This window comes from Palaemon carinicauda, chromosome 23 (genome assembly GCF_036898095.1).
Source record: "Palaemon carinicauda isolate YSFRI2023 chromosome 23, ASM3689809v2, whole genome shotgun sequence".
In the NCBI taxonomy this organism is placed as follows: domain Eukaryota; kingdom Metazoa; phylum Arthropoda; class Malacostraca; order Decapoda; family Palaemonidae; genus Palaemon; species Palaemon carinicauda.
In genome coordinates, this window is record NC_090747.1 from 111,542,693 (window position 1) to 111,602,799 (window position 60,107).

At 39.7% G+C, this 60,107-nt stretch overlaps 1 protein-coding gene across 1 annotated transcript; it reads left to right on the plus strand.

The window, feature by feature from the left end:
* Positions 1–9,764: 9,764 nt before the first annotated feature.
* On the plus strand, positions 9,765–56,098 carry Hacd2 (3-hydroxyacyl-CoA dehydratase 2). Its single transcript, XM_068347387.1, has 10 exons — positions 9,765–9,978; positions 19,024–19,140; positions 27,229–27,339; positions 28,862–28,982; positions 36,040–36,147; positions 36,730–36,857; positions 45,885–45,997; positions 46,421–46,543; positions 47,194–47,312; positions 49,647–56,098. Exons 1-10 carry the CDS (start codon positions 9,889–9,891, stop codon positions 49,727–49,729), a joined length of 1,113 nt encoding a protein of 370 aa, XP_068203488.1. The 5' UTR covers positions 9,765–9,888; the 3' UTR covers positions 49,730–56,098.
* Positions 56,099–60,107: the final 4,009 nt, after the last annotated feature.

Consider the following 60,107-nt stretch of genomic DNA (forward strand, 5'->3'; position numbering starts at 1 on the left):
ATACACATATATATATCATATATATATATATATATATATATATATATATATATATATATATACAGTATATATATGTGTGTGTATGTATACTTATGTATTAGATATAAATAGATAAGTGTTTCTCGTCAGATAGAAACTATTATTTATTTACTTATCTAAGATTTCTGTTAGTTTGATCTTACTTTTAGATGTTGACAAAGTTAAATTAAGCGTTTTTAAATACTTCATGCAATATGGCTATTTTTCTTAATATATTTCCGTAAAAATTTAGATTTGTACTAATTAGATTACAAGTATTTAGTTTTATTCATTATTTGTTTTAATTTGTAATTTATTCTTTTTTTCAAGTCAAAATATCTTAGATCTTTTTTTTACTTACCTTTGCGTTCATTTTAGCTGACTTGTACTTTTCTCTAGCCTGAAAGTAAATGGATAAAGAATTACTCCTGGTTAGTACAGTATTAACGTGTTTGCCTATCATTTGCATGGCTGCAGATCGATCCCCGCTCGGCACCGTGAGTTTAAACTGTTTACTGGGGAAGCCACTGCTGTGGTTGGGCACCACAGTGAAGAGTTGGGCTTGCCAGGCTGAAACCAGACACTTACCTTTAGTTGTTGAGCTAAACACGGCTAATCTTGTATTGTATACATGCAATACACCAGATAACATTATTATTATTATTATTATTATTATTATTATTATTATTATTATTATTATTATTATTATTATTATTAGCCAAGCTACAACCCTAGTTGGAAAAGCAAGATGCTATAAGCCCAAGGGTTCCAATAGGGAAAAATAGCCCAGTGAGGAAAGGAAATAGGAAATAAATAAATGATGAGAACAAATTAACAATAAATCATTCTAAAAACAGTAACAACGTCAAAACAGATATGTCCTCTATAAACTATTAACGTCAAAAACAGATATGTCATATATGAAATATAAAAAGACTCGTGTCAGCCTGGTCAACATAAAAACATTTCTCCAACTTTGAACTTTTGAAGTTCTACCGATTCAACTACCCGATTAGGAAGATCATTCCACATCTTGGTAACAGCTGGAATAAAACTTCTAGAATACTGTGTAGTATTGAGCCTCATGATTGAGAAGGCCTGGCTATTAGAATTAACTGCCTGCCTAGTATTACGAACAGGATAGAATAGGTTTCTTAAAGGTTTGAAAAGCTGCCACAAGTCCATATCCATCTGAGGCTGAGTGGATTAAGCTTAGACCTACTGCTTCAGAAGTTAGTGGCTCAATTTCCCTAGGAGGTTATTGTCTGCACAGATCAAATCTTCGTAACGTATAAACTTGTAGGTAATTATACTCTTTAATAATGTTTCCTGTACTGTATAGTGTTACATCTCTCTAACAGTTGAATCCCATTTGCATAGACAGTCTCAGTAAGCAAGCATTTGTTACACCCTTTTATAGAATATTGATGATTGTTTATTTTTTTTCGAATAGTATATTATTCATCACGAAAAGTATTTTCATAATATTTTAGATTGAAATTATATTCACGGTACGTTTTCACTTTAAACCCAGAGCCGTTTTTAGAAGGAAATCATTAACCCACCATTTTGAGAGAGAGAGAGAGAGAGAGAGAGAGAGAGAGAGAGAGAGAGAGAGAGAGACTACCAACCATCGTTATTGCTGAGGTGATCCAAGATATTCTTCCAACCACGACGTACTGCTGAACCAAGGCATAAGTTGATCTCCCAAAAGCGGTCTTCAGGTTTGGACCAATCAGGACCTGAGCTGGTATACCAGCTCGCCAAAGGGCGTCCATTAAACATTGGTCTTCCGACGTTTTAATGAGTAGGGTCCATTAGTTAACATGGAATGAAAATGAGAAATTAAGAACATTAATTTTATTATGACCAAGGTTAGGAAGTAAAGCCGAGACGGCTTCTCTGGTACCCCGGATTCGAGATCAAGATGGAAGAAGAGTCCCTCTTGTTCTAGATGATGTCCCAACTTTCGAAAACCGTTAGGATGTTTTTTTAGGATTTATTGCTTTTTAACCGTATGAATTTTACATTAAACTTTTTTTTTTTTCTCTGAATTTTGCTATAATTTCAATATACAAATAATTCGAAACTTATGAGTTTCTTCACAGTTAAAAAAAAATATTTTTTTTTATTTTCATTTTAGAGTCCCAGATCATTTTTGATATCGATACTAACCTATTATGTTAAGTGACATGATTCTAAATAAGATTCTCTCTCTCTCTCTCTCTCTCTCTCTCTCTCTCTCTCTCTCCTCTCTCTCTCTCTCTCTCTCTCTCTCTCTCTCTCTCTCTCTTCTTGTTTTCATGTTAGAGTGCCAAATCATTTTTGATATCATCGATACTAACCTATGACATGAAGTTACATGATTCTCTCTCTCTCTCTCTCTCTCTCTCTCTCTCTCTCTCTCTCTCTCTCTCTCTCTCTCTCTCTCTCTCTCTCTCTTCTTGTTTTCATGTTAGAGTGCCAAATCATTTTTGATATCATCGATACTAACCTATGACATGAAGTGACATGATTCTCTCTCTCTCTCTCTCTCTCTCTCTCTCTCTCTCTCTCTCTCTCTCTCTCTCTCTCTCTCTCTCTCTCTCTACCTGTTCTTTCTTCAAATGCAACGTGAAGGTTTGAAGGCGGGAATCCATTGATGAAGTACACAATGGCTTCAACCAAATCTGGAGACTCGATATCCTCAGTGCAATTGGGAGAAGAATTAACGCTGCTGAAGTTCCCCCTTAAAACCTGATTGATAAGCAGTTCACCATTGGCACTTTGTGTGTCTGAAAAATATAAATAGTTTAGATTAGAAATTACTATTTTTATCTGCGTTTATTGATTTATTTGTTTGTTTGTCTGTTAGCAGTGTTACGTCAAAACTCCTTGGCGGGTTTTCAACAAATTTTAACAACGGATATTAATATTATTATTATTATTATTATTATTATTACTACTACTATTATTATTATTATTATTATTGTTATTATTATTATTATTACTACTACTACTACTACTACTACTACTACTACTACTACTATTATTATTATTATTATTATTATTATTATTATTATTAAGCTCCGGAAGAAACCATTAAATTTTCAAGGTGATACGGATCAAGATCGCTAGTCTGTTTATTATTGTTGTTGTTTTACAGTATATTAATTCACAGTCAATATATGAAAAGGGGAGAGCAGGGTCCGTAGACTTATATAAACTGTTGATAATTTTCATTGGCGGAGGTCGGAAATCTCTTATTGTTCGTTTTACTTATTATTATTATTATTATTATTATTATTATTATTATTGTTATTATTACTCAAACCAGTTTTATAGCTAGACTGTTAGGGATTGTCCAAAGAATTTATCATTAGGTGCAATGAGAAAATTAAAACAAAGAGAGATTAGGGAACTTCGCCAACTAAGCGTAAATTAAAACCAATGAATTAGGAAGAAGGAGCCAGATAAAAAGCCTACAGTGAGTCGCACATGCTGTACTGTCAATGGTACTCCATATAGGGAAAGACCACAGATATTAAATGATACCTGTTTAGTCTTCAATGCAACCTATTTGAATTTAGATAAATTGCAAAAAACAATGGCATGATCCGTTTTTTTTTTTTATTTTTTTTTATATATATAAAGAAAAATATCTTTTTTTATTACATTTGAAAATAAAATCTTTGATATTCATAATTCGAAAACATTATTTTGTGCATAATTTCAATTGTTATTAAGTAAAATAAAAGTAAAATAATATCCAAATATATGCGAATATATCTTGTTTTTATCGTTATTCAGTGCATAATTTCAGTTGTTATTAAGGAAAATAAAAGCAAAATAATATCTAAAAATATGCGAATACTTCTTGTTTTTTCAGTCTATCTTATCGAAAAATAAAGAAATAAGCTTATACAAGGAATTTGATTATTCAAATAAGAAAAATGTGGAGATTTTGAGGAAAATAGACCAATATAAATTGAGGTAGAATTCTACATTAGTTTATTTCTTTCTTTTCAAATAAACTATACGAATTTCAATATAATATAAATTCGTTACTATTCAAAATTAGGCTGAAATACTCCCTATCCAAAAATGTCTGTATTTCCCAGTGAGGTCGCTAAATTTTTCTCATGATTTTGCCTTAACATTTGCCATAGAATCTTTTATAGAATATGACCAGTCATCATAATTCAATTACACACAATTCTATAACCAACCATTTTAATTGATGAAGAGTTCTCGAGGATTGTGAAAGATTATTCAGAAACTTACCTTTAAGAAGGAGAAAGAAGATGAGAAGATGCAGGAACAATGAATGGTAAATTGAACTTCTGGTTCTCCGTTGATCTTTTATCCATGCTGTCATAGTTGTAATTTGTCGAAGACCTGTGGGTAGAAGGTAGTATAGATAATTTAATTATTCAGGTTGTACAGTATTCTGATTTAAGATTTGCTTTTGATTGGCTTTATATATATATATATATATATATATATATATATATATATATATATATACAGTATATATATATATATATATATATATATATATATATATATATATATATATATATTTACATATATATATATGTATATATATATATATATATATATATATATATATATATATACATACACACATACACACATACATACATACACACACACTCACACACACCCCTTCTGAGGGTAGATACCTTAACGGGGTGAAAGGGTTTGTGAATCGTCATGAACACCAAACCTTTACTAAGCAGAGCCAACCATAATAGTTTGGTTTGCTGTTCGCCTTCAGACAAATCTCCCACCATTAACAATCCGCAGTGGCCAGCGTGGTGATGAAAAACTGGCCAAACCCCAGACATGAATATAAAACATGTCTGAGGCTTTTGTCCGGAAGTGGACTAGAAATGGCTGCAATTGTTTTTGTTGTTGTTGTTGTTGTTGTTGTGTGTGCGTATATATATATATATATATATATATATATATATATATATATATATATGTGTATATATATACATATATATATATATATATATATATATATATATATATATATATATATAGCCCATATATATATATATATATATATATATATATATATATATATATATATATATATATATATATATATACTTACCTGGCTTAAATCAGTCAGGAATGCAAAAACCATCTGCAGAAAGAAGAGACAGAAACACACTAGTCAGTAATCGACACAGGTTTCGAACCTTTATATCAAGATTATCTTTAATATATCATGAGATGACTAATAACTGATTCCGTTGAAGAATAGTTATCTTTAGACCGAAGTAACTTTTGCAGTAGATGGATCAGAGAAACCAAAAAGAATATTAATGTGACCCAGGTAAAAATTTGGTTATTTTGCACCCATGGTGACGAAATGCTTTTAATGAAGTTAGTATAATATTGTTCAGTTTTGAATCCTGACATTTTTCTTCCCTGAACGATGATGAATTTTATTCCTTCATCTTTCTTTGCTTGTTCTTATCTGCGTGTCCTTAGTAAAGGAAGTATTCATATTTCATTATCCCCCTTTTTTTGAAATTTCCAATTTATAATTTGACCTATTAGAAACGTCCGTGCCTGGTGATCTGCCGGACTGGAGTTCGAGTCCTGCTCAAGATCGATAGTTTCTTGTAGTGTTTACAACCTCACCATCATTGTGAGTTAAGGATGCGGGTTTTTTGGAGAGTCTATAGGTCTATCTGCTAATTCATCAACAGCCATTGCCTGCCCTTCCCTGGTCCTAGCTTAGATGGGCTAAGTTATCAGCAGCCATGGTCTGACCCTCTCTGGTCCTAGCTTGGGTGGAGAGGGGCTTTGGTGCTGATCATATGAATATATGGTCAGTCACCAGGTTAATGTCCGGCTAGTTAGAGCGTTGCACTGTCCCTTGCCTCTGCCATTCATGAGTAACCTTTAAACCTTCAGTAAAAGAAGCCCTGTCAGTAACGATCACAACATTGTCTGAATTTGCAGCAAATGTTTTTATGTTGAACAGGCTGACATAAGTCTTTTTATAGCATATATATGACATATCTGTTTTGATGTTGTTACTGTTTTTAGAATGATTTATTGTTAATTTTTCTCATCATTTATTTATTTCCTTATTTCCTTTTCTCACGGGGCTATTTTTCCTTGTTGGAGCCTTTCGGCTTATAGCATCTTGCTTTTCCAACTAGGGTTGTAGCTTGGATAATAATAATAATAATAATAATAATAATAATAATGAAGTATACTTTTATTCGTACAAAAAACCATTAATTCGTCTGGTTACATATTATTCTTAAACAGCCTTCAATATTGTCCTGTCCTTGCCTGCTCGCTTTTAGCAACTCAACATATAGACATTTCAGCACTCCATCGCAACGCTTTCAGTTCTCTCAGTAACTTCCACTGCATTAATAAAATTTACATTCAAGTATTTTTCACTCCTCAAGCGTCTGCATTTCCAAGAAATTTCTTAAAATGATTCCCTATTATAAAAAGAACAAAAAATCGAAGATGATTTTTAGATAAAAAAGTATAAAGTCAAATAAAAACTTCGAAAAAAAAAAGTATACAGTCAAATAAAAACTTCGAAACTGATTTTTAGAACAAAAACTATGAAGTCATTCAAGAAGCATATCCAAAATTTCAAAGCAAAGAATTCCTTTGAAAATTAAATATCGCGACTGAAACCGAATAGGAGATTATTGCTATTTTTTTCCAGTTTAAATGTCATATGACCAGTTTATTTTTACTCATTTAAATTCCATTTTACTCATCCATTCCTTTTGACTGTTAATGATAAATGAGATTATAAAAAGAATGACTTTACAAACTATTGGAACCTACTTTAGGCTCCAGAGCCTTTAAATAAGCGGCCCCGAGACTATATAATAAGCTCCCACGAAACATTCAAATGATTGAAGACATTAAGGCTTTCAAGAGGAAACTGAAGACTTTCTTACTTCATGAGTCTTTTGACAGTGACGATTTAACAATAAATGAAGAATATGAGACATGAAATGTTAAATACTGTGAACGAACAAGGTAAAACGACAGTGTAGGTCCTGTAGAGAATGGGGTTCCCCTGCTGTATGGGACCCGAAAAGCAGCCATCAAAGTAAAGTAAAGTAAAGTAAGTACATGATTCTGAGATAAGAAACGGGGAGTTAGATACGACAGATAAAAATGTGAATGAGTATAATCATACGTATAGGAATGAATTTGTTATATGCATGATTGGTAGTTGTGTAAAAGCAGTGAATTTAATTTGCTCAAGTGATAGCTTCCATGTGTGGTGCGCTGATAAAAATGGGCCGTACAAAAAGAAAGAAAAAAAAACACGATAAAAATTCTGGAATACATGTTGCCATGTATTTACCGTTTTAAAAACAAATATATTGACGTTAAGGAGTGAAAGATAATAACAAAGTAGGGTAAAAATTACTGTTGCCTGTATTTACTGAAATACAGCGAGGAACTATATTTTTAATGAGAATTTCTGATTAAAATTGCTGTTTTTTAACAGTAGAATTTCTGGCCCAGTTGTAATTTTATGTCATCTTATATATGACCCTGAAAAAATTGTAGTTTACTAAGGTTTGTTGTTTCTTTATCTGGTCCACCATTCGCGCAAAGTGTTGCTTTAGGACCATTTATTTAGATCTTGACTCTATATTATTTTTTTACCATTTCAAATGTAAGAGATTACCCATAATGCCATTCCAGTCTGCTTGAGATTATATATACATATACATATATATATATATATATATATATATATATATATATATATATATATATATATATATATGTGTGTGTTTGTGTGTGTGTGTGTGTGTGTATTGTGTGTATATATATATATATATATATATATATATATATATATATATTATATACATATATATATATATATATATTTATATGTATATATATATATATATATATATATATATAAATATATATGTATGTATACACACACACACACACACATATATATATATATATATATATATGTATATGTATATATATATATATATATATATATATATATATATATATATATATATATATATATATATATACATACACACATATGTATATATATATATATATATATATATATATATATATATATGTGTATATATATATATAAATATATATATATATATATCTATATATATATATATATATATATATATATATATATATATATATATATATATATATATAACATGAGTATGACACATCAGGGACACGCTGTTCAGTCTTCACTACTAATCAAATGAAGGCACAATCAGATGTCCCAACTGGAGAACAAACTCTAATTAACCCTAATTATTAAAACGTCAGTGGAGGAAGTGTATAATAGGGCTAAGCAGTTATCAGACCTGTGAGTAGCTTCACTTATGAATTTCTCACAGCCTGATTCAGAGGCAAAGTTCAAAGCTCTTAAACCATGGCGATCAGTAGGAGAAACAGAATTTAATCAATCCATATTGTGAGCGTTGAAATCACAAACATGAACAAAAAGGTCTTTCTATCATCTTGTATCTTAGCCATAATGTTAGGAAGGCAATCGAAGATAGAATCATCCATGTCTGGATTCCTATAGACCCAACATAAATAAAAGTTATGATTGTTTAACACTTTTTAAATTTAAAATATTCAGCATTTTTTTATTTCTATCTTTATAATCTTTATACTTAAAAAATCATAGTACTTTATTTCAATATTACCAACCTCTGTAGTAGACTACCGCCATTTTTATAACTCAGTACCATCTCAAGATGATCTTGTGATATCCGTCACGTACACAAAACGTGCTCCATCTTATCGTAAACCTATTATGTGCTCTTAATATGATAAGCCTATCGGATTTCGGGGTCACATTCGTGAATGGATGGGAAGTCCCACCATAGCAAGTTTCTTGACTATAATAGTTTTTATCTTTACATCAGGGATAAACTTTGGAAAATATTTTAACCGCTGCAGCAATATATCACCATTTTCAGTATGATCATCAACATCATCTATTACGGATATTGACGCAATAACATAATTATCTTATTATTATTATTATTATTATTATTATTATTATTATTATTATTATTATTATTATTATTGGCCTACCCTACCGGCAACATTGCCATAAAATCAGGAATTTATTAAATTGTAACCCCCTTTTCCTTCGTCTGTATTATTTGATAACACATTGTAAATCATTTCACAGAAACCTTATTCCAATTCCTGAAATATATTCTTAATCTTTAAATTGTTAATTATTATTATGTAATAAACAGAAAAACATCCCTTTACAAACGTCAAATCCATGTGATGTGTTCGGGTCAAAGATTAATATTTATCATAATCATGAAAGTCCTTTTCGATATTAAGTATTTTTATTTAAATATATTTGAGGATTTAATATTATAGCTAAAATAAGAGCATAACTTCATCTATTTGTCGATTATAAGAGAAAATATGAATTAATTTTATTATAAAATAAATAGAAAATATCACTTTACAAACGTCAAATCCATGTGATGTGTTCGGGTCAGAGATTAATATTTATAATGATTATGAAAGTTCTTTACGATAATAAGTCTTTTTATTTAGATATATTTGAGAATTTTATATTATGTTTGAAATAAGAACATAACTTCATCTACTTTTTACTTATAAGAGAAAATATTAATTAATTTTAGCATGCAAGTGAAGCCGTAGCCAACATCAGTGAATCGGACACATTTATTGTACGCACACTCGGCAACAGACCAAAACATTGATGGAGATTCACAACGTTGTAATTTGGAAATTATCAATTTTAATTTGATCTATTGTGACATTATTTCTGTAATAAGTGAATCCAAAAGAATGGAATCCGACAAACACTTAAGTCCGTTTGTATATTGGGCACAAACTGATTCTACCATAACTTTGAGGATTGAATTGAGAAATGTTCAGGTAGATATAAGCGGTACGATTTGGTGCCTAGTATTTTCGTTATATTTAGGTTTTATAATTGAAATTTATTTAAAGCATGTTAGACGAAATGTTACCATATATATAGACCGTGGGCAAGGATAGTTCTTAGTGTGTTTGTAGTCTAGATAGGTTACGGTAGGCTGTAGGCTAGTATACGATAGTGGACCGGTAAAATTATAGTTTAGGACGGGACAAACTTAGTCCTAGGCTAATCGTTATCAATAATTTAGACCTTTTTCAGGTCCTAGAGTATTGAAATGAACCGACTACAGCCTAATATGGTATCGGTACCCAATGCTCTGTCAAAAGCAACGCAACCTAACTTAAATTAACTGGCTGTTATAATGTATTCCTAGCCCCATTCACTAGCCAGTTCCAAAATACCTCATAACCCCCAATATCTGTAGACAACCTTATTTGCCCTGGTACTGCTGCTAGCAAACTATGATACCTCCCATTTCTTTGTAAGTCAACTTTGAATGCCTGGTTAGCGTGAAGGTAGAATTTTTATCTGCCAAACTACTTGGCGACGGGGCTGATGCACGTAGAGCAACATTTACCGCTTGCCAGAGTGGGCAAAGGAGATAAATTTCAAATTGAAGTGAGGCAAGCCACATCAAAGCAAAGACCAGTAAGATAATAATCAAGTGTTAGTTGTTGTTGACCAACATGAGCGTAAATACTTTTCATTGTGTGCGTTGACGAGAGACCCGATTAAGGAGAATTCCTATTTTCTATGCGGGCGGCATTCCTGGTAACCCAGTGATCTGCTCGTTTTCAAGTGCCTTATCCTTATTCATTGGTCATTGTAATATTTTGATAAAAAATTAGGTAAAATTATACTGTTTTTCTGATATCTTAGTGTTGTCAGGTGTGCAAAGAATAGGCCATACTATTCAGTATATGTGTAGGCAAAGGAAAGATATGACGTAACCAGAGAGGGATCTAGTGTAGTACTATCTGGCCAAATAACACAGTAGTTGTTATAGCTCAACTGGTGGCTGGTGCCTTGACTTTTGGTTTTATGCTTAAGTAAAAAACCCAGAACCTGTTGGTCTATGACCTCAGACTTGAGATCGTCATTTCATCCTCACAGACATAACCAGCAGGAATCTAGGCAAGAAAGTATACTCATGTCCTGTGAAGGACTAGTGGTGCTATCTAAAGAGAACTCTGCAAATCTAGCCTGAGTGCTGGAGAGACTTTTATTAGCACCGTGTAGTAGGAGATGAAGGCAGGGGTTTGGAAATGCAAGACTGCCTTTGCATTTAATCTGAAGCAGTTTACCCATTGGTCTTTGGACACTTTTCTTCTAGGTTCTTTCATGGCTACTCACAGGTTGTGTAACCAGCCCATTGTCTTCACAAGACAGAAAGCATGTTGTCAAAGCTTTTGTACTTAATTTTTCATCACCTCTCCTGGGGCTGTAGCAACCGCTACCGTTAAGTGCTGAATTGGAAGTTTTCAATATTAAACTTACCCGATAATCATGTAGCTGTCAACTCCGTTGCCCGACAGAATTCTATGGAGGGATACGCCAGCTATCACAATACTAGAAGGGGGTGTACTTACCAGCGCCACCTGTGGCCAGGTACTATAGTACTTCTTGTTGACACCTCCTCAATTTTTCCTCTGTCGTGCTTCCGGCAAGACGTTCTGGGATACGCTTATGATCTTCGAGTATTTTCACGGCTTTTGGTGAAGTATTCTCTCAGATTTCGGCTGTCGCTTTACTGGAAAACTTCTATATTAGCTTAGATAGCTATTATTTAGTCCTGATTAACGGTTAACGATCTTTTGCTTGATTTTGAAACCCCACTTGGCTAACTCTTTTGATTCAAGATGTCTGACATTTCACAAGCCCCCACCCATAGACGATGTAGGTCTTGTAATAGGCGTATTCCGAAGGCCTCGGTAGATCCTCACACCGCTTGTTCTGACTGTAGGGAAAGGCCCTGTCAGTTAGAAGATCGATGTGAGGAATGCGCCGGACTTTCGGAACTTGATTTTGTCCGTCTTCTTAAGTATTCAACCAAGTTAGAGAGAGAGAGAGTTAGGAGGAGTTCTTCTCACTCTTCACTTTTTTCCTCACCTCATGATCCCCTACCTTTTCCTACCCCTGTAGTGGCTACCCCCGAACCTACTATTTGCCCTCAGCCTGATATGTCTGTTGTTTTGCGTGCCATTCAGGCCTTAGGTGACAAAGTAGAGTCAGTGGTTAGTGATCATAAGTCTCTTATGGCCGAAGTCAAGGAACTTAAGGTCAAGAGTGCAGTGGGTGGTATTAGTGCCAGTGCTGTGACGAGTGCTAGTGTCAGTGCAGTGCCAAGTGTTAGTGTCAGTGTCAGTGTGGTGCGTGAGGATACTTCTGTGCGTGCCAGTCGTCCTCCCAGTCCGGGACCTCTTGCAAGCTCCCAAGCCCAGGGGAGAAGCAATGTCGAAGGGCAAAAGGGTTCGGCAGGCCTTGATCGGCGCACAGAAGTATCCTCGGTGGTTGCGGGCGTGTCTTCCAGAGACCGTCACTCCCACCTGCAGACGATTGAGCCCGTCTTTTACTCGTCTGCTGATCAATTGTCAGGGAAGAAACGCTGGACTCAGGTCTCAAGACCACTCAAACGCAGAGTCCAGACCTCAAGAACTCAACCGGGCTGCAGTCATTGGATCAGCTCTGACTCGCCGCAGTCATCAGTTGAATGCACTCCGCCTAAGAGGAGTAAGGTTCTGCCGCAACAGATCTCTGCTGTTAAGGCTTTACCTCAGCAGACCTTAGTGTCTGCCGACCCCAAGTTGACTCTACTGCAGTCCATGCAGTCACAACTTGCGGTCTTGATGCGTGAGTGTCAGGCTGAGAAGGTTACACCTCCTCCTGCGATCGCTCCGCCTGACCGCAGTACTGCCTGCCAGGCGTACGATGTTGAGGCTCCTCAGGATACCTTACCACGTTCTGAGTTTACTGTTTCCAGTGGTGTGCAGCTCCCTCCGCCTTCCTTAAGGCAACCTCAGCAATGGGAACAGGAAGCTTATACCTTACTTCCTCCGCTTCCACTTGCAGTTCCACCAGTGAGGCAACACTCTCTTGAGGTACAACAACCTCTCCCATCCATGAGTCAGTCTCCTCAGCTCTCGCTGCAGCGAGCTCAACCCTCCTCAAGGCAAGCACCTCAACACCTTAGCCTTGCGCCTCAGGAACCTCAACTCGCGAGACAATTACTGCGTTCTGCGCAGCCACTACCTCATCGCTCACACCTCAGGAACCTCAACTCGTTCCTCAGGAACTTGCTACTGCGCATCCGCCAACCACTCAGCAAGCGCAACCCTTGAGTTCAGACACTCATGCCAGGAGTCAGCCTCCTCCACCCATGCGCCTACCTTCTGCTACTTCTTTTGATCAGCCTTTGCAGACTGAGCCTCAGGTGTTCCCTCAACAGAGTCTTGAAGAGGAAACCTCAAATATTGTTGTTCCAGCTCGTGCTGACTCTGCTGTTCAGCATACCTTACCGATCTCTTCGCTACACTCTGGTGATGAGGTGTCTGATGATGAGGCTGCACACCTGGATCCCTCATCAGACGTGGATGAATCCAAGTCTTCTCCACCTTCTATTGACTTTCGTAAGGTCTTGGCTCTTTTTAGGGAGGTATACCCAGACCACTTTGTCTCTGCTATTCCCCGCTCTCCGCCATCTGAGTTTTCGCTGGGCATGCAGCCAGCTAAGTCTACTTATACTAAGCTTGTCTTAGCAAGGTCCTCTAAGAGAGCGTTAAGGATTTTAGGGGAGTGGTTGCAGTCTAAGCAACAACTTGGAAAGACTTCGTTCATGTTTCCTCCGACTAAGCTCACTTCTAAAGCGGGCGTTTGGTATGCCACAGGAGAGGAACCAGGCTTGGGAGTACCTGCCTCTGCCCAGGCTGACTTCTCAAGTCTGGTAGACTCTCCTCGTAGAACAGCAATGAGGCGCTCTAAGGTTTGCTGGACCTTCTCAGACCTTGATCACTTCCTGAAGGGTGTTTTTAGAGCATTTGAGATGTTCAACTTCCTAGACTGGTGCCTGGGGGCCCTCAGCAAGAAGACCTCCCCTGCGGACAAGGATTCTGCCATGCTCTTAATGTCCTGCATGGATAAGGCCATTAGAGATGGATCTGGCGAGCTTGCTTCGATGTTTGTGTCAGGGGTTCTTAAGAAAAGGGAGCAGCTTTGTACCTTCCTTTCCTCCAGCATCACACCTTGTCAGAGGTCTCAACTCCTTTTCGCTCCGCTCTCGAAGTTCCTTTTTCCCGAAGAGCTTGTTAAGGACTTGTCTGCTGCCCTGATACAAAAGGACACACATGATCTTGTGGCCTCATCGGCTCGTAAGACTAAGGTTGCTACCTCAGTCCCCAGGACTTATCGCACTCCAGTGGCTGATACTCCTGCTACGAGGTTCATACCGCCCTTTCGTGGTAGAGCCCCCAGCCGAGGAAGCTCCCGTCCAGACTCTTCTAGGAGCAAGTCTAGGAAAAGTTCCAAGGCTTCTAAAGGAAAAAACTGACTCTCCGCATCTCCAGACAGCAGTAGGAGCCAGACTCAAGATCTTCTGGCAAGCCTGGGAAAAGAGAGGTGCAGACGCCCAGTCTGTCAGTTGGCTGAGGGAGGGTTACAGGATACCATTCTGCCGCAAACCCCCTCTGACCACATCTCCCATCAACCTCTCTCCCAACTACAAAGAAGAGGACAAGAGGCTAGCGTTGCACCAGGAGGTGTCGCTCCTTGTACAGAAGAAGGCAGTGGTTATAGTCCGGGACCATCAATCCCCGGGCTTCTACAACCGTCTCTTTCTGGTGGCCAAGAAGACAGGAGGTTGGAGACCGGTGCTGGACGTCAGCGCGCTCAATGCGTATGTCACCAAGCAGACGTTCACGATGGAGACGACGAAGTCGGTCCTAGCAGCGGTCAGGCAGGAGGACTGGATGGTCTCGTTGGACCTGAAAGATGCCTACTTTCACGTTCCTATTCATCCAGACTCCCAACCTTTCCTGAGATTCGTTTTTGGAAAGGTTGTCTACCAATTCCAAGCCCTGTGTTTTGGCCTAAGCACAGCTCCTATGGTGTTTACGCATCTGATGAGGAATATAGCAAAATTCCTCCACTTATCGGACATCAGAGCCTCCCTTTACTTAGACGACTGGCTGTTGAGAGCCTCCACGAGTCGTCGCTGTCTGGAGAGTCTCCACTGGACTTTGGACTTAATCAAAGAACTGGGTCTGTTAGTCAACATAGAAAAGTCTCAGCTCATTCCCTCCCAATCCATTGTGTACCTGGGAATGGAGATTCGGAGTCAGGATTTTCGGGCTTTTCCATCGGCCCCAAGGATAAGCCAAGCCCTAGATTGCATCATGAGCATGCTGAAGAGGAGCAGTTGCTCGGTGAGACAGTGGATGAGTCTCACAGGGACCCTTTCATCGCTGGCCCTGTTTGTCGAGCTAGGGAGACTCCACCTCCGCCCTCTTCAATTCCATCTTGCAGCTCATTGGGACAAGGGTTTGACTCTCGAAGCAGTCTCTATCCCAGTCACCAAAGAGATGAAGACCACTCTCTTGTGGTGGAAGACCAATCTCCTTCTCAGGGAGGGCCTATCGTTGGCTATTCAGACCCCCAATCTTCATCTCTTCTCAGATGCATCGGACTCGGGCTGGGGTGCGACCTTGAACGGACAGGAATGCTCGGGAACGTGGAACGAGGAACAGGGAACGCTCCACATCAACTGCAAGGAGCTACTAGCAGTTCATTTAGCCCTGCTGAACTTCAAGTCCCTCCTGCTAGGCAAGGTGGTGGAGGTGAACTCAGACAACACCACAGCCTTGGCTTACATCTCCAAGCAAGGAGGGACCCATTCGAGGAGCCTATACGAGATCGCAAGGGACCTCCTCATTTGGTCAAGAAGTCAAAACCTCACTTTAGTCACGAGGTTCATTCAGGGCAACATGAACGTCTCAGCAGATCGCCTAAGCAGAAGGGATCAGGTCATTCCCACGGAATGGACCCTCCACAAGAGTGTGTGCAACAGACTTTGGACCTTGTGGGGTCAGCCTACCATAGATCTGTTTGCCACCTCCATGACCAAGAGACTTCCGCTGTACTGTTCCCCAGTTCCAGACCCAGCAGCAGTTCATGTGGATGCTTTTCTGCTGAACTGGTCCCATCTCGACCTTTACGCATTTCCACCGTTCAAGATAATAAACAAAGTCCTTCAGAAGTTCATCTCGCACGAAGGGACACGGCTGACGCTGGTTGCTCCCCTTTGGCCTGCAAGAGAATGGTTCACTGAGGTACTTCAATGGCTAGTCGACGTCCCCAGGACTCTCCCTCTAAGAGTGGACCTTCTACGTCAACCTCACGTAGACAGGTTGCACCCAAACCTCCACGCTCTTCGGCTGACTGCCTTCAGACTGTCGAAAGATTCGCTAGAGCTAGAGGCTTTTCGAAGGAGGCAGCCAGCGCGATTGCCAGAGCAAGAAGGGTTTCCACTCGTAGAGTCTACCAATCTAAGTGGGAAGTCTTCCGGAGCTGGTGTAGAGCCAATGCAGTATCCTCTACCAATACCTCTGTGACCCAAATAGCTGACTTCCTATTACATCTTAGGAATGAGAGATCCCTTTCAGCCCCTACGATTAAAGGGTACAGGAGTATGTTGGCTTCAGTTCTCCGCCACAGAGGTTTGGACCTTTCTTCCAACAAGGACCTTCAAGACATCCTTAAGTCTTTTGAGACTTCTAAAGAGCGTCGTCTATCCACTCCAGGCTGGAACCTAGACGTAGTCTTAAGGTTCCTTATGTCACCTAGGTTCGAACCTCTCCAGTCAGCTTCCTTCAAGGACCTTACCCTCAAGACTCTTTTTCTCGTCTGCCTTGCAACAGCTAAGAGAGTCAGTGAGGTTCATGCCTTCAGCAAGAACATTGGTTTCACGACCGAATCTGCAACATGTTCTTTTCAGCTCGGATTCTTAGCTAAGAATGAACTTCCTTCACGTCCTTGGCCTAGATCGTTTGAAATACCTAGCCTCTCCAACATGGTAGGTAACGAGCTAGAGAGAGTTCTTTGCCCTGTCAGAGCTCTCAAGTATTATCTTAATAGGTCTAAACCTATTCGAGGACAGTCAGAAGCCTTATGGTGTGCCATCAAGAAACCTTCGAGGCCCATGTCCAAGAACGGGGTTTCGTATTATATAAGGCTTCTGATTAGAGAAGCCCATTCTCACTTAAAGGAGGAAGACCTTGCGTTGCTGAAGGTAAGGACCCACGAAGTAAGAGCCGTAGCTACTTCGATGGCCTTTAATAAAAACCGTTCTCTGCAGAGCATAATGGATGCAACCTATTGGAGGAGCAAGTCAGTGTTTGCATCATTTTATCTTAAAGATGTCCAGTCTCTTTACGAGAACTGCTACACCCTGGGACCATTCGTAGCAGCGAGTGCAGTAGTAGGTGAGGGCTCAGCCACTACATTCCCTTAATCCCATAACCTTTTTTAACCTTTCTCTTGAATGCTTTTATTGTTGTTTTTATGGTTGTTACGGTAGGCTAAGAAGCCTTCCGCATCCTTTTGATTTGGCGGGTGGTCAATTCATTCTTGAGAAGCGCCTGGGTTAGAGGTTGTGTAGAGGTCCTTTAGTAGGGGTTGCAGCCCTATATACTTTAGCACCTTTGAGTTGATTCAGCCTCCAAGAGGAACGCTGCGCTCAGTAAGGAAGACGAACTTAAAAAAGAGGCAGAGTAACGGTTCAATTCGACTTCCTTACCAGGTACTTATTATTTCATTATTTGAGATAACTGTTATATGAAATATGGGATACTTAGCTATCCTTTAATCTTGTACACTGGTTTTCACCCACCCCCCTGGGTGTGAATCAGCTACATGATTATCGGGTAAGTTTAATATTGAAAAATGTTATTTTTATTAGTAAAATAAATTTTTGAATATACTTACCCGATAATCATGATTTAATTGACCCTCCCTTCCTCCCCATAGAGAACCAGTGGACCGAGGAAAAATTGAGGAGGTGTCAACAAGAAGTACTATAGTACCTGGCCACAGGTGGCGCTGGTAAGTACACCCCCTTCTAGTATTGTGATAGCTGGCGTATCCCTCCATAGAATTCTGTCGGGCAACGGAGTTGACAGCTACATGATTATCGGGTAAGTATATTAAAAAATTTATTTTACTAATAAAAATAACATTTTGATGCTGGTAAGCTTGATAACCTAGTTATCTTTCTTAATAGATAACATCATTGAAGAAGTAACTCCATCCTCCTTTAACATTAGGGAAGAAGATGGTCATTGTATACCAAACCCATTTTTTGTAGTAGAGCTGGTCTTATATTGTTCAACAACATCACTCCCATTCAGAGGAATGGTTTCTTTCATAAACCAGTGCTGGCCCAGGCTTTAACAGCTTCTATGTACAGTCCATACCTAAAATTAACATAGATGTTATTAGTCCTCTTCCTCACTCCCGTATTGGTCCAAGAAGAGGATACTTCAAGGAAAGATGAAGAACCTTCCAGTTTGGTTCTCAGGAACAGTTTAATACCTAGGAGTGAATCTCCTACTTAAAGGACAACATGTTTGTATCCACATTGGAACTGATATAAAATTTCAAGTCCTTTGTATTTTTCCTAGCAATGCAAAGTAGAATCCTGTAAGTTAAACTCGCCCTCTCCGGCACTCTTCTCAGTCCATTCCAGCATGCTTTGAACTATCTCCGTTTTAAAGTACTTAAGAAAAATACAAATTACTTTTGGATTTGATATATTTAGATGGAATAAATCACTACATAATGCCAGAACATAACCAGCAGTGAGAATAATCTATGGTTCATTTCTGATTCAACTAAGGAAATATTTAACAAAAAATAAAATGGCATCAAAAGGATGTATCCTAACCTCTTATGTTAGTACACATGTATAATTTGAATGTGATAATTTTTTTTATATCAACAAAACTGCCAGTTGCAATCTTTAAGTATTTTTTATATACATTTACTTATTTCAGAGTCCAAACGTAGATCTTCAGACTGAAACTCTGTCCTTCAACGCTGTTGGGAATGGCGCACAAGGGGAAAGAAATTATGGGCTGAATTTAAGATTTTTCAAAAGCATTGATACAGATGTAAGTAGCCTTATTCATTTCTTTATATACCTTATAAAATTATATTTTGATTTGGCCTTCGCTAATGTTTCTTTAATATTTATTCATAATGATGCTGAATGTTTCCCAGATTTACGAGTGTTGTTGCATGAACACTCTCTCTCTCTCTCTCTCTCTCTCTCTCTCTCTCTCTCTCTCTCTCTCTCTCTCTCTCTCTCTCTCTCTCTCTCTCTCTCTCTCTCTCTCTCTCTCACACATATACAGAAGTAGCTGATTTGTGTAACATTTAATCATAGCGATTGGTAGGCCATCAATATTTAAGGAACTGCTAATATATCAAACTAGTAATTGCATGTTAACAAATAATGAAATGCTTTACTATACTTCCTGATTTGCTTTTTTTTACATTCTTTATTGTAGAAGTTAAGTACAGTACAGATAATTTTGAAGAGGATGGAAAAGCCTCTCATTTCAGGCTTATTTGGATCTTAATATTTCTGTCAATACTGTAATGTTTGGTACTGATATTATCTTAAGCTGGCCTCAATCATATATCCAATTTCTCGTTTTTATTTTTTTAAATGAGGACTAAAAACCAGAGCAAGACCAATATTAATTGGAGAGTTAGAAAAAGATAAAAGGGAATGTGAAAATTAAAGGATGAAGGAAAAAGAAATGGACATGGTAATTCATGCTTTTTTATCATATCTTTTCACATGACTGAAATATTCCATATAATCCAGCAATGTATTACGGCTTAAGGTGATAATCCTGGTGATGAACTTAAAAAAAGAGGAGACACTTTGTAATGGCCAAGATGATTTCAAGGCTAAGAGATAAGATCACCCAGGACTTACATGCTAAGTCTATATGAATGCTATTTGATGAAAACCTTGTGGTGTAGGTAGTCATTGGAGCCAACTTTATAGTACAGGGTAACCCATTCTGATGAAACATGGCTAGATTTCTGAGAAGTTAAATTATAAGTCAAGTCTAACTGGGAACAAGTCCAGTTGCCTAAAAGTCAAACTCACATACATATAGGAAAAATTAGGGTCATAAAAATTAATTTAATGCTTTGCACACTTGTCAATTATTGTTGGTTTAGGACTTTACTCCTTCACAAGCCTTTTAAATAGCAGAGAAATTACTCATTTTGCATAAACTGATAGCAATGAAAGTTAGTATGATTTAGGAGTTATTTTTGTGATTTCTTAAATAATTTTAGTGAAGGATGAAATACACTAATTGAGAGATTTGAAGTATTAATATGAGTGCCAATGCGATTGAATTGGGACAATTTGAGCTTTTTTTTACTGTTTGAGAAACTACAATTAATTACATTTGCATTAACCATTTATAGTACATCATTATTTTGAAAATAATAACATTTTCAATATTAAACTTACCCGATAATCATGTAGCTGTCAACTCTGTTGCCCGACAGAATTCTACGGAAGGGATACGCCAGCGATCGCTATACAAGAGGGGGGTGTACTCACAAGCGCCACCTGTGGCCAGGTACTGCAGTACTTCTTGTTGACACCACTTCAATTTTTCCTCTGTCGTGCTTCCGGCAAGACGTTCATGGATACGCTTATAATTTTGGAGTCTTGTTCACGGTTTTTGGTGAAGTATTGCTCTAAGATTTCAGCTTTCGCTATTCAGGAAGTTTTATTATTAGCTTAGCTAGCTTTTGGAATTAATTTGATTAATTATGGTGACGAAGAGAGTATGAACTCTCTTTCACCTTTAAATGGCCGACCCTTCCCTTAGACGGAAGTGTTGGTGTCTAAGAGAGTATAGACTCTCTTTCTTAATTTTGCTTAACAAAAGTTATAGATTTATTTTATATCTCTCCGCCTTTTATAGGCCTCTTCGATTAACTTCCTTTTATTATAAAATTATTAAAATTAATTTTTATATTTGTTTATATTCGACCTTTCCTAATAGTAGGCGGTCTTTTCTTGTACCGAAGTTAATTAACATTGAGCCCGTCATTTCGGTTTTACCTGTTAACATATTATGCTATTTTAATGTTTTTGAAAGAATTCCTTTGATAGTCTCGTACTGTTTTCAAAGTTGAACTAACGTTTTGTTTTGTCTCTGCAGTTGTTGACGTTTCAGAACGTTCAACTTGCGCTCTATCGTTACGATAGAGAGAGAATTTTCACGGTGTCACGTTGCAGTAAGAGTAACCGTGTCTAGCGTTTTGTTCATTCTTTCTTAACTTAATGGTTTTAATTCTATAAAGGAACTTTTCATTTTGGGAAATATTTTCCTTTAATAATAATATGTTTTAACGATATATATGATTGGGCTCTTCTCTCAGGTTCTAAGTCAAGAGAGAGAGAGAGAGAGAGAGAGAGAGATAGAGACGGAGGGAGAAAGAGGAGGATAAACGTTTCGTTCAAGCGAGTAACGTTGTTATCGTTTTTGCTCTTCTCCCTAGTCTCAGTAGGGGAAGAAGGTAAACGTTTCTAGAGTTTTTCTTGTTCTCAAGCTTTATGCGGTGAGAGATTTTAAGCGTAGTTTATTTGATCTAGTGTTTAGTCTCTTTCCAGCCACTGAATTATTTATCTTTCATTAGATTTTTCTGTTACATTGTAATTCTGTTTTCGCAATTACTAACTTTTGAGAAAGGATAGAATTGCGTGTTTCAGGTACAAACCACTTAAAGTTTCGAGTTCAGTGAAATAAGTGCAAACAGAAAATCAAAAGTGATAAGTGATTAGCGCAAAGTGTGTCAGTGTTGTGCGTGAGGGTACTTCTGTGCGTGCCAGTCGTCCTCCCAGTCCGGGACCTCTTGCAAGCTCCCAAGCCCAGGGGAGAAGCAATGTCGAAGGGCAAAAGGGTTCGGCAGGCCTTGATCGGCGCACAGAAGTATCCTCGGTGGTTGCGGGCGTGTCTTAAGAGACCGTCACTCCCACCCGCAGACGATTGAGCCCTTATTTTGCTCGTCTGCAGAAGAAATTTCGGGGAGAAAACGCTGGTCTCAGGTCTCAAGACCTCTTAAACGTAAAGTCCAGACCTATGCCAGACGTATGAAGTTAGAGTTCAACAACCCGGATGCAGTCATTGGGTTAGCTCTGACTCTCCTCAGTCATCAGGTGACTGCACACCTCCTAAGAGAGGTAAGGCGATGCCACAACAGACCTTATCGTCTGTTGATCCCAAGACGACTTTGCTGCAGTCCATGCAGTCGCAGCTTGGGGTCTTAATGCGTGAGTTTCAGGCTGAGAAGGTTACACCTCCTCCTGCGAACGCTCCGCCTCTCCGCAGTCCAGTCTGCCAGGCGTACGAAGTTGAGGTTCCTCAGGCTACCTTACCGCGTTCTGAGTTGCCAGTTACCAGCGGTGTGCAGCAACCTCCGCCTCCTCCTGCGAGAGCTCCGCCTCACCGCAGTCCAGTCTGCCAGGCGTACGAAGTTGAGGTTCCTCAGGCTACCTTACCGCGTTCTGAGTTGCCAGTTACCAGCGTTGTGCAGCAACCTTAACCTTCCTTAAGGCAACCTCAGCAATGGGAGCAGGAGTCTTATGCCTTACTTCCTCCGCTTCCGCTTGCGGTTCCACCAGCGAGGCAACAATCTCTTGAGGTACGACAACCTCTTCCATCAATGAGGCAGCCACCTCAGCACTCGCTGCAGCGACCTAAACCCTCCTCAAGGCAAGAGTCTCAACTCCTTAGGCTAGCACCTCAGGAACCTTAACTCGTTCCTCAGGAACCTGCTACTGCGCATCCGCAACCCTTACAGCAAGCGCAACTCTTGAGACAGCAACCTCATGCTATGAGTCAGCCACCTCAACGCATGCATCTGCCTTTTTTTTCCTCAACTTGAGCTTCTTCCCATTCAACTTGGGAATAACAAATGACAATAATAACACCTCATTACTTTCATAACTTGCATTTGTAATCATATACATGTATGCCTACACAAACATTATGATAATGGAGGTTATTTGTATTACTTATATAAAAATATATATGTATTCCTTGCAATATATTTTTAACAAATCGCAAAATATGGCGAAAATATCTTCTAAACAAATGAATCATGAGTTATGAATGTAAGGTAATATTATGTTGATATTAAACCCCATGCAAGCATGCATGAAGTAATGCAGTGTTGCCAACAGGGCGAGTTTCCCTTTCCTGAGGTGAAGTAGATTATAGTACATTTAGTGTAGCTTAATTCTACGATTATCATGCCGGCTATCAAATTCATCAACAAAACAGTCTAAATCAATTCCCTCGGCACGTGCACTTTCAATGGACGGTAATGCGATATTACTCACTCTAGCACTGGTCATGGAATTTCTGAGAAATGTTACACGCCATGCAACACGCTCTGCTTACCTTACAGCATGCTCTACATACAGCATGCTCTGCATTCAGCATGCTCTGCATACAGCATGCTCTGCATACAACATGCTCTGCATACCTTACCGCATGCTTCTCAGTCACACATCTTTGGTTGTTGCCAACTCTCTAGACTGTCAAGCAGTTTCATAACGTTGCCTTCTAGTCTGCTGCTTTTGCACCAGTGAAACCCTCACTGAGAGAACTTAGCTTTTCTCGGATATGGTCCCTGTAGATGAGAAAGTGCTTTTCTCCCTCCTTCTGATATTCCCTTGAGGACTCTGTCATTTGGAGAGGAGCCTTTAGCTGCGTAGCCTCCTATGGACTTTTATTTAAGCATAACATGCTCCCAGGGAAGGTAATGGTTCCACTTCAGTCGCTAACCCCGTCTGTTACCACACCTGCTCCCATAGACCTTGAGCTGTGTTGCAAGACATGCAGTCCAAGCTTAGTCCTTGTTAGAGGATTTTTTTTTTTGTTTTTTGTTTACGGAGTCAGTGTGTCACTGGGAAGACGTTCAACAACCAGCAGAAGTGACTTGTTGTGACGCAGTGCGGCAACCTCAGCAACCCGATAAGGAGTTGTCTGTACGACCCAGACAGTCTAGACAGCTTCGGGTTGTCACTGTACTTCCTCGCTTCCCCATGGTTGACAGTTCACAGACTGTGCAGCAGTACCATGATCTTGTGTCCGGCTCCGTCAGACGACTGGCTTTTAAGAGCTCCCACAAGTCGTCGCTGTCTGGAGATTCTCAGATGGACTATGGATCTGACCAAGGAACTGGGCCTCCTGGTCAATTTTGAGGAGTCTCAGCTCGTCCCATCCCAGACCATTGTCTCCCTGGGTATGGATCTTCAGAGTCGAGCTTTTCGGGCTTTTCCGTCGGCCCCAAGGATATTCCAAGCCCTAGAATGCATCCAGAGCATGCTGAGAAGGAACCGATGCTCAGTCAGGTAGTGGATGAGTCTAACAGGGACACTTTCATCGCTGGCCCTGTTCATCGTGTTAGGGAGACTCCACCTCCCCCCCTTCAGTATCATCTAGCTGCTCACTGGATAAAGGACATGACGCTAGAGACGGTCTCAGTTCCTGTTTCCGAAGAGAGGAGGTCTTCTCTCGCGTGGTGTAAGAACAGCTTTCTTCTCAAGGAAGTCTATCTTTGGCTGTTCAGAAACCCGACCGCCTTCTCCTCTCGGACGCATCAGACACGGGCTGGGGTGCGACTTTGGATGGACAGGAATGCTCGGGAACATGGAATCAGGAACAAAGGACACTTCACATCAATTGCAAGGAGTTGTTGGCGGTTCTTCTGGCCTTGATAAACTTCAAGTCCCTCCAGCTTAACAAAGTGGTGGAGGTGGACTCTGACAACACCACAGCCCTGGCTTACATCTTCAAGCAGGGAGGGACTCTTTCGTGAAGTTGTTCTAGATCGCAAGGGACCTCCTCATCTGGTCTAAAGATCGAAAGCTCACGCTGGTAACGAGGTTCATTCAGGGCGGTATGAATGTCATGGCAGATCACCTCAGCCGGAAGGGTCAGGTCATCCCCACAGAGTGGACCCTTCACAAGAATGTTTGCAGCAGACTTTGGGCCCTGTGGGGTCTGCCAACCATAGATCTGTTCGCTACCTCGATAACCTAGAGACTCCTGTTGTATTGTTCTCCGATTCCAGACCCAGCAGCAGTTCATGTGGATGCTTTTCTGCTGGATTGGTTCCATCTCGACCTGTATGCATTCCCGCCGTTCAAGATTGTCAACAGGGTACTTCAGAAGTTCTCCTCTCGCAAAGGGACACGGCTGACGTTGGTTGGCTCCGCTCTGGCCCGCGAGAGAATGGTTCTTAGAGGTACTGCAATGGCTGGTCGACATTCCCAGGACTCTTCCTCTAGGAGTGAACCTTCTACGTCTACCTCACGTAAGAAGGTACACCCAAACCTCCACGCTCTTCGTCTGACTGCCTTCAGACTTTCGAAAGACTCTCAAGAGCTAGGGGCTTTTCGAAGGAGGCAGCCAGAGCGATTGCCAAAGCAAGGAGAACATCCACTCTCAGAATCTATCAGTCTCAAGGGGAAGTCTTCCGTAGCTGGTACAAGACCAATGCAGTTTCCTCAACCAGTACCACTGTAACCCAGATTGCTGACTTCCTGTTATATCTAAGGAAAGTAAGATCCCTTTCAGCTCCTACGATCAAGGGTTACAGAAGTATGTTGGCAGCGGTTTTCCGCCACAGAGGCTTGGATCTTTCCACCAACAAAGATCTACAGGACCTCCCTAGGTCTTTTGAGACCTCAAAGGAACGTCGGTTGTCCACTCCAGACTGGAATCTAGACGTGGTCCTAAGGTTCCTTATGTCATCAAGATTTGAACCTCTCCAATCAGCCTCTTTTTAGGACCTCACATTAAAAACTCTTTTCCTCGTGTGCTTGACAACAGCTAAAAGAGTAAGTGAGATCCACACCTTCAGCAGGATCATTGTTTTCACATCTGAAACGGCTACATGTTCCTTGCAGCTCGGTTTTTGCTAAACGAGCTTCCTTCACGTCCTTGGCCTAAGTCGTTCGAGATCCCAAGCCTGTCCAACTTGGTGGGGAATGAACTGGAGAGAGTACTTTGCCCAGTTAGAGCTCTTAGGTACTATCTAAAAGGTCTTAACCTTTACGAGGACAATCAGAAGCCTTATGGTGTGCTATCAAGAAACCTTCTTTTCCAAGTTCTAAGAACTCAGTTTCTTACTATTCAGGCTTCTGATTAGGGAAGCACATTCTCATCTGAAGGAAGAAGACCTTGCTTTGCTGAAGGTAAGGACACATGAAGTGAGAGCTGTGGCTACTTCAGTGGCCTTCAAACAGAGCCATTCTCTGCAGAGTGTTATGGATGCAACCTATTGGAGAAGCAAGTCAGTGTTCGCATCATTCTATCTCAAAGATGTCCAGTCTCTTTACGAGTACTGCTACACCCTGGGACCATTCGTAGCAACGAATGCAGTAGTAGGCGAGGGCTCAGCCACTACATTCCCATAATCCCATAACCTTTTAACCTTTCTCTTGAATACTTTTTATGGGTTGTACGGTCGGCTAAGAAGCCTTCCACATCCTTGTTGATTTGGCGGGTGGTCAATTCTTTCTTGAGAAGCGCCGAGGTTAAAGGTTGTGATGAGGTCCTTTAGTATGGGTTGCAGCCCTTGATACTTCAGCACCTTAGAGTTGTTCAGCCTCCTAAGAGGAACGCTGCGCTCAGTAAGGAAGACGAACTTATTTAAGGCAGAGTAATGGCTCAAGTCGACTTCCTTACCAGGTACTTGTAATTTCATTGTTATTTTGAATAACTGATAATATGAAATACGGGATACTTAGCTTCTTGATATACATGTACACTGGTTTTCACCCACCTCCCTGGGTGTGAATCAGCTACATGATTATCGGGTAAGTTTAATATTGAAAAATGTTATTTTCATTAGTAAAATAAATTTTTGAATATACTTACCCGATAATCATGATTTAATTGACCCACCCTTCCTCCCCTTAGAACCAGTGGACCGAGGAAAAATTGAAGTGGTGTCAACAAGAAGTACTGCAGTACCTGGCCACAGGTGGCGCTTGTGAGTACACCCCCCTCTTGTATAGCGATCGCTGGCGTATCCCTTCCGTAGAATTCTGTCGGGCAACAGAGTTGACAGCTACATGATTATCGGGTAAGTATATTCAAAAATTTATTTTACTAATGAAAATAACATCTTTCATCTTGCAGGCAAGTAGGTACAGAGTGCTGGACCGCAATGTAGAGTTTTCACTTAAAAAGGATAATGCAGAGTTTTGGCCAAGACTCCTTGATGATGCAAAGAAACCTGCATGGCTAAAGGTAGGTTTTTGTGCTCAATTTTGCATTTCGTGACACTAGTGTATTATTTTGAAATAAAAATTCAATTTGATTTGCCAAAACAGAAAATACATGATGTTACATCTTTTTCATCAAATACCCATTTTGATAACTAGACTACAATAGCAGCAGTCTCTGGAGACACCACAGGATTTGAAGGCACCCTTCTTCCACTTGTTTTAAGTATCTTAATTGTTAAAAACTGGTAGTTATCAGCATGTGTTGTTTCATAAGATTTGCATTCTCATGATCCTTTAACCCTTTTATCCCCAATGGACGTACTGGTACGTTTCACAAAACTCATCCCTCTACCCCCATGGACGTACCGGTACGTCCTTGCAAAAAACTGCTAATTACATTTTTTTGCATATTTTTGATAACTTTATGAGAAACTTCAGGCATTTTCCAAAATAATGAGACCAACATGACATAGCTATAACGAAAATTAAGGCTGTTAGTGCAATTTGAAAAAAATATATTGCAAAATGCGCTTGAAAAACAAAATGCCTGGGGGTTAAGGGTTGGAGAGTTCCAAATAGCGTTGGGGGTAAAAGGGTTAATAGCCACAGGTGAAATTTTTTTAGAACTGAAGAATAGGGATTGGTTGAAGCTGTCAAGGTTAACAATTCTTTTCATCATCAGAACGCTTTTCTCCTAACTCCCAACAACGTGAATAGCTGCTGTAACCAGGAGCTGTATCCTACTTTATTGGTAAACAATTTCCTTCTGTTTATTAATTGCAAAGTTCAATACATAACAGTAATAACAAGGCCATGTTCATTTCATGATCCTTTGTTTGGTTAAGATTTATGTTGAATTATAGTCCTCTTCACATCGGTCATTACATGTCATTTTTATCTAATGATTTACAGGTGCCATTTGACTTTTGGCATCCCGCCCAAATAGCCGTTCAGACTATTGTGAAATAAATCGTTTTATGATGAAACTTTTCTATTAAATTGATTTTCTTTTTTACTAGCAAACCCATCACATTAAAAAAACCTCTTCCTTACTCCTTTATTTTAGCTGGTTCATGTCACAATATTCATCACAAAAGGTGCTCAGGACAGGTAGTGAGGGCAACTCCTCCTTTTCTGTGGTATGCTGTGAGATTACTGCTACTGTAGCATAAATTATTATGGAGGGATGGATTTGTTTTTCATAAAATGATTCTTATTTTAATATGTACTGTATGGTAAAAACTATACTGTACCTGTAAAGTACATTTAGTTTAATTTGTTACATTCTCAACATATTCTCATTGATCTCATACAAATGCCAACTAATTTTTTTAGATTGATTTGCTGATGAAGTACTTTGCAGTATGTCTTGATTTAAGCCTTTCAGTATTTACAACAATTGATCTTCATTTTGTAACTGACTACTGTATCTTACTGCCGTCTAAAAGTTAATTTAGCAAAATGCTTACCAATTGAAAGCAGAGGTATTTAAACAGAAATTTGCAAATTTTTCCATACACTAGTAACTCGTAATCAAATTACAGATAGATTTTGACAAGTGGACTCACGAAGAAGACTTTTCTGACGAAGCTCATGACATAATGGAGGACCATCCGGGACTTTACGAGAAAATCAAAGCTGAAGAATTAGGATGGCCAACAAGAAGTAAGTAGCTTATATCATTTTGATTAATAAGCTTAATATAACTTTCATATATCTCATCCTTGATCATCATATATATTCCTTTTTTAAATATTTAACTTAGCCGGTGAATATATAATAGCTGTAACTCTGTTGCTCGACAGACACATACATAAAAAACTCGCGAGCGATCGCTATGCAGGTTGCGGGTGTGCCCACCAGCGCCAACTGTCGGCCAGATACCACTCTCGGATGTAAACAAAACCTTCAATTTCTTCTCTGTCGACGTGTCGACAAGAAGTACTTTTACTCGCTGTTGAACCTGGAGTTTTTCCCATCATATTTGGTGAAGTACTTTAATTTGGTTTGAGCTTTCGCAGTACAGGTGTTTTTCTTCAAATAAATCCTTGAACTCGTTTTTGGATAGATTTAATTTTTGATGACAAAGAGAGTATGGACTTTCTTTGACTTTTAAATGGCTGACCCTTCCCTTAGACGGAAGTGTGTTTAGGCTTTTAGCAATTATCTTATCACGTTATAAATTAATTATAGATTTTCCTCTATATATTTTATATCTCAACCGCCTTTATTAGGCCTCTTCGATTAGCTTTCCATTTATAATAAACATCAAAATAAATTTTAATGATTTGTTTATATGCGACCTTTCCTGAGAGTAGGCGGTCCTAACTTGGAAACCGAAGTTAAACAACGTTGAGCCCTTTCAATCGTAAATAGCTATTAAAGAGCTAATGATTTAAAACTTTTTAAATGAATATTTTTTAATAGATATTTTATGAAAGATTTTCTTTGAATAGTCTTCGTACTGTTTCAAAGATGAACTAACGTTTAGTTTATTTATGCTACGCAGTTTGCGCTCTATCGTTACGATAGAGAGAGAGAGTATCACGGTTTCACTTTGCAGAAAGAGTAAATCGATTCTGACGTTTTGTTCATTCTTCTTTCAAAGCTTAAATGTTTTAAATTCTATTTTAAAGGAACTTTTTAATTGAAAAACCTTTCAGTTTTTTCCTTTGGTCAAATAACATGTTTTTTTGACGAAACGTAAGTGGGCTCTTCTCTTAGGTGCGAAATCAAGAGAGAGAGAGAGAGAAAGATAGAGACGGAGGGAGAGAGAGGAGAGAAAACGTTCCGTTCAAGCGGGTAACGTTGTTCTCGAGTTACTCTCGTCCCTAGTCTCTGTACGGGGAGAAAGGATAAAACGTTTTTAGTTTTTTATTCTCGTCCCCAGGCAATGTACGGTGAGAGATTGAAAACGTAGTTTTGAATGAACTAGTGTTTAGTCTCTTCCCCAGCCACTTAATTTTTTATCTTAAAATATGTTTACTGTTTTTTGCTGGTATTAATGTGCTTGCATTATACGACTGATTTCGCAATTACTACCTTTTGATGAGGGTAGAATTGCTTGCTTCAGGTAGAAATCAGTAAAAGTTTCGATTTCAGTGAAATAAGTGCAAAACAGAAAATCATAGTGATAAAGTGATATTGCGCAAAGTGTTATCAGTGTTGCGACCGAGGGTTCGTCTGTTCGTGCCTGTCGTTCGCCTAGTCCGGGACCTCTTGCAAGCTCCCAAGCCCAGGGGAGAAGTAATGTCGTACGACTTATGGGTTCGAGAGGCCTTGATCAGCGAACAGACGTTCCCTCTATGGTATCGGGTGTATCTTACCAAGATCACCCCTACCATAAGGCGAGAGAGACGATTTTCTCCTCGTCATCCGAAGGCTTTTCGCATAAGAAACCTGAAACAAGGTTTCGAGGCCCTTAAGCGAAAGTCAGTCCTTTCAGGACAGGTCCAGCGTCCTGGTTGTAGCCATTAGGACAGCTCTGACCCTATGCAGTCATCGGAAGACTGCTCGCCGCCTAACAAAAGCGTAACACAGACTCCGAGAGTCTTTTTGTTGGCAAGGTTTTGCGGTCACAGACGTTACCCTCGTCTCTTACCGCAACCATTTCCGTTGATCCTAAATGGGTTGTACGGCAAGACATGCAGAATAAGCTTGCCTCCCTTATGGAAGACTATTCTGCTGATAAGTCCGTTGAGCCTAGCCGTTTATCTCATCGAGATCCTGGCTTTCAGCCACCCTAACGTTCCTTTGTGCGTCCTGTTGACGTTGGCGTAGCTAAGTCACGTCAGTCAGGTTGTTTAGAACCACACTCGATGCGGTCTCGTGTGGATTTTCAGCCACATTTGGACGTTAGGCCACTTGCTGATGCTCCTGTTGACGTTCAGGACGTTCGCTAACAATCGGAGTTGACTTGTTTTGACGCTGAGCGTCAACCTCCGCATTCTAGAGTTGTTTTGACTGCTCAGTCTAGGCGGTCAAAGCAGTCTCGAGTGGACGCTGTGCGTCCTCACGCACCTGTTGTTGTTGACTGTTCACAGACTGTCAAGCAGTTACATGACGTTGCGTCCTGGTCTCTCGCACCTGTTGTTGTTGACAGTTCACAGACTGTCAAGCAGTTACATGACGTTGCGTCCTGGTCCGCTACTAATGCACCAGTGCGTGTGGACTCTGTTTGTAAAGCATTGCCACCACGGTAGGTCTCTCCCTTGCTTGAGACTCAGCTTTTATCGGACAAGGTTCCTTCAGATGAGGAAGTTGCTGTTCCCCCTCCTACTGATATTCCCTTGAGGACTCTGTCAGACGGAGAGGAGCCTAAAGCTGCTTAGCCCTCTATGGACTTTAAATAAATCATGCTGATTTTTAAGGATCTTTGTCCGGATCTTTTTGTAACTGCTGCTCCTCGTTCGCCTAAACGTCAGAGCTTACACTAGGCCTAGCTACTTCGAAGCCGTTGTTTTATAAGCTAGTGCTCTCTCGCTCTCCTAGAGAGCTTTACGTTTGCTAGGCGACTGGTTTATCACCAGGAGGAGTTTGGGGGATACAGCCTTTGCTTTCCCTTCTTTTAAACTGGCTTATAGAGCGAGAGTCTGATATGACACGAGAGAAGTTCTCGTCTTGGGAGTTCCTGCCTCTGCCCAGATAGACTTCTCAAACCTCATAGACTCTCCCTGGCGCCTGGCCAGGAGACACTCCAAGATTTTACAGGTCAACTTCACAGCTGTTTTCGAGCCTTTGAAGTTTTGCTGTACAATTATGTCATGCATAAACAAGGCTTTCAGGGATGGCTCCAATGATCTGACAGCCTCGTTCTCTGCAGGAACAAGTCCCTCAGGGATGGCTCCATAATTTGGCAGCCATGTTCACTGCAGGAGTACGTAAGAGGCAAGTGCGCTCAATGTGTTCATTGTCAAGACAAACTTCACGATGAAGTCTTCCAGGCTGTCTTGACAGCATTTATGGAAGGCGACTGGATGGTCTCTCTCGACCTTCAGGAGGCATACTTCCACATTCCTATACACCCGGATTCCCAACCGTTTCTGAGGTTTGTTTACAGGAATGTGGGGTACCAGTTTCGAGCTATCGGGGATCCGAGCCTCCCTGTACTCTGACGACTGGCTTCTCAGAGCATCGTCCAGCCTTCACTGTCTGCAGGATCTACATTGGACGTTGAGTCTGGCCAGGGAGTTGGGACTTGTGGTCAACCTAAAAGTCCCAACTGATCCCATCCCAGATTATTCTATTTTTGGGGATGGAGATTCGCAGTCAAGCCCTGCTTGAAGTCCAACTAATGCTGAAAAGAAAACGTTTATTCAGTCAGGAGTTGGAACAGTCTCGTAGGGACTCTCTCATCCCTGGAGCAGTTTGTCTCACTAGGGAGACTACCCCTTCTGCCTCTCCGGTTCCATCTAGCCTCTCACTGGAACTAGGACAAGACATTAGAGACGGTATCATTCCCAGTCTCCGAACCAATAAAGGCATGCCTGAAATGGTGGGACAGCAATATCAGTCTGAGAGAGGGACTATCCCTAGCAGTCAAGAACCCTAACCACGTGTTGTCCTCAGACGCGTCGGGTTTGGGTTGGGTGCGACCCTGGACGGTCGGGAATGCGCTGGTCGGTGGACCTCAAGTCAGAAGAGCATGCACATCAACGGCAAGGAGCTATTAGCAGTCCACTTGGCCTTGATGATATTAGGAAGCGTCTTCGAAACTAAGTGGTAGAGGTCAACTCAGACAACACCACAACTTTGGCGTACATCTCCAAGCAAGGAGGCACACACTCCTTCACGCTGCTCGAGATCGCAAGGGACCTTCTCTTATGGTCTAGAATTCGAGGCATCTCCCTGTTGACGAGATTCATCCAGGGGGACTTGAACGTCTTGGCAGACTGTCTCAGTCGGAGGGGTCAGGTGATACCCACGGAATGGACCCTCCACAAGGACGTGGGCAAGAGTCTTTGGGCTTCTTGGGGTCAACCAACCATAGACCTCTTTGCCTCCTCGTTGACCAAAAGGTTACCAATCTTTTGCTCTCCAGTCCTAGATACAGAAGCAATCTACATAGACGCGTTTCTACTGGATTGGTCTTTTATGGACTTATATGCATTCCCACCATTCAAAATAGTCAACAAGGTACTGCAGAAGTTCGCCTCTCACGGAGGGACAAGGTTGACGTTGGTTGCTACCCTCTGGCCCGCGAGAGAGTGGTTCACCGAGGTACTTCAATGGCTGGTAGACTTTCCAAGAAGTCTTCCTCTAAGGGTAGATCTGTTACGTCAGCCCCACGTAAAGAATGTCCATCAAAGCCTCCCCGCTCTTCGTCTGACTTCCTTCACACTATCGAAAGACTCTCAAGAGCTAGAGGTTTTTCGAAGGAGGCAGTCAGTGCGATTGCAAGAGCTAGGAGAGCTTCTACCATTAGAGTATACCAGTCGAAGTGGGAAGTCTTTCGAGACTGGTGCAAGTCAGCATCTGTGTCCTCGTCCAGTACCTCTGTAGCCCAAATCGCAGATTTTCTTTTACATCTGAGAAAGGTTCGCTCCCTTTCAGCTCCCACGATTAAGGGCTACAGGAGCATGTTGGCTTCGGTCTTTCGACATAGAGGCTTAGATCTTTCCAACAATAAAGATCTCCAAGATCTCCTTAAGTCTTTCGAGACCTCTAAGGAACGTCGTTTGGCAACTCCTGGATGGAACTTAGACGTGGTCCTAAGGTTCCTCATATCAGACAGGTTTGAGCCATTACATTCAGCCTCCCTGAAGGATCTCACCCTCAAGACACTTTTCCTAGTGTGCTTGGCTTTGGCTAAAAGGGTCAGTGAACTTCATGCCTTCAGTAAGAACATCGGCTTTTCTACAGAAAAAAGCCACTTGTTCACTTCAACTTGGTTTCCTGGCCAAAAATGAACTGCCTTCTCGTCCTTGGCCTAAATCTTTTGATATTCCTTGCTTATCAGAGATCGTAGGCAACGAACTGGAAAGAGTATTATGTCCTGTTAGAGCTCTTAAGTTCGATTTAGCTCGTACTAAGTCATTACGAGGGAAATCTGAGGCATTATGGTGCTCAGTTAAGAAACCTTCATTGCCTATGTCAAAGAATTCTTTGTCATATTTTATCAGATTTTTTTAATACGAGAAGCTCATTCTCACTTGAATGAGAAAGACCGATGTTTGCTTAAGGTTAAGACGCACGAAGTTAGAGATATAGCAACCTCCGTGGCCTTCAAGCAAAATAAATCTCTGCAAAGTATTATGGACGCGACTTCTTGGAGAAACAAGTCAGTGTTCGCGTCATTTTACTTAAAAGATGTCCAGACTCTTTACGAGGACTGCTACACACTGGGTCCATTCGTTGCAGCGAGTGCAGTAGTGGGTGAGGGTTCTACCACTACACTTCCCTAATTCCAATATCCTTTTAATCTGTCTCTTGAAATGTTTTTAATATTGTTTTATGGGTTGTTCGGAAGGCTAAGAAGCCTTTCCCATCCTGATTGATTTGGCGGGTGGTCAAAGTCATTTCTTGAGAGCGCCCAGATTAGGGGTTTGATGAGGTCCTGTTGTATGGGTTGCAGCCCTTGATACTTCAGCTCCTGGGAGTCTGTCAGCATCCTAAGAGGATCGCTGGGCTCCGTGAGGAAGACAGACTTACAAGGCAGAGTAATCGTCTAAGTCAACTTCCTCACCAGGTACCTATTTATTTTGGTTTTGTTATATTGATAACTGCCAAAATGAAAAAACTCTTAGCTTATACGCTGTAAACATAATTAACTCTGGTCTCTACCCACCTCCTTGGGTGTGAATCAGCTATTATATATTCACCGGCTAAGTTAAATATTTAAAAATGATATTTTAATTATAAAATAAATTTTTGAATATACTTACCCGGTGAATATATAAATTAAATGACCCTCCCTTCCTCCCCAATAGAGACGCAGTGGGATGAGAAGAAATTGAAGGTTTTGTTTACATCCGAGAGTGGTATCTGGCCGACAGTTGGCGCTGGTGGGCACACCCGCAACCTGCAAAGCGATCGCTCGCGAGTTTTTTATGTATGTGTCTGTCGAGCAACAGAGTTGCAGCTATTATATATTCACCAGGTAAGTATATTCAAAAATTTATTTTATAATTAAAATATTTTTTCATTTATGGTTCTGGATATATATGACAACTTATTTATTGAGAACAGGATGATTGTAACCATGTAGGCATTAAAGGAAATGAAGATGCTTGTATAGTAATTGAATTTTGGGCTTTATAACATTCATTTTATATTTTTTTTTATTTGGAAAACTCCACAATTCAATCGAGTTTATCAGATTCTTCATTCAACAACCCATACCATCTTAAGAGGTCTAGTTGTTCAATGAAAGGTGGAACTATTGGGTCAAGAAGTTAAAGAAGTTAGACAGTTAAGCTTAACTGAAAAGAAACGGTAGTTATTAATACAACCTAGAATCAGGGGCTGCTGCAAAGAACTTCCAGTATCCTTTAGTCTGGTGTCACAGGACACTGCAAAAAGTATCCTGTATGAAAAATAGTAGTTTAACTTAAGGGTATGTGTACTTAAAATCAGTAGGATTTATTCCTCTGTTTAGGACATGTTCAGTGTTTTTTTTTTTTTTTTTTTTTTCTTTTTTTTGCTACAAATTTGCCTGAAAAACTTTGGTTATTGAAAGAATTGTTTGATATTCAATTAATTTTATCCTCTTTTAAATTTTCAGGAGAAAGTGTTAAGAATATATATTTATTCTTGTACAACCTGTGGCAGTTCGTAGGATTCATTTACATAGTGTCAGTGTTGACAATGAGGTACATGAAGGATGGACCAGGTTAGTGATTTTTTATTTGGTTACCCATAATTACGTGCTTCTCTGTACTACTAATTATAGATAATTATATACAGTAATATTCAATAGTGAAAAGCAATGCCCTTACAAGCTTTTGTAAGCTACTTGTTTTTATCTGGCGCAAATTTCATTTTGGTTAGGGGTTTTTTTATTTGTTTTCCTATGTGCTCCTCTGTACTACTAATTATAGATAATTATATACAGTAGTATTCAATAGTGGAAAGCCATGATCTTGCAGGCTTTTGTAAACATCCCTTTTTTATCTGGCCCAAATTTCATTTTGGAAATAGGCCCTTCTTTGGAATCCATTTCCAATTTATCTTATTACTAAACTTTCAATTAAGCGCAATGTAATAGAAAGTTTCTATTTTATCTTCATTCTAAAGAATAATTCCTTTTGACCAGCCTTTAAGCTCTAAATACAATTTACCATAAATTCAAAGTCGACTGATGGATTGCCAGTTTTGAAAAGAATCATAGATGACTAATTGTATGAACTAATGCACTTGTGTTTTCTTTACCATTTTGTTAATTAATTATTTCTTTCATGATAATTTTTTTCAGACTCAATGGAAGGAACATATGGAGCAGTTGGATGGATGGTAAAAATGTGTTTCACAACGCAGTTCTTGGAAATACTTCATCCAATGGTTGGATATACGAAAGGTTCTGTATTTGAGCCTATTGTTCAGGTAGGGAAATGTATGCTATGCTGTTAAAAACCATTGAATAAGTGTTCACTTATCATCCTATCATTGTATTGTAATAAGCATTGACTGAGTGTTCTTATATATATCATAAAATTATTAAAATTCAAAACTATTAGGTAGAGTAGATTATTGTGCTTCGTGTGATGTGTAAACAGAAACATGTGGTAAAGAATTGATATTGCTAAGAAAGCAATGGATCCAATGCTGTGGTAATGGCATAGTACTTAAAGATTAATGATGGTGCCCCAGGAGACAAAGTTAAGTTGGGGAAGGCTAGATTGGCTGCATATCTGTCAATGCCATTGAAATAATTCTTAGGCAAGGTAAAGTGGAGTTCCAGGTACGTTTACATTTCATTGTGATGTAGCAACTCAAAGACATCTCCCAATTATTTTCTTCCCTATCTATTATCTTTTCTGGACTACTAACGATGTGCTATCCAGTTTAGAACCCTCCCATTATGAGTATGAATAGTGTAAATGTAATTGCATTCTTAAAGTGCTGCGCTAAGAACGAAGTTGAATAATAAATGCTATCATACTCCTGGTGATATGCTATCAAAATTCTATGTAGAAAAAAAAATTACTTAATATTTTCTCGTTGCAAAGCTTGTATCGTACTTCAAAACATGTTACATATGTACCTTCAGTATGTATTGAAATAATACATTTTGAGAACATTTATTATTTTTCAATATTAATCTTACCCGATGATCATGTAGCTGTCAACTCTGTTGCCCGACAGAAATCTAAGGTCGGGATACGCCAGCGATCGCTATACAGGTGGGGGTGTACACAACAGCGCCATCTGTGAGCAGGTACTCAAGTACTTCTTGTCAACAAGAACTCAATTTTTCCTCTGTCGTGCCACCGGCAAGACCTACTTGGATACGCTGTTGATTCTGGAGTTGTTTTTCACGATTTTGGTGATGTATTCGCTCTAGTTTTTAGCCTTCGCTATTCAGGAATCTTTATCATTAGCTTAGCAAGCTTTTTGATTTAATTTGGATTAATTGTTAACGAACTTTGCTAGATTTTGGAATTCCCCCTTGACTATTTCTACAATTCAAGATGTCTGACCAGTCTCAAGTCCCTAAGTACAGGCAGTGTAGTGTTAGGGCTTGTACTAGGCGTCTTCCGAAGGCCTCCATAGATCCTCACACCGTTTGTTCCAATTGTAGGGGTAAATCCTGTCAATTGGAAGATCGATGTGAGGAATGCGCTGGGCTTTCGGAATTCGATTTTAACGAATTCCTTAAAAATGCACGTAGGCTAGAGAAGGATAGGATCAGGAGGAGTTCTTCTCGCTCTTTTGATTTTTCCTCTCCCCATGCCCCTCAACCTATTCCTTCCCCTGTAGTGGTGACTCCCGACCCTGCTACTAGTGCTCAGCCCTCCATGGCGGACATGATGCGTGCCATTCAGGCTCTTGGTGACAGAGTGGAGTCATTGGCTAATGACCGTAATCAGCTTTTGGCAGATGTCAAAGAGCTGAAAGCGCAAAGTGCAGTGGGAAGTGTTGTGAGTGCAAGTGAAGTGAAAAGTGTCAGTGTCAGTGTTGCGCATGAGGGTACATCTGTTCGTGCCAGTCGTCCTCCCAGTCCGGGACCTCTTGCAAGCTCCCAAGCCCAGGGGAGAAGCAATGTCGAAGGACCAAAGGGTTCGGCAGGCCTTGATCAGCGTACGGATGTACCCTCAGTGGTTGCGGACGTATCTGTCAGAGATCGTCCCATCCACAAACAGACGAATGAGCCCTATCATTCCTCGTCTGTGGAAGAAGTTTCTAGGAAGAAACGTTGGACCAAGGTCTCACGACCTCTCAAGCGTAAGGTCCCTTCCGAGCGAGTCCAACGGCCCAGGTGTAGCCACTGGGTCAGTTCGGACTCGCCGCAGTCTTCCGAAGACTGCACACCTCCCAAGAGAGGTAGAGTGGTTCCGCAGCAGGCAACTACTCCGTCTGTTGCCGCACCAACCACGGTAGATCCTAAGTGGTCCATGCTGCAGACTATGCAGTCTCAGCTTGCTTCCTTTATGCAGGAGTATCGTGCTGAGAAGGTTGACACGGCACCAGTTAACCTACAACCTGCCACGGTTGTGCGCTCAGCAGATACTGCGGCTGCCTGCTCCCACACTCCACCTATGAGAGCTCCACCTCCGATGCGCAGTCCACCCTGCCAGACGCATGTTCATGCTGCACCCTCCGTTGACATGCGTGAGCTACCGCATCAGCAGTGGGAAGGTGCTGTCGAGCTGCCGTGTTTTGACACAATGCGGCATGCTCCGCAACCCATGCGGCATGCTCCGCATCCCATACGGCATGCTCCGCAACCCACGGCAGTCCCTCCCACGCACCAGCACTCTGCTTTTGTTGTTGCCAGCTCGCAGACTGACCAGCAGCGGCATGATGTTGGATCCGCAGCAGCTACGCATGCACCCGTGCTGCCGGATTCAGCCGTTCAGCTTTCTGCTCCACCTTTGCCACTTCCTACTCAGCTTTCGGATGATGGAGTATCTGATGACGAAGCTGCACATCTGGACGATCCGCACTCCGACTTAGAAGGACCCAAGTCTACGCCTCCCTCCTTAGACTTTCGGAAAGTCCTTGCCTTGTTCAGGGACTTGTATCCGGAACAGTTTGTGTCTGCAACCCCTCGCTCTCCTCCCTCCGAGTTTGCTCTGGGCATGCAGTCAGCAGCTCCTGCCTTCACCAAACTTGTCCTCGCACGCTCATCCAAGAGAGCTTTGAGGGTTATGGGAGAGTGGTTGCAGTCCAAGAAGCAACTGGGAAAGACTGCTTTCATCTTTCCGCCTACCAAACTTGCTTCCAAATCTAGCGTCTGGTATGCCACGGGAGAGGAACCCGGCTTGGGAGTTCCTGCCTCTGCCCAGGGCGACTTCTCAAGTCTGGTTGACTCTCCCCGCAGGCTGGCTATGAGACGATCTAAGATTTGCTGGTCCTTTTCTGACATGGATCATCTGTTGAAGGGAGTCTTTCGTGCTTTTGAGATCTTCAACTTCCTCGATTGGTGTTTGGGAGCGTTAAGCAGAAAGACTTCCCCTTCGGATAAGGACTCTGCCATGCTTATCATGTCTAGCATGGACAAAGCCATTCGGGATGGGTCTGGTGAGCTTGCGGCTTCGTACGTATCGGGAGTGCTTAAGAAGAGAGAACATCTTTGCTCCTTCTTGTCGTCTGGGATCACTCCTTGCCAGAAGTCGGAGTTGTTGTTTGCTCCTCTCTCCAAGTGTCTCTTTCCGGAGGAGCTGATCAAGGGGATGGCTGCCTCGTTGATCCAGAAGGATACCCATGACCTGATGGCGTCTTCCGCACGTAAGGCTAAAGCTTTACCTTCCGTGCCTAGACCTTTCCGTTCTGCCGCAGTGGACACACCAGCTACTAGGTTCATCCCGCCCTTTCGTGGCAGAACCTCCAGCAGAGGAGGTACCCGTGCCGACAGTCACCGTGGCAAATCGAAGAAGGGTTCCAAGTCCGCAAAAGGCAGAATCTGACTGCCTACCTCTCCAGACAGCAGTGGGAGCCAGGCTCAAGAACTTCTGGCAAGCTTGGGAGAGCAGAGGTGCAGACGCTCAGTCTGTGAAGTTGCTAAGGGAGGGGTACAGAATTCCGTTCTGCCGCAGTCCCCCTCTAGCAACGTCTCCCATCAACCTCTCTCCCAACTACAAGGAGAAGGACAAGAGGCTAGCGTTGCAACAAGAGGTGTCGCTCTTGCTACAAAAGGGAGCGGTAGTCATAGTCCGGGACCATCAATCCCCGGGCTTCTACAACCGTCTCTTCCTGGTAGCGAAGAAGACAGGAGGTTGGAGACCGGTGCTGGACGTCAGTGCTCTCAATGCTTTTGTCACCAAGCAGACGTTCACGATGGAGACGACGAAGTCGGTCCTAGCAGCGGTCAGGAAGGAAGACTGGATGGTCTCGTTAGACCTGAAAGACGCGTACTTTAATGTCCCCGTCCATCCAGACTCCCAACCTTTCCTAAGGTTCGTCTTTGGAAAGGTCGTGTACCAGTTCCAAGCCCTGTGCTTTGGCCTAAGCACGGCACCTCTTGTGTTTACCAAACTGATGAGGAATATTGCCAAATTCCTTCACTTGGCAGACATCAGAGCCTCCCTCTATTTGGACGACTGGCTTTTAAGAGCTCCGTCAAGTCGTCGCTGTCTGGAGAATCTCAGATGGACTATGGATCTGACCAAGGAATTGGGCCTCCTGGTCAATATAGAGAAGTCCCAACTCGTCCCATCCCAAACCATTGTCTATCTAGGTATGGAGATTCAGAGTCGAGCTTTTCGGGCTTTTCCGTCGACCCCAAGGATCAGTCAAGCCCTAGAATGCATCCAGAGCATGCTGAGAAGGAACCGATGTTCAGTCAGGCAGTGGATGAGTCTAACAGGGACACTTTCATCGCTGGCCCAGTTCATCGAGTTAGGGAGACTCCACCTCCGCCCCCTTCAGTATCATCTAGCTGCTCACTGGAGAAAGGACATGACGCTAGAGGCGGTCTCAGTGCCTATTTCCGAAGAGATGAGGTCTACACTGACGTGGTGGAAGAACAGCATTCTTCTCAAGGAAGGTCTACCATTGGCTGTTCAGACCCCCGACCACCGTCTCTTCTCGGACGCATCGGACACGGGCTGGGGTGCGACACTGGACGGACAGGAATGCTCGGGCACGTGGAATCAGGAGCAAAGGACACTTCACATCAACTGCAAGGAGCTTTTGGCAGTTCATCTGGCCTTGATAACCTTCAAGTCCCTCCAGCTAAGCAAGGTGGTGGAGGTGAACTCCGACAACACCACAGCCTTGGCGTACATCTCCAGCAAGGAGGGACTCATTCGAGGAAGTTGTTCGAGATCGCAAGGGACCTCCTCATTTGGTCAAAAGATCGAAAGATTTCGCTGGTAACGAGGTTCATTCACGGCGACATGAATGTCATGGCAGATCGCCTCAGCCGGAAGGGTCAGGTCATCCCCACAGAGTGGACCCTTCACAAGAATGTTTGCAGCAGACTATGGGCCCTGTGGGGTCAGCCCACCATAGATCTATTCGCTACCTCGATGACCAAGAGGCTCCCGATGTATTGTTCTCCGATTCCAGACCCAGCAGCAGTTCACGTGGATGCCTTTCTTCTGGATTGGTCCCATCTAGACCTGTATGCGTTCCCTCCGTTCAAGATTGTCAACAGGGTACTTCAGAAGTTCACCTCTCACGAAGGGACACGGTTGACGTTGGTTGCTCCCCTCTGGCCCGCGAGAGAATGGTTCACCGAGGTACTGCAATGGCTAGTGGACGTTCCCAGGACTCTTCCTCTAAGAGTGGACCTTCTGCGTCAGCCGCACGTAAAGAAGGTACACCCAAGCCTCCACGCTCTTCGTCTGACTGCCTTCAGACTATCGAAAGACTCTCAAGAGCTAGAGGCTTTTCGAAGGAGGCAGCCAGAGCGATTGCCAGAGCAAGGAGGACATCCACTCTCAGAGTCTATCAGTCAAAATGGGAAGTCTTCCGAAGCTGGTGCAAGGCGAATGCAGTTTCCTCAACCAGTACCTCTGTAACGCAGATAGCTGACTTCCTGTTACATCTAAGGAATGTAAGATCCCTTTCAGCTCCTACGATCAAGGGTTACAGAAGCATGTTGGCAGCGGTCTTCCGCCACAGAGGCTTAGATCTTTCCACCAACAAAGATCTACAGGACCTCCTTAGGTCTTTTGAGACCTCAAAGGAGCGTCGGTTGTCCACACCAGGCTGGAACCTAGACGTGGTTTTAAGGTTCCTGATGTCAGCAAGATTCGAACCGCTTCAATCAGCCTCTTTTAAGGATCTCACATTAAAGACTCTTTTCCTCGTTTGCTTAGCAACAGCTAAAAGAGTCAGTGAGATCCACGCCTTCAGCAGGAACATAGGTTTTACATCTGAAACGGCTACATGTTCCTTGCAGCTCGGTTTTTTGGCTAAAAACGAGCTTCCTTCTCGTCCTTGGCCCAAGTCGTTCGAGATCCCAAGCCTGTCCAACTTGGTGGGGAACAAACTAGAGAGAGTACTTTGCCCAGTAAGAGCTCTTAAGTACTATTTAAGACGTACAAAGCCATTACGAGGACAATCAGAAGCTTTATGGTGTTCTATCAAGAAACCTGCTTTACCGATGTCTAAGAACGCAGTTTCTTACTACATCAGGCTTTTGATTAGAGAGGCCCATTCTCATCTGAAGGAAGAAGACCTTGCTTTGCTGAAGGTAAGGACACATGAAGTTAGGGCTGTCGCTACTTCAGTGGCCTTCAAACAGAACCGTTCTCTGCAGAGTGTTATGGATGCAACCTATTGGAGAAGCAAGTCAGTGTTCGCATCATTTTACCTCAAAGATGTCCAGTCTCTTTACGAGAACTGCTACACCCTGGGACCATTCGTAGCAGCGAGTGCAGTAGTAGGTGAGGGCTCAACCACTACATTCCCATAATCCCATAACCTTTTTTAATCTTTCTCTTGAAATGCTTTTTACTTGTTGTTTTTTGGGTTGTACGGAAGGCTAAGAAGCCTTCCGCATCCTGGTTGATTTGGCGGGTGGTCAAATTCTTTCTTGAGAAGCGCCTAGATTAGAGGTTGTGATGAGGTCCTTTAGTATGGGTTGCAGCCCTTCATACTTCAGCACCTAGGAGTCGCTCAGCATCCTAAGAGGATCGCTAGGCTCAGTATGGAAGACGTACTTAAAAAGGCAGAGTAATGGTTCAAGTCGACTTCCTTACCAGGTACTTATTTATTTTATGTTTGTTATTTTGAATAACTGCTAAAATGAAATACGGGATACTTAGCTTCTAATGTTAACATGTATGCTGGTCTCCACCCACCACCCTGGGTGTGAATCAGCTACATGATCATCGGGTAAGATTAATATTGAAAAATGTTATTTTCCTTAGTAAAATAAATTTTTGAATATACTTACCCGATGATCATGAATTTAAGGACCCTCCCTTCCTCCCCATAGAGAACCAGTAGACCGAGGAGAAAATTGAGTTCTTGTTGACAAGAAGTACTTGAGTACCTGCTCACAGATGGCGCTGTTGTGTACACCCCCACCTGTATAGCGATCGCTGGCGTATCCCGACCTTAGATTTCTGTCGGGCAACGGAGTTGACAGCTACATGATCATCGGGTAAGTATATTCAAAAATTTATTTTACTAAGGAAAATAACATTTTGTAATGCCATCATGCAGTGCACATTGTATAGATAAAGAATAGATTTCTCTGAGAAGGGAATAACTTCAAAAGGAAACTAGACGGCATTCAGTGTGCATTTTATTTTCTCATCCGCTTAATGGACGAATATCCTACTATAAAAAACTTTCACATAGCCAATTGCTTCATAAATCTGCTATAAAGTGTTCTTAGCAGTTTATCATCCCTTATATAACACTCGGTCGCTCATCTTTGTATTGCATGCACTTCAGTCCATCTATGTTAGGTCTTCTGCCTCAGAAACTCTTAACATTTGATAAGAGGAAGGCAGAAAGCTCATGAATTTATAAGCATTGCACCTCATCTGGAAAGTATCCAGTCTAGATTCTTGGATAGCTCTCTATTTATTTTTTTGCCACTCATTTTCTCCCTTGTCAAGGCCACCAAGGATTACAAGACAAAATCCCCTCCAAAGTTCTTTCTTATAAAATTGAGCTTCTCATCTGCAACCTTCATGTGGAGAAAAATCTATTCCAAGTTTCTCTGGGCTGACAACATTCCTTGGACTTTCACAGTGTCACAGATTCTTCAAATTCACTTGAAAGGTCTTCCATAAGACTCAACTATCAAAAGACTTCCCTTTTAGCCTTTACTGTATTTCTTCTGAATCATATTGGTATACTGCAGATTCACATCCAGGTACCAACTCAGCTGGTAATTTTCAAAACACTCCCTCTCATTTTCAAAACACTCCCTGTCAGACATGTTATGACCACAGTTAGGAGTTGCTCCCGTGTCCTGTCAAAGTTCTGATAGAATACTCAAAAGCCTTTAGTTTTTCTAACCCTATTACAAAAATGCTGCTAACATCTTCAATTTCTCATTTTTATACCCAAGTTCAGTCTTTTGACCAGGCAAACCTATTTTAAGGGTCTCCTTTTGGCTACTTCTGTCACATTCAAACATCTTTTTACATAAGTGAAGAGTTGTGGTTTAACTTCTTTTATCTGGGAATGTCTCCCTTTAATGTTATTGTACGCTTTTTAATTGACAATAAAGTTTGGAGGTATACAGTAGTCTTATAACCTCATGCTTACTTTGGCCTCTCCCAGTTAGCTTTTCAAGCCTTTCATCCAGTAAGAGTTGCTATTCAACTCTGTATACATAAGCTTTCTAGAGTGGTATCTTGGTAGTAATTTCTCTTTAACCCATTTTTATGGCTAGTTCACCAGCTTCTAGATCAAACATGCAAATATAGCTGTCCTTGAGCCCACATGATGATAGCTAACATTGGACCTGGAAGAATGATTTTTATAAAATGAAGTCGACAAGCTACTTAGCTGATTAAGGTATAATGTTTTCCCATATGATTATGCTCAGATTGGATTTTTGAAAGGTGGATATACTGTGAATGAGATCCCCCTCTTTTTCTCTAACTGAACACAGATGCATAAGTTGGAGAATGAAGCTTCATACATGAATGAGATGTTGGGCTTTACCTCTTAGTGGATGAGGGTTTCAGACTTCTTTGGGCAACAGATGTTTTGTAAGAATTGATTGGTAGATAACATTTCAAATCAATATGATATATAAAGTATCAAAGAGAATCTTTTTTTATCTTGCTCATCCTCCAAACTTGGTAGTAAATGTATACAGTACTTCAAATGTGGGTTCAGAAATATTGATTATAAGGTTTTAAGTTATTATTACACCATACCCATTCTAATTGTTACATTAACTATTATGACATTTCAGAATACATTAAAATATTTTTATGCCATAAAATATAAAAACTTTTTTTATTTGATTATTATTCTGTTTTCCAGGTTTGTGGTAGAGGAATCATATTCTTTTGCCTGATTGAAGGTGAAGAGCGAATGCAGCCAAAGCCAGTAATATTCTACCTGTTCCTTATCTGGTCACTTATTGAAATTGTCAGGTAATTCTCTCAAAGATGAAAAGTTTTAATGCTGTCATTTGTATCTCTTAAGAATTGGCTCTTAAATGAAATTTCTAAACACTAAGTCTAGGTATAGATAACCATTGACTGATGTATAAATACTTCTTGATTTTACAGTGTTCCATCTATCCATTTCATCTCATTTATACATATACAGTAAATGGTTTGATATCAGGAAAAGTTACCTTTATATAGGTGATATAGAAGCTATTTATAAATTGATTGGTCTTCACTGTTATTAGCTTTGATTTTTTCTAATTTCAGTGGTTATTCCTCTGTTATTTGTCTAGTCTCGAAAAAAATGTATCTGAAACATAATTAGTTTTTTGAGAAATGCTTGTTTGTTTTATTAATCTTCTCAGTAATACCAAATTAAGTTGACCAGAAAATATTCTTTTGCAGGTATCCATATTACATGCTGCGTGTGTATGACATAAATATTGGCTTCCTTACTTGGCTTAGATACACTATTTGGATTCCATTATATCCTCTTGGCTTCATTTGCGAAGGCATTGTTATTCTTAGGTAACGTATGAAGTTTTGTTTATTCTCATTAATTGATAAAGATTTTATGGGTATTTTTATCCCTAATTTAGAGAATTGTCTTCATACAACCATAAATTATATTCTAGCTTTCATGTACATAAAGAAAGTGAAGTATTTAATTTTTTGAATTAATTTGAAGACATTATATATTATTTTACATTTGAAGAATATTAAAGCTTTAATTTAGAAATGAAATTAAGAATGAATCCTGGGAATGTAAAACAATAATGATAAGCACAGTTTGTACTGTGTTCCTCACTTTCAATTCTTTTGTAACATTATATTATCTACTTTTTGAATTTTGAAGTAAGAATTATAATGATTTTATAATGGGTAATTTTAGTATATCATGTCATTTTCTTTAGTTATATGAAACATTTAAGCCATAGATAAATCTGAAATGTTTGATAATGACAGAAATGATAAAATTGATATATTTAAAAACAAGAAATTCATTAATGTCTTAATTTTAAGTAGCTAAGTTCAATAACTTGCATTTTTAAAATAATTTAGAACGAGTTACATCACTTAAACATGTGATTTTGTAGTGAATCATTTATTAAAAGGATTACTTTGTACTTCTTACAGGTTCTGAAATAAAACTAAAAGTTATTCTGGTTGTTTTTCAGGGATATCCCATACTTTGAAGAAACTGGGAAGTACTCTGTAGCTCTACCTAACTGGTATAACTTCAGCTTTCACTTCCCTACTCTTTTGAGATGTTACCTGCTCTTCTTTTTCTTCCCAGGTAAGTACTTGAATTAAGAGTATTGAATCTCTATTTGTAAGAGAAACACACATATCATTTGAATCTCTATTTGTAAGAGAAACACACATATCATTTCAATGAATCTCCTTGGTGTTCATGTTGCTTCGCTCCGAAATGAGTCCCTTGAAAAACAAATGCGCGAAACTTCCTGCACTAAGATGTAAATAAATGGGAAACCAGTAAGTAATGTTTGGGATCAACTTTCTGAATTGGAAGATGATGAAAACAGAGTTAGTATGTTAATTGCATTCAGTTTTCTCGGGTCGTTTCCTTGGAAATTAAAATCCCAGATCTTTGTGCTCACAAATGCTTCCCGGGAAGGATGGAGAGCAACCTTAGATTTTTTACATCTGTCAGGATGATGTAGGAATCAGCTTCTCATATGAGATGCTTGGAGCTTCTAGAAATATTCAAAGCTCATCAAGACCAGGAACAAATGTGGTATTGAAAATCAGGGCCGTGGATTCAGACAATACATCAACGTTGACCTACTTTCTGAACCAAGGGGGACAAGGGTACTATCCTTGTACCGGATAGTAAAGATGCTATTGACTTGGACAAATGTTAAACATCTTAGCAGATCTGTCAAGCAGAAAAAATAATTCTTCTAAATGTAGTTAGTTGAGCAATAAATCAGATAAATTTTTTTGTCTGGTAAGAGCCATGCAGTATTATTTGGTCAAAAATATCAGCATTAAAGGTAAGCTAGATTAATTATTCCTTTTGTGGGATCAGTCCCAAATAGTTCTTTGTCAAAAAACTTGATGTAATTTCTTGTCAAAAGTTTGGTCGTGGAGACTCACTAAGAATTGATCCAAGTCTAGTAGCATTAGAAGTACAGCTACATATCGTAATTTCTACTGAAATATTTCTTTTCTAAGCGTTTGGCGGCAGCGTAATGTCGTACTGTGTCGGTATTCGCTAAAGAATCCTGATTTCTTTATCAAGATTGCTTGGCTTTAGGGGTTAGTGCATAGCTGCTGATGTGGTCTAATAACATTTTTAGGTTTAATTTATATTTTTCCGAGTTAAAGAATTCTATTTTAGTTATATGGCATTGGGGTTTATATAAATAGGAACTGTACCGTACACTTATTAGAAGATAATGTAATATTCAGGGAAATAATCAATTCTCATTTCACAATTTATTTTGAGATGGTATGTTACACCAATACAAATGAACGATTTCTTTCCTTCACTGGCGACGTATCTCCATCAGAGTGTGGGAGTCAGCAATATGAACATAAGGAAGGTTCCTGGAAATAAACAATTTTAATAATAAAATTTTGTAATTGTTATACTCACCTGATGTTCATACACATGGCCACATCCCCAACTGGATTCCCTTTCTGCTGCTCAGCCAGTGAGGACGGTATAAGCAAAAGAAAATTTCTCTATGATTGATGAGGAAAGGGTTAAGGGTCACTGGACTGGCTGCCAGACCCCATATACTTTCCAACTCTGCACTCCTTCCCGTTCAGTGACTGCTTGATGGCGCTGGCTCTCACCTCCTTGTCAGTTGTCTTCAATTAATGTTGTTCTTCTTCTTCTTTGTCTGCATCTTTTCCCACCTTTATGTGAGGTCGATGTTTCTGACCAGCGCTCTCCATCTACCAAAGTCCCACACTTCATCGCCGGTTAATCCCTTTGATCGAAAGTCATCCTTGATACAGTCCATCCACTTTCGCTTTGGTCTCCCTCTCCTCCTTGTTCCATTTACCTCCATTTCCATCACTCTCCTCATGTTGAATCCTTTAAAAAAAGAAACTTTGTTCCCTGTCTATGTGCAAGAGCTTGAATCATACCAAAGATGCATGGCAATCTTAATCAGTCAAAACTTCCCTACTGACTTTTGTCAAGAGAGTAAGAAATGATATAGACTTGAAGACTGAAGACAGATACAGTAGGGCTTATACCAGCTATATGTTAACCACACTAGATTGTCTCATTACTTTACTAGATGCACAAGTGTATTGATATATTATTAAATGGGAAATATTTTTATTTTAGAGGGAAAATCTTGATTAAACTAAGCTTCCTAGGGAAGAATATGAACTCCAGATAAGTATAGAAATAACAAATTTCATTATCAAACTTCCACTCTTTAGTGTTTTCATAACTAGCAGGTTACCTCTCAGAAGTAAATTTTGCATTTCAGACATCTGGTCATTTGTGTTTTTTTTTTTTCTTAATAATATTGCTGGGGTTTTAAAGTTTTGTAATCAAATTGTCCAAAAATTAAATATAGTACAAGGACTTGAACCATATGCAAGATAACTTACCCTTTACCTATTGGCTGAATCTTTCTTTCAGCAATGTACAAGATGATGAACCACATGTATCATTTGAGGATTAAGAAAATTGGCCCCAAGAGCTGGAAGAAAAAGTTTGCGTAGAGGACGTTAACGGACAATGTGGTAAACCTTACCTTAGTATTAATGTCGGTTTGTCGTTTATTACCAAGGGATACTTTGTATATTCTGTGATGTTTTATATCGTAACCATATCACATTCAAACAAAGTGTTAGGAATGTTTAGATTGCAGCTAAAGGCTATAACATATTGTTCCTGTGTGGAGAATATATACCACGCATGGACATATCTATGCATTTATACTCCACTGCAGTTTAGCGTTCATTGTATGCATGTGTGGGATCCTTTTTCCTGTTACCCCGTGTTTGTACTATTCATGTTTTCTATGTTATGTGGAATTCGCAGGTTTGTTCATCTAGTCATTTGTAGTGAAAGAATAGTAGATGCCATTTACAAGAGAGAATGCTGAAGCTGGTATGATTCTCGGTCTTGTTGTTTTGCCAAATTAGTTTGTTATCTTCTCATTCCATCCATTGTAAAGTATCCTATACAGTTTGTGCAAAAAAAATTAATGAAAATTTAAGTTTAGTAATTTTTTTTTTTTTTATGAATTTATATAAAATAAGGTATCTTGAAAGAATTTAGAATTTTCTTTTAGTTTAGATTTGCATTTTATGGTATCCAAATGATGAAGGGGTCAGAAGTTACAACGCACCATGATTTGAGGAAGTAAATTTTAATTTGTAGACTTAACAATTTGCTGGAAAGGGATTTTAGTATTGCTTTTCACTTTCCAGAACAGGAAAACCAAAAAATGTAACCGAGTAGGTTAATGGAAATGAACTTTGATGTCATAACCAAAAAGAGGATGAAATTTTGAATAATATTCAATTCTGGAAGTGGGGTGGTTAATGGAATAACAGCTTTTCTGAATAGGGTGAAATTGTAAAAAATTTTAAAGCTTCAGTTACACTCTCATCATTGTATATCAATCTGGAAAATGTCAAGTATATAGCAGCTGAGCAAATGCCTTGCTATAGCTGAGAGAACTTAGGTTTGAGCTTTTAGTTTTATTTAACGATTTCTCTAATTGGGAGGAACGTAGAGAGTAGAGGTCCCCTTTTTTGTTTTTGTTTCATTTGTTGATGTCGGCTACCCCCCAAAATTGGGGGAAGTGCCTTGGTATATGTATGTATGTATTTAATGATTTCTCTAATTGCATTGATATAGAAAAATTCTATATATAAAATCTTGTCTTGGAAATTAACATGATTATGAAAACTTAAAGAAAGGTCCCAAAAAATGACAATCTTATCTTGGAAGTTAACATAAGTATGATAGCTAAAAGAAAAAAAAAAGACCAAAAAGGTTTTGTCCTCATTGAAAATTGTATTGACCTACTGATGTATTATATATCTTCTTTGCTTATGAAATTAACATGATTTAAATTTGAAAGTTATCAAGTTTTTTTTACTTATTTTTTTAGCATAAATTTCCTAATTTTTAAGTTCACAAGGTTGAAGATAAGACTAAGGTGTACTCTGTACTGGTTTTTAGTTTAGTACACTATAAATTTTCTCTTAAATCTTTCAGGAAATGGCTTGTTAGTGTAGGACATAATTTCCATTTGCTTAAATGTCAGAAAATTGTTTTTAGTTCATTTTTGTGTTATATTTCCTTATTTTAGATGTTAAGGATGTGAAGAACAATGCAAATAATTACTTAAGGCATCTGTTACAATGAAGAGGAATTTTTTTATGGTATTTCTACTCTCAGGAAAGTGAAATAGGTCACACACTGTCTCAAGAGAGAATATCCTCTTAGCCTCATTGTTTCAATAATTAAGCATTTTTATGTCAGTAAGACATTTTACTCATACATATATGAAAAAAATAAAGCTAGTTTTAAATTTTGAATGGTTTACATGTGTATGGTTAAAGGATTTTGTATCATGATTCACATCAAACATGCAAGTTACCATATTTTTCGATATCATGAAATCAAATTTGTTGACTTTATAACAACAGTTATTAGCAGTTTTCTGCTATTTCTATGTACTGTACATTTTTCAAATGTTTATTTACTATGTGGGCACTTCATAAGATGAGTGCAGTTTAGAGAATTGCTTATAAGATATTCAGTGCTGGAAGTATTTACAAAAAGGTGGTAGAATTGTCCTCTATAGAATTTCTTATTGTAGGTCATGTGGTTTCATTGCTTTAATTTTCAGTGTGTACATTATATATACTGTACTTTGAATTTGTGTGCCTGTAATAGAGGTAAACTTCAAATAAGAGAATCCTGATAATTGTGACTTAAAAGTTCCTTATTTATTAGTTACTTTATCTAGAGATTTCAATAGGCTATCAAGGAAGCAGACAATTCTCTATATGTGTACTGTATTATATATATTAGTTATGATGAAATCAATATATTTGTAATTTTTTTGTGTTTAGAGGTGAGTGTGAGGTTTTATTTGAACAGTAACATTTTATCCATGAAAACAGACTATTTAAACAAAATGTCATTTAAAGATAAATGTAAATTTGAACAATAATTTACACTTTTTTCCTACATGAATACAAACCATTGTCCGTTAATAGGAGAAAGATTCAAGCTAAGCTGGAACAGCCGTTAAACTTTTAACAAGGAGTTTGTAGCTGCAGTGGCATGGTGGGTAATCCTCGACCACCCATCAGGAAGCAAAGCTCTCAATTTTGGCCGCACGCTGTATAGACGTACAGTACTTCTTCCTGACTTAAAGACTGAAGACAAGGATTATGCAGTTGTTTTTTGGATAAACTGTAAATATGCGAGTTTTGTGCAAACTTGCGGTTATGCACTGCCTACTTGTTCCTTTTGGCCGTCACATCTGTTGCATCATTTCCTCACTAGTATGGCCTTTCAAAGATTACGTGACCCTAAGAAATTAGGCATTCTTCAGGCATTCTTTCTGACCCCAGGGGAGATGGCAAGGGCGCATCATCAAGTAATGTCTCCTCTGCTTTGAAAAGTGCGAGTATCATCATTGACTAGCACAAGCCCATAGAAGTCAAACTTCAAGTACAGTACCTCCTCCTCCTGCCTCTTAGTTGAGCTACTTCTAGAAGAATAGGTGGAAGATTTGTCAAAAATATCGAGCAAGACCAAGATAGGATTTGCATACACGTAGACCGACCGATCTCTCCCCACATTCGCATGGGAAGGATGGTGTGATACCTAGACCCAACCCATCATGGAAGGAATGTCTGTATGTAATCTTATACCAAACTGAGCCTGCGCAATGTTGATCGAAATGAAGGGCACCACCTCCTCTTCCCCCTTTCCTCGGTAATCAACTGATTTAGCTTTCTCATGGTTAAGAGAGGGATGGTGTGTTCCAAATACTAACCCATACTGGGAAGAAGCATTAGTATGTGCTACACCTTTTACCTGTGCTCCATCTCATATTTAATGGAGTACCCTTGATTGAACCTGGGAATGCTGCTACTACTGGCCCAAAGTTATCGTCAAACTCCTAGAAGACCGATCAGCCAGAATTAGTGGTACTTAGACCGATCTTTCCTTGCATAAGCGAGGGAGGAACAGTGTACAATATACTAAGAACTTACCCATTCCCGAGAAGGTGTAGTGGTACAAAGTATAATTACTCATGAATACACGCTTTCTCCTGGACGTTTGTTGGACACCTCAGCCTCTCCATTTAAGAAGATTTTAGACCTCACCTGAAGAGAGAGACGCTCACTCGTGGTGGAAGAGGAACTACTATCGGTTTTCTTGCTCGTATGTGCAGCAAAATCATGCTTCTCGTGAAAATGAAGACTATTTAAGGTTTTCTCATCATTGACCCCCCTCACTGCCCTTCTCTACATGATCAGTCTCTGCATTCTCCATCACCAACCATTACCAAGTGATTGTACTTCTATTGATCATGACGGACTTGTTATGGAGCACTTGTCACCTTATTCTTCCCAGTAATTTAGAATTACTTAGTTTGAAATACAGTAGATTTTTGCCAAGCAGATGAAAAGAGGCTTCAAGAAATCGCATCGTGTCACAGATCTAGTCGAGGTGAAATAATGATGATTCATGAAACAGACTATGCATCTATGTACCATGCTCTTAAATGGAAATTGACTGGGATCCAGATATACAGGCACTTGAATGGCATTTCATCTATAGACCAAACTTCTTGGAACTCTTGAAACTGTTTCCAGGTAAGAAGGCTGAGTTAGACACCTTAACACCAAAGACAGGGATCAAGATATACAGGCACTTGAGTGCTACTATCCATAGACCAAACTTTGTAGACCTCTTTGAACTGTTTCCAGGTAAGAAGGCCGAGTTAGACACCCTAACACCAATAATGTGGCCCCAGATATACAGTATTCAGCTCTGCTAGTTCCAAACCCATCTGTAGCATTCAAGGATGCCTTTCAACTCCCCCAGGATAATTGGGACATGTGGGCCCTTCTACCTAATTCCCCGATTGCTCAACTGACAGTTGATACCATTGGGTCTCAGGGTGACCCTGGTGGCTACATGCTGAATGGCATCTGGATGAACTGACTTCCTTCTGAGAAGCTCCTCTTAATCATAGATGTAAAAAGCTATCACTCGGCAGACTAAAAGTCATACTTTTCATCTTCATGGGAATTATGTAGGTCTTTCCCTCCTTGGAAGCTTGAGCAACGTTATGGAATGTCGCTAGAGATAATTAGTCTCTCAGTCAGGCCCTTGAGATGGATGTCAGACAAGGACTGGACCCTTAAGACATTCTTTTTACTATCATTAACCTCAGCAAAGCAAGTAGGCAAGTGGCATAGCTTTTTGTATGCCACGAGTCATTCTAAAGGATGGAAGTTCCTTCACCTTCTACAAGAAGTGATTAGTGGGAATCAGGATGACTTGCTTTTCTGCCCTGTGAAGACATAGACCCTTCCTATATAAAACTTCAGGTGGAACACCAAAAAGATTTTCTCAGTCCTAGAAGGAAGACTTCCTAAAGAAAACTTGCAGTGGAGCACCAGAGACTTTATCTCATAAAGAAGATACCCCACAACACAATTTCTTTCTGGCTTTTTACCATCATACGTGCCTATCCTAAAACCAGCGGGGATCCTGGGAAGGAGTGCACAGTCATATATATCAGATCTACCCTAGCTTTCAGGAAGAACCTGTCAGTAACAGGCTATAAAGGAAGTACTTAGGAAATGCCAAATAACCTTCATTCTTAGGCCCTTGGATACCTTTAGCCTTGGCCCAGTGGTACTTCTTCAACAGGTGTATTGAACCTAGGTCTCTCACAGGACAAAAATAATCTCTTCCAAGATAGCGTTTGTAATGTTTAAATTTAGAAGGAAAGGTAAGAATGGCTGACCTCTCTCTCTAACGTCCCCTTTCTTGGGCAGTCTTTCCATTATGTGCTGTTCTGGATGGTGGATGCATACAAGCCTCATAATTGAGCCACTTTGAAGCTTTTCTGGAATGGGCAAAATGTACGTAAACATTCCTGATAAATGTTCGTGTACATTCAAAACTAACCTCTACACACATATAAGTCCTTCCTTGATTGTCTACCAGTCACTTGATAGGGACTTACTTTAACATCTGTGAAATTTTCCTGGCCTGGTCGTTAGGAGCTTAATAGGTGTCATCTAAAGATCCTGTACAGGACCAAGTCCTGTGACAATTCTCAGAAAGTGAACCAGCCAATTTTGTTTCAGGAACTTGCTTCCTGCTAAGGATAAGCTTCCTATTAAAGGACGATGGATGGTATTATTGTAGGAACAAATGAAGAATATTTTAGGGTAATTTATCTTTTTCCTAACTATACAAGCCTGTAATTCCCGGGTCAAAAGTCAGATGAGCAGGGCTCTCACTCCATCTGCCAGCAACTACACCCCTCAATAATGTTAAACGGCATTCCAGCTTCGTTGAAATCATACTCCTATTGAAGGACTAAGGTTTGTATAGTTAGGAAAAATACAAAGTACTTTTTGAAATTTTGATTTGAATGTCTTGCTCTTATTGAATATTGTATTAGAGCAATATTTAAATTATACATATATGTATAAATTAAAATATCAACATAAAAATTTGGGGTACATTAAAATTTTGTAATTATAAGTGAAAAAGAAAAATCTTGCATATAATTCCTGGTGTTCTGTGAAAGTTGAGGGACAACTGTACTACAGCCTTGCGTGTGCGAATAGTAGCGCGGCTTTGCTGTACATTGTACATAGCATTCCAGTGTCTGGTCATCTATTTGCTATAACAAGTCTTAGCCGCAAGCATTCTGATTAGCCATCATTATTCAGAATAATATTTACAAGAATGTCTGAATGATTATTAAGAGTTCTCTCATTGAGGGGTTTTCCATGTGAACATTTGAATATAAATGGTAGAAATGAAAATGCCTTATGATCAAAATAGATATATTATTGAGTAAACATGTTTGTTATTACCTATATGATAAAGGGAGTTGTAAAAACCCCAGCTTTCTGAAATCTTTGTCCATGAGGTAAGACAAAACTTGCACAGTATTATCTGTAAAGGAGACAAAAACTTACAAAGTATATCTGTAAATGAAGTTTCCCTGTACTCATTAATTCATACTCAAAATACCCAAAACATTTTCTCTAATAGAGTAATTCAATTTACGTTATTCATTAGGCACCAAGAAAATCTACATTGTATAAACATTTAATAAATTATTGGAATTTTAATTATAGATACTTGAATACTGTACTAAATTAATGTTCAAGAACAATTACTAGTAAATGAAATGTCAATTTTATCTGTATTGAGAGGAATTTATAGCCTAAGTGTATCATGGTGAGAAAGGTTAGGAGCCTCACCACATTATGTACACCACTTCTCTTTCTTTGAAACTTGTCTTAAATTTTTAGCACTTGTTCTAGGCATGTTTTTTTTTATCAGATCAACATGCAATTGCTCTTTTTTTTCTCTCCAAGGTCCAATTTTATATCATCAGGTAATGGGGAGAAACTTGATTTTGTAATGTTGCGCTGAAACAGGTCTACAGTGCAGAAATATTCACAGCCAAGGAGAAACTTGATTTTGTAATGTTATAAGTTTTAGCAATGACATGCAAAAATAATTTATTTTACTCTGCACAAAGAAATGTGGCTTCCCTGGGTACGACATAATCTAGCATGTGCCAGTGCTTGGATCAGATTCATTCGTGTGTTCTTAAGCTTATATTCGATCTGTACGATGGCAATTTGTGCTCCGTGCATAGGAAATGGAAATCGAGGCCATTAGCCAAGATGACCTATTGCAACTTTATTGCAACTTCACCCAAACTTATTTATTCCCAAAATTAGCACTGAAGTCTCCAAGCAAGAAATGAAGCTGCATTTTTCTAGAGGTGCGATAAACTACATTAATCATGTAAGCAAAACTCCCTTGCATGTGGTGGTATGTACAAATTACAATCTAGTCAAATCCATCTTCAAATTCCACATTCACCCTCAAGTCCACAAGCATACTATAGGGGTCTTGAGGTTACTATAGATTGGAACCTAACTCGCTTCTGCTCGAATATATTTTATTCAATATACTGTATACACATATTCATAGATTCACAGTTTTACATTAAATATTAATTTTAAACTGACTTCAATACTATTTCGCAAATAAGCTGTAAAACCCTAAACTTACATAGATGATAGTGATAATTGTCATCAAATATCCTGGGATGATAAAAAGCAAACCTTCCGGATTGTCTCCAAGGCTGCTTGAAGATGGTATAAGGCAAAGCAATATGTTAAACTCTAATATCAAAAATGTTTAGAAGTAATTTGTAGATTTCCTAACTATACCAAGCCAAATTATTTAACGGGGAGTATGCTATCAGCATAGCTGGAATGCCGCAGTTAAAATTTATGACAAGGCAATGGTAGTTACTGACCACTTGACCATATACCGAGGACATGCAAGGTGGTCGAGGCAGGACATGTAAATTGGAAGGTTTTAGGTTTGTATCGTTAGGAAAAATAAAATTACTTTTTAAATTATTTGTTCCTACATAAATACAAACCCTAAAAATTTATGGTAATATGAGAAAAGGAGTGCATACATTAGTCCATCCTCCCCCCTTTTTTGGAGAGATGGGGGACACTTCTAAACAAACTTATTGCTAAGAAAAAGTTGCTCAACCATGTGGCTTACCTGCAACCATCGTCCGGTCCAGCAAATAATGGAATGACTGCTACAACCTAGGAAGAAGAAAAAAGGGGTAATTGGTCAATCGATCTTACCTCTCACGCTGGACTTGCATCATGACCACTATATTGTCATGTAAGGTATCTAGGTTTGCTACATGATCTGTTCAGCCCTACCAACAGTACAAGGATAAGCTCTGCAATTACTTTTAGTGAACACTGACCACACTGAGAGAACACTTGCTTTAAGCATGTCTTTCAAACCAACAAGAGTGCAAGCCCTAGAAGAGCACAAAAGACTCCTTGATCATGGGCGTGCGCGAGTGTTGGGAGTGTAGCTATAGGTAAGTGAGCCTCGCACATGCGTTCTACCCAATTGGTAAACCAAGTTCATTTGAACGAAGGCAAGCATGAGCCATGAGGGTTTGTGCTAAGAGTGCTATGTTATGATGCTGCACTCTCAATCCGTCCAGGTGAGCTGATCGGTGTTGTTAGCACCAGCAGTGCCACCATCAGTCATGATGGCAATAGACAATGAAATATTTTCATATTTCAGTCGATCAATATCCGAGTCATGGCCTTGCTCCCATTTTTCAACAAGAAAAATACCAATATAACTTGCACGTGTCCATTTCTTATAAGGAAATAAAGTTTTGCTATAAGTTAGTGTTGTATATTAATCGCTTTTGTTGCTAATCCTAATGTGAAATTTATAGACAACCCGTTAGAATACACCCTGTATTCTGATGGTGATGAAGGAAGGGACAGTGGAGTCTTTGGAGGAGGGGTTGTTGAATGTACAGTATTGTAGTTTTTTGGGACGGGCGCAAACTTTCTTATTACTTGTCAAATTGATTTTCTTCATGGGGAATATGTTGTTTATCTTGGTCTGAAGTACAATAATATAGTTACATTTATGAAATACAATGATTTAGTGTTACTGTACTTTGTCAGGAGTGAAGCTGGCTGTGAAGCAAACAGGGTTAAGACTTAGTCTTAGGGTAAGCTAGAGATACAGCAGTTAAGGGGGGGGGGAAATTGCTGGGGGGCTGTAGCCCCGGATAGGCAAGGATACGGCTCGTAGATGAGGTTAGGTGATGTTTGTTTCCTTTATTAAATGTGGTTTTTCAGTCATTTTTTTTTAATTTTACACCAATGATACCTGATCAGTGAATGAGTAGAATAATTATACGGTAGGTAACCGTATTGTGCAAATCTACAATAGGCCTACTTTTAAAGAATACAAAAATGATACAATATTACTCTTCAATTTTCTAACTTGCACTGTTAAATTAAAGTTAAAAGCGGTTAGACAGCAGAATATAAAAAAGGACGAGGGAACAAGTAAATTAGAATAAAAACTGTGCTATAAGTGGCTGAAGGGACATTGGGGGAAAAAAAAAAGTAACCCTATGGTACATATGGTACATAGGACACTACCCTCCCATTGATCATACTATATAGGGGTACTTCTGTGAAACAAAAACCAAGATAACATCTGAAATACCATAGCAGAATCTAATTATATAGCTCTACTTAATCAGCAAGATAGTTGCCTTGCCAATGTGATTTGGCCAAAGTAAGCAGCTCTTCTAGGAGAGGGACACTCCAAAATCAAACCATTGTTCTCTGGTCTTGGGTAGTGCCATAGCCTCTGTACCATGGTCTTCCACTGTCTTGGGTTAGAGTTCTCTTGCTTGAGGGTACACTGTGGCACACTATCCAATCGTATTTCTCTTCCTCTTGTTTTATTAAAGTTTATAGTTTGTAAAGTAAATATTTATTTTAATGTTGTTACTGTCTTAAAATATTTGTTTTCCTTGTTTCCTTTCATCACTGGGATATTTTCCCTGTTGGAGCCCCTAGGCGTATGACATCTTGATTTTCCAACTAGGGTTGTAGCTTAGCAAGTAATAATAATAATGGCAATAAAAACGGTCACACCAACCTACGTAACCTCTTATTTATGTTATTAGGAAATATGGATTTTCAGTTCTTACAATTCATTATATATGCAACATCATATATTTATATGAATATTTTTACTTATCATGTAGGCCTACTGTATTCACATTTGCACCTTTTATTATTCATTTAAATATGTTTTTAAATTGAAAACATTTCGACTCGTGCCATTAGGTACAATACCGCTTTTGGAAAAGACAAATAGGTAAAATGTAATATTGGTAGGCCTATATTCATAAAAGACTACCATTTTGACGTTTAACATTAACTTTTATTAAATATAGATCAGACAATTATCACCTTCATA

Coding starts and splice junctions, on each gene's coding strand:
- Hacd2 (XM_068347387.1), top strand. CDS start 9,889: ATGGAATCCGACAAACACTTAAGTCCGTTTGTATATTGGGCACAAACT. Junction 28,983..36,039: donor ATTAGGATGGCCAACAAGAA/GTAAGTAGCTTA, acceptor TTAAATTTTCAG/GAGAAAGTGTTAAGAATATA. Junction 36,858..45,884: donor TATTTGAGCCTATTGTTCAG/GTAGGGAAATGT, acceptor TCTGTTTTCCAG/GTTTGTGGTAGAGGAATCAT.